At 41.2% G+C, this 69308-nt stretch overlaps 7 protein-coding genes, 1 long non-coding RNA gene and 2 pseudogenes across 13 annotated transcripts in view; 8 read left to right on the plus strand and 2 right to left on the minus strand.

Annotated features, from left to right (window-relative positions):
* per1b (period circadian clock 1b) overlaps window positions 1–3686 on the plus strand; it is a 20643-nt gene extending 16957 nt beyond the window's left edge. For both annotated transcript variants that reach the window (XM_085266845.1, XM_085266847.1), the window contains exons 16-20: window positions 29–843; window positions 937–1123; window positions 1454–1667; window positions 1883–2033; window positions 2132–3686. In XM_085266845.1, coding sequence (XP_085122971.1) covers window positions 29–843; window positions 937–1123; window positions 1454–1667; window positions 1883–2033; window positions 2132–2407 — 1643 coding nt within the window. In that variant the 3' untranslated portion in view covers window positions 2408–3686. The remainder of the gene's footprint in view (window positions 1–28; window positions 844–936; window positions 1124–1453; window positions 1668–1882; window positions 2034–2131) is intronic.
* Window positions 3687–5690: 2004 nt separating this feature from the next.
* On the plus strand, window positions 5691–14496 carry pcolceb (procollagen C-endopeptidase enhancer b). The gene is made up of 9 exons (XM_085266853.1): window positions 5691–5806; window positions 6964–7072; window positions 8609–8867; window positions 9046–9170; window positions 11709–11845; window positions 12007–12791; window positions 12902–12982; window positions 13459–13629; window positions 14111–14496. The coding sequence occupies exons 1-9, from the start codon at window positions 5718–5720 to the stop codon at window positions 14239–14241; spliced, it is 1887 nt and encodes a 628-aa protein (XP_085122979.1). The 5' UTR covers window positions 5691–5717; the 3' UTR covers window positions 14242–14496.
* A 4789-nt stretch (window positions 14497–19285) lies between these two features.
* Window positions 19286–23068, minus strand: LOC146580214 (transmembrane protein 272-like). Of its 2 annotated transcripts, XM_085266877.1 has the most exons (6): window positions 23038–23064; window positions 21844–21865; window positions 21545–21604; window positions 21407–21457; window positions 21120–21284; window positions 19286–19640 (listed from the first exon to the last, which is right to left on the minus strand). In XM_085266877.1, exons 3-6 carry the CDS (start codon window positions 21597–21599, stop codon window positions 19432–19434), a joined length of 480 nt encoding a protein of 159 aa, XP_085123003.1. In that variant the 5' UTR covers window positions 21600–21604; window positions 21844–21865; window positions 23038–23064; the 3' UTR covers window positions 19286–19431. The 2 variants fall into 2 exon arrangements, with proteins under 2 accessions (XP_085123003.1, XP_085123002.1); XM_085266876.1 differs by lacking the exon at window positions 21844–21865 and having other exon boundaries at window positions 19288–19640; window positions 23038–23068.
* Window positions 23069–24618: 1550 nt separating this feature from the next.
* On the plus strand, window positions 24619–32195 carry LOC146580215 (cornifelin homolog B-like). The gene is given in 4 exon segments (XM_085266884.1): window positions 24619–24823; window positions 29511–29609; window positions 30693–30838; window positions 31598–32195. Coding segments are annotated over 3 exon segments (399 nt in total). The 5' UTR covers window positions 24619–24823; window positions 29511–29512; the 3' UTR covers window positions 31754–32195.
* Window positions 25015–28634, minus strand: LOC146580216 (uncharacterized). Of its 2 annotated transcripts, none has more exons than XR_014891236.1 (4): window positions 27893–28634; window positions 27383–27535; window positions 26934–27021; window positions 25015–26345 (listed from the first exon to the last, which is right to left on the minus strand). It is a non-coding gene; the product is annotated as an uncharacterized LOC146580216 (long non-coding RNA). The 2 variants fall into 2 exon arrangements; XR_014891237.1 differs by having other exon boundaries at window positions 27383–27455; window positions 27893–28633.
* A 7307-nt stretch (window positions 32196–39502) lies between the features above and the next one.
* LOC146580217 (cornifelin homolog B-like) lies at window positions 39503–41415 on the plus strand (annotated as a pseudogene). Its single transcript, XR_014891234.1, has 4 exons — window positions 39503–39649; window positions 39969–40096; window positions 40424–40569; window positions 41206–41415. The product of XR_014891234.1 is annotated as a cornifelin homolog B-like (transcript).
* A 4336-nt stretch (window positions 41416–45751) lies between these two features.
* LOC146580218 (cornifelin homolog B-like) lies at window positions 45752–47655 on the plus strand. Its single transcript, XM_085266874.1, has 4 exons — window positions 45752–45891; window positions 46211–46338; window positions 46666–46811; window positions 47446–47655. Exons 1-4 carry the CDS (start codon window positions 45773–45775, stop codon window positions 47539–47541), a joined length of 489 nt encoding a protein of 162 aa, XP_085123000.1. The 5' UTR covers window positions 45752–45772; the 3' UTR covers window positions 47542–47655.
* Window positions 47656–51977: 4322 nt separating this feature from the next.
* On the plus strand, window positions 51978–54411 carry LOC146580219 (cornifelin homolog B-like). The gene is made up of 4 exons (XM_085266875.1): window positions 51978–52645; window positions 52965–53092; window positions 53420–53565; window positions 54202–54411. The coding sequence occupies exons 1-4, from the start codon at window positions 52527–52529 to the stop codon at window positions 54295–54297; spliced, it is 489 nt and encodes a 162-aa protein (XP_085123001.1). The 5' UTR covers window positions 51978–52526; the 3' UTR covers window positions 54298–54411.
* Window positions 54412–56425: 2014 nt separating this feature from the next.
* LOC146580220 (cornifelin-like) lies at window positions 56426–63383 on the plus strand. The gene is made up of 4 exons (XM_085266872.1): window positions 56426–56613; window positions 56933–57060; window positions 57388–57533; window positions 63172–63383. The coding sequence occupies exons 1-4, from the start codon at window positions 56441–56443 to the stop codon at window positions 63265–63267; spliced, it is 543 nt and encodes a 180-aa protein (XP_085122998.1). The 5' UTR covers window positions 56426–56440; the 3' UTR covers window positions 63268–63383.
* Window positions 63384–67160: 3777 nt separating this feature from the next.
* The window catches only part of LOC146580221 (cornifelin homolog B-like), a 7283-nt pseudogene continuing 5135 nt past the window's right edge, over window positions 67161–69308 (plus strand). Inside the window, exon 1 of the transcript XR_014891235.1 lies at window positions 67161–69308. This exon is cut by the window's right edge and continues 3134 nt beyond it. The product of XR_014891235.1 is annotated as a cornifelin homolog B-like (transcript).

Raw genomic sequence — 69308 nt, forward strand, 5'->3', positions numbered from 1 at the left:
ATTGTAGGGCGTCTTCTATCTTTTGCAGGGGTGCGTTGTTCCCGTGACTACCCAGCTGCAGGAGGTAGCAGTGGTCACAGACGCGGCCGTGGCGGTAAGAGACTCAAGCACCAGGAGTCTTCTGACCAGCACAGCTCTCTGGGCCTGAGCGGGGGTCGTCAGGACCTCAGAAGCAGCACTGCTCCCATGCCCCTCAACATGCCTCTCGGCCCTCCAACAACCTCATCCTCCTGGCCTTCTGTAGGTTCCCAGGCTAGCATGCCACCCGCTGCTTTTCCCCCTGGTATGCTTCCAATCTACCCCATCTACCCACCTCTTACTCAGCCCTTACCCGTCCCAGATCCATCACGTTTCCCCCCCACCCAGATGGTTCCTCCCATGATGGCCTTCGTTCTGCCCAACTACATGTTCCCGCAGATGGGAGTGCCCATGTGTCAGCCAGGCTCCACCCCTGGACCATTTTACAATCCCAACTTCGGTTACCAAGGGGTCCCCACAGCCGCTGTCCCCACAGCCGCTGTCCCCACAGCCGCTGTCCCCATTACAGTTTCCAACCCCATGCCCACACCAGGCACATGTGCCCTGTCTCGCAGCAGCACGCCACAGTCTTACACTCAGACGCCAGCTGATCGCGAAGGCGCGGAGTCACCCCTCTTCCAATCCCGATGCTCCTCCCCTCTCAACTTGCTTCAGCTGGAAGAGTCGCCGAGCAACCGGTTAGAGGTCGCCACGGCACTAGCAGCATCTCAGCAGGCATCGCCTTCGGTGCAGGGTGGGGCAGCCAGGGGGCAAAGTTCCACCAATCAGAGGAGCTCAGATGACACCTCCAAGGAAAATGAGAATGTAAGTGTTCAGGATAGGATGTCTGACCTAAAAATGTAGCAATTGCTCACAAAAGACTTAAAAAAAAATTTACATTAATGTTTTCCCCATTAGGGTGAAGCTAATGAGTCCAACAACGATGCCATGTCCACCTCCAGCGACCTGCTGGACTTGCTGCTCCAAGAAGACTCGCGCTCAGGCACCGGATCAGCTGCCTCTGGTTCAGGGTCTTCGGGAACAAGATCCTCGGGTTCGGGCTCCGGTTCCAACGGCTGCAGCTCCTCTGGCACCAGCGGCACCAGTCAGTAGATTTAAATCATTAGTGCCATTTAAAAAAATAAAAAAAACATCTTGTTCTCGGCTGTTGATGGAATTCTTTTTAGTTTAATGGTTTCTATCAGGGACGCAGAGTTCTGGGGCACTCTGACATTTAATTTAGTTGATCGTGATATGACTGTTAATTAGTAAAGTGAGATGATACCAGATGAAATAAATCAGATGAACTCTAAAAGTTGCAGTAAAAAAAAAAAATGTTTTGATTGAGATTGTCTCTAATTAACACTGTGATGGTCTTTAATTCTCAAGTACAGACTGAAAACTCTTCTAAACTTTTTGTGTTTTTCCCATCTAGTCAGCAGCCAGGGCAGCCACACCAGCAAGTACTTCGGCAGCATCGACTCATCGGAGAATGACCATTCCCGCAAACAGCCAGCAGGGGGCAGCAGCAGCGCGGGAGGAGACGGTGGAGAGGAGCAGTTCATCAAGTGTGTGCTGCAGGACCCCATCTGGCTGCTGATGGCCAACACAGACGACAAGGTCATGATGACCTATCAGCTGCCTGTCAGGTACAGCACTGGGCAAAATAACATACACGACTTTGATTCACTCATTCAGCTCTCAGATGACAAACTGGTTTAGAAAAAGTGAGGATTGTTTTGTTTCTCAAGACATGAAGTATAAGTGGGACCGATCTAGTCATACTGTAGAGAAATACAAGCAGCTGTTAGTCCAGAAAGGCAGCAGCTTAATACTTGTCCACTTTATTTGTCTTCGTCAACAGGGACTTGGAGACGGTTCTGCGAGAGGATCGTGAGTCCTTGAGGAACATGCAGAAACACCAGCCACGCTTCACAGAGGAGCAGAAGAGGGAGCTGAGCCAGGTCCATCCCTGGATCCGCACCGGGCGCCTGCCGCGAGCCATCAACATCTCCGTGAGTACAACAGATCCACCCTGTACCATGTCAACGTGCGATGTACGATCTGTTTTGTGGCAGAAAATACAGGAAGTCGCTTCTTTCTGTGTTTTCAGGGCTGTACCGGCTGCAAGTCTCCCCCCGCTGTGCCCCCCGCCGCCCCATTCGACGTGGAGATCCACGACATGGAGCTGTGCAGCGTGCTCAAGGCCGAGGAGGAGAGCGCCGGCGAGGTGATGAAAAGCCTCACAGAGGCGGCTCACCCTGAGGACGAAGAAGAGGAGGAAGGAGTTGAAGATAAAGGAACAGAAAAACAGGACAGCAGCCAAGACATGGCGGCAGAGGAGGAGGGAGCGAGGTCAGACACTGTGGAAGGAAAAAGTGAGACTTAGCCACTGGAGTCTGACGGGACTCACCTCGCAGGTGGCCCAAAATGAAAAGCACTAGCGCCAATCATGAGCTTCATCATGAGACAATATGCGCCGTCCAGGACTTCCTGTGCTCAAAGCATCATTACAGAGGCTGTAATCCAATGAGCTTGCGCTGGGATGCTGAGGTGCGTACTGATGCAGACGACTGCCGTTTATTGTCGGACAGCAGGTCAGGCGGGACACGTTGATTCTTTGAGTCTGATTTCGATGTCAGCGGTCCAGGCACCCACTGGAACTGATAATTAAATGCCTTGGACACCACCGGACACGCACACTCAGTTTTAGAGAGTGAATTTGTCCTGTTTTCTTTCTTTTTGTCTATTTTTTTTATTTTATTTTAATTGTCCTTGTAGTTCATGTTATATTTATTTAAGTTGTAAAATAATCAAAGGAGACTAAGGTTAAAAAGTGCACCTTTACATAAAGATGGATGTGCTTCACTTGTGTTTTCATCTCTCCTGCCCAGAGTTCAGCCTGTGACAAAAGAAGGGACTCTGACTTTTCTGAATGTTTCTGGGATCCTGTTCTGGTCTCAATCCTCACTTTTTCTTCTTCTTCTTTTCTTCTTTTGTATGAATTGTGACCCCAAATAATTAAACTACTTTCACCTGATAGAGGAAAATGTACAGTGAGAACCAAGTAATTTTGTAAGCATTGTGTATATTTTTATAATTTGATGCACTGCAGATGGAGAACACCCAAAAGAGGGTGTGTACTGTAAAAAAAAAAAACAACAAAAAATGTGTTTAAAAAGCTATTTGTTATACGATAGATCGCACTTTTTGGAAATGGAGACAGTGTTTGTGACTCGGCAGTCGAGTTGCTTTACTTGTGGACGAGCGTGGAAATCAGCGGGAGTCTGACCCACACCTTTTAAAAGGCTTCTCATCTGCCAGGCATTAGTTTGAGCACGACAACAGTGAACAAACACTACAGACAGCGTTTCCCAAATTATCAACCCCCCTACGGACCCTGCAGCGCTTCTGTGTTGCTCGTGGTGGTGAGAAGATTTGGAAAAAGGTGGATGTAACTCTTAAAAAGTCCTCCGAAGAGTTCGAAGAGTGTTTTACTATCTTCTCTATTCCACTCTGTCCCTTTTCCCTGTCTCTTCTCTGTGGCACTGTTCTGGTCATGTGATATCCTTTGCTTCATGGCGTCAGTGGTGTCTGCAACAGTTTAATATTTTTGAAGTTCTTTGTATAAAAAAAAAGACAATAAAATGACTTTAAATGGGTTTAAATGCGAAGTCAGATTTTTCTTCTTTTCCACCTCATGATTACATCTCTTTGCAGTCTATTTTTGTTGTCAGTTGGCGTGGATACACAGAAGCGTCCAGAGCGAGCTGGAAGCAGAGAGCGGATCGGGGCAGCTGCTTTCTTACCCGACCGCAGTCTCCTGCTGTTCTGCTGTGGTTTCTACCCAAAGTGGTCACCGCAGCTTAAAAAAGACAAAAGGCACGTCCTCGTTCAGACAGGCTCAAAGTGGTGAAGCTGACTTCAGTGCATATTATGATTATAACAATGGCAGCAATGATTGTAATGTGCGTGGGTCTGCTGGCAGACCGGCTGGTATTAATAACACAGCTGAAGATGCTCCATCTTTTATTATGCAACAATAAAAATGAGTCTTACTGTTGTAATAAAACATTTTACTGTAGAGTTCAGCATAACTCACGTTTTTAATAATTGCTTTTACGAGCCCTGTATGATTTTTATTCTGGTTCCTGCAGTTTTTTAAGCTTTCCTGTGCTTACACTGGATCGTTTTGTGAGGCGAGGTTAATTCTGTGGAAAGAATTTAATCTTTTTAATGAACCGTCACCTAAATTGTGCTTGTGTGCCCATGATCTTTAAAAACAGCAGTCAGGATCCACGCTGGCAGCTGTGAGATCGCAGCAGTACAGAAGTAAATGCTAAATTTGCATGCTAATGTGTGAGCCAAAAGAGGGACTACCATTATATTGAGATTTAAACACCGCAATACAAGTGCTGTTACAAGAAATTTTATTATATGTGGGAAATAGAAACCAATTAATGATAACAAGAAGAAAAATCCACCAGTCCTGATAAGATTAAGCTAGCAAACAAGAGGACAGACAGAAGCTGCACCACAGTTTGGGCCATGATTAGAATTACCACTCCCCCTGACCAAGTGATCACACTCAAACATCAATACACTCAACTGCATTAAAGTTACCCCAAGGGTGCACACCGGCTGCCATCAGAAAATCCTGTGAAAGACACACCAAGAGAAAGCTACATCCTCCAAGCTCCTTCTTCTTATTCCTCTTTCGGCCGATCACCAACTATCTGCATATCCTCCCTCCTTCGCTACATCCATAAATCCTCTGTGGTCTTTTCCTCCTGCGTGGCACCTCCATCTTCAACATCTGCTTCACCCTGTCTGCAGTTTCCTCTTCACCTTTCCTTTGCACTGTCTATTGCGTTGTATGGTTAACCTTATGTATTCAAACTCGTCTACTTTTACTACATCTATTACTTGCATGTTCACCTTTCCACCCGTTTCCCTCTCATTCACACACATGTAATCTGCCTTGCTTCTCCAGTGCACACCTCCATCTCTCCAGGCTGTCCTCCACCTGCTTTCCACTCTTGCTACAGATCACAGAGTCATCTGCAAACATCACGGTCCTTTGCTAGTCCGCATTTCACGAGCTTGTACAACCAACTTTTCATTTCTTTATCAGTCTCTCACATGGTTATGGAGGAATTTTGGGAATCCTTTACAGCCCATTGAGGTTTATTCACAGTTGTTTTAAAGTCCCACCACAGCATTTCGGTCGAGCTGAATTCTTGACTAAAAGTCCAACATGTAAACCTGATGGTTCCAGATGAAGATGGCGAACAAAAGCACGGCTTGTAGCCGGCAGCGCTGTGAAGTGGTCATTATACATGCTACAACACAGGCCCTCTGTAAGCACACGCCTACAGAAACTTACCTTCTGCATATACTTCATTAGTCTACCTGTTAATGAGCAACACAAGCACACTGTACAGATCCACTCTGGCTGTGAATCAGTGTAAACAACACTTTTTACTGCTAGTCACCTGCATTAACCAACTTCATTCACGCACCCTTGCCTTTCTTCGCCTTCCCTCCGTAACACCCCACCATCCAACCATCACTTCCCCTCCTCTCCCTGCCTCCCCTCCCCTTCCCAAAACCTTACCCCTCTCCACGCCTCTGCGCTGCTTCTCCCTCCTTCTTTCCCTTCTGCACTCTCGTCTTTCCCAATCCGGGAGGACAGCAGGATGGAGGACTGGGTGTGGACCCCCATGTGCCTTCTTGTCATTTTGTCCTTGGGATGGACTGATGCTCAGACTAATGACACTAACGCAAGGTAAGGTGTGCGCAGCAAAGTTATTCTGTATGTATGAGCTGTCAATGTGCCCTTTGTGAACCAATTTTCTTTTCAGTATGTGCACATGTGGCAAGCAATTTTCAAGCCCACATCAGTCTGGATTAACTACTGTGCATGTGTGAGACTGTTTCCTCTCCTGGTCGCAGTATTGTGATTACCGAAAGTTCGGTAGAAATAGAAGGGTGTAGCGTTAGAAAGATGTGGTCGGCATCCCATAAACACACAGACAGGCAGGCGGACACATAATGACAGCGTGCTGTAATTTATTGTGATTAAATCTGGGTAGATGTACCAGCAGCAGTGCTCTCGTGTCATATAGTTTGTTTTTCTTGTTGCAGCTGAGAAGTAAATCTTCCTGAAATTCTTTGTTTGTGCAGAGTTCCACACAAACAAGGTGTAAATTGAACATGAGAGACAAACAAATGCCTGTGGCCTGCTAAGCTCCTGAGGGTCAGAAGGGAGGGGACTCCAAAACTGGAATATTTTGGCCAAGTGTGGCCTTAAGAGTACCACAAGAGACACACCATGCATGCCTGGAGAACTTGAGAGACAGAAAAACAGCTCTGTAATGTAAGGGATTGTAAATTTTGCCTCACTGGCTGCTATGGAGTAAAATTTAAACCTAATTTCCAGCTGCAGAGTTTCTGGAGGAAAACCAGATGCCAGATCAGCCAACATCTAAATTAACGAGTCTGGGCCTGGCCCGCACGGCAAAATTAAAAGTTGAAGCTGGCGCTGCTTTGATGTGTGTTTATCCGAGTGCGAAAGAGTGGGTGTGTGTGCCACCAAACCGTGTGTGATTGGGCTGCTGTGCGGCGGTGTTTGCAAAGCGAACGCGTACAGTTTTCTTGCGGTGCAGTCAGAGTGTGGCGATAACACATATACTGTGTATTAACAGTCCTGGCTTGGTTTGGCCAACTTCTATGAAAAAAAAAACATACCATGAGAGTTTACTGGGAACTTTCCCAGCCTTGGAGAACAGAGAAAGACTGTGTTTTTCACATCTAAACGTGTGTGTGTGTGCAGGTTTTTGCCTCAATGCTCTTCAGTATAGCTGCATAAGCAAAAGCAGCATTTCCTGAAGCCCACGGCACATGAAGTGAAGGGCAGGATTTCTTTTTCTCTTTCTCTTTCAGGCCAGTCTTCCACTGTGGAGGCCACCTGGTCATAGACTCCGGCATCGTGGCCAGTGAAGGTTTTCCCAGCTTGTACAAACCCAACAGCAAATGCACCTGGTACATCACTGTGAGTCACTGAAAGTAGCTGTGATGTTTCAGTCTGGGACACGGGGATAGCGAAACAGTGGTAGCACCTATGTAGATGACTAAATGTTTTGAACTGAAGCCAAATCATTGTAGTGCCAAAGGGATGTGATTGCTGTGTGGCACTAGAAAACTAAAGAAAATGTGATTTAGAAAAAAATAGAAAAACATTTAATGAAAGCAAGGTCAGGTTGACTACAGTGCTCTCAGATCAGTATACAATCTGTGCTGCCTCCTGAGCCACAGCCGCCCCAAAAATGATCAAACCACCAACAACAGGCTCATATTAAGTTGCCTTCATCATCCTACTATAAACCAGCTTGGCCCAAACTGGACCGTAGCATCTCCTCATAGCTACAGGGGGAGCCAGACTGTTAGAAAGTGCTTCAACAGCACAGAAACAAGAAGCAAAACATTAATTTACAGTTCCTCTGTGAGTCCTGACAACTATTGGTTCATCCACATGTAAATAAACATGTTTCAAGAACTCCATTCCATTTACTGAAATTCAATTCAGTTTTATTTAAATGGCTCCAAGGCTCAAGGAGCTTTCTGTAGTAAAGTAAAGACAGCAGCACGGAGAAAACCCCAACGATCAGACGACCCCCTATGACAGCGGTGTCGATCTCCAGGCCTCGGGGCCGGTGTCCTGCAGGTTTCAGATGTGTCCTTGATCCAACACAGCTGATTTAAATGACTAAATTTCCTCCTCAACATGTCTTGAAGTTGTCCAGATGTCTGGTAATGAACTAATCATTTGATTCAGGTGTGTTGACCCTGGGTGTTATCTAAAACCTGCAGTTCGGCACCCCTGCCCTATGAGCAAGCATTTGGCAACAGTGGGAAGGAAAAACTCCCTTTAAACAGGAAAAAAAAACCTCCAGCAGGACAAGGCTCAAGGAGGAGCAGCCATCTGCTGTGACTGGTTGGGGGTGAGGGGAGGAAACAGGAAATAGTGAAATGGGACTTTTTGGGGAGAAGAAAAAACAAACACTGCAGTGTTTCCTTTTGTGTTGATAATTCAAGTAACACCTGTGCTATTCCTTTTTTTTTTGTCATTTTAACTGTGAAATATATTATTTATTTTTATTTAATCGGCAGGTCCCTCGAGGATAACATCTACTTTTCAGATCTGGCCAACAAGCCACATTATTACAATGTTACAAATTCAGATATAACATCAAACCACATGAAACAAAATAAAACAAGTCAGAGTCAAAATAATACAAATACGAGCTCGGGGTTGTGAATAACAGTTGCATAGATGATCATTTTCAATGAAAGGACATTTTCAAATCTGGTTATTTTATTTTGGTAATCTATTTTCTTCTGGATCTATTTCCTTCAAAAACACATCTGTAGTTTTTACTCATTATTGATATGCTTCACTTTCAGCATTTTCTTGCTGTTTTCAGAGTAACACAAGCAGTATCAATGTTGAAGAAATAATCTGCCTTACATAACAAAAAACCAGGTTGTTCCTGTGTGTGGGTCATACTGAGTCTGTTGTCCCCTCCAGGTCCCCGAGGATCATGTGGTCATGCTGTCTTTCCGCCTCTTTGACTTAGAGGCTGACCCCATCTGCCGCTATGACTACCTGGACGTCTACAACGGTCACTCCCGCCTAGTGCAGAAGTTAGGTCGATTCTGCGGGACCTTCAGGCCCGGTGCCCTCATCTCCACCTCCAACACCATGATGCTGGAGATGGTGACGGATGAAGCCACTGGTGGAAGAGGATTTCTGGCTTCTTTCAATGCAGGGAAGCCACATATGGAAGGTGAGGACAAGTAATCCTGCAAATATTTTACTGGGGCTCCAGGACACAGTTTTGTTATTCTCCTGCAAACACAGGGCAGCCTCATGCTTTTATTGTATCACCTGGCTTTTGTCTCACCTTAACATATTGTAGCACACTCTTATTTTTTAACTCCATCTTCTTTTTCATATTTCCACAGAGAACCAGTTCTGTGGAGGACGACTGACCAAATCACAGGGCTCCGTAAAGACGCCCAACTGGCCCAACTCCAATTACCCAGCAGGCATCAGCTGCTCGTGGCACATCTCCGTAGAGCCGAGCAATGTAAGCTGATCACACTACACTTCATACAGATTGAGAGCGGTTCACATCAGAATTTCTGTTATTATTATTATTAGATTCCTAATGATCGAGTAGCATTAAAGACCTGCTCGCTTATATTAAAGAAAGCTGAATTTATCATTTTATTTATTTATAGCATATCAGTGCCTTAATATTAGTTTATCTGTCAAATTATTGTGACATGTTTAAGTGAATATTTTTACCATTTTACCGTATTTTTTTCCCCGTTATTTATACGAAGAAATTAAACCGCAGATATCCAAATATTAAGTTATGTGTAATAATGAGAAATGACACAGAAAAAAATATCAAAAACGCTTACTGAAATGTATTTAATGCTTCATACAAAAGCCTTTGATGACACCTTCAAGACGCCTCCTTTATGGAGAAACTATAGTCACATGCATTGCTCAGGCATGATTTTGGCTCATTTTTCCACACAAACAGTCTTCAAATCCTGAAGACACCTTTATGAACTCTGAGCATCAGAGCTTTCCATAGATTTTCAGTTAGATTCAGGTCAGGTGGTTGGCTGGGTCATTCTACCAGCTTTATTTTAATCTGTGAAACCAGCTGAGTTTCCTTGGATGTGTTGGGCTCATCGTCTTGCTGAAATGTCAAACCCTCGTGTCGTCTTCATCATCCTGTTAGATTTTTATCAGGTATGTGAAGGGTGCCCGCGCCATATGCTGAAAAACAGCCCTACATCAGGATGTTGCCACCTCCAAACTTCACTGGAACCTTCAGTAGTTTAGAAATTCTTCTGTAACCAATGCCATCGGTATGTTTTGCATAATAAGGCTGCGACGGTCTTAAGAAAGCTCATTGATTTTACCCTTCATTAGATGTTTCTTGTTGACACCTTGGTAATGAGACACCTTTTTATTGGGACTGAACCACCTGATATTAATTTGCAATAAGTGGAAGGATTGCTTTCTGATTACTGAAGATTTCAGCTGGTGTCCTTACTTTTTGTCATTATTACACATAACTTAATTCATGGACTATGGTTTGATTTCTTTGCATGTGTGGATTTGATAGGTTGTTACCGACATCGGGTCAATTTCATGTCAATAGCACCTTTAGAATAATATTTACTTAGAAAACTGCTGATGTGTTCAATACTTATTTTACCCGCTGTACATATATCTAGAATGAAGCATCAACATGTTGAAAAAAAAAAGTCAGATATCTACTGTTCCCCATATGGCCCACATATCTCTTTTGGTTATGTCACCCTAATTAACATATTAATTTGAATTCTGACATTTTCTACAGCCATGCCTAAAAGTGGCATTCTTCACATTCATATGCATTTGAAAAGACTGTAAAATATGTTGATTTTTGTGGCTATTCTGAACTTGTAAGTTAAATACCACAAATTAGGCCGTCTACAGATAGTTATTGACAAGAACACAAATTAGAAAACGAAGTGACATAAGTGGAAAGTAACATCCAGCGGAAATAAGGACACATGTAGGACTGGTTCACTAGCTAGGCTAGCTAGCATAAATTTTCCCGGTGTAAAAATTTGACAGCATGATGTTGCACTGAGGAACAAATGCTAAGGAATATACGCTGTACATAGCCTTCCAACTAGCGTAAAAAAAGAGAGCAATTAATCCACCTTATAGGGTTTATTTTCCAAGGGTTAAAATGTTGTACCTGGCAGCTAAAAGCACCTAATTGTTAGCAAACACCAAACATGTATTACCTACTCACGCAGGAAAGTGCCCAGTCAAATAGTTTAGATTGAATGATTTATAAATACTCTAGTTTGTCAGTGGGTGCTTCAGTCAGTTTAATAATAAAATCCAAAGGTGTTTTCTGTATCTTCAACACTTTAAATAGTTAACTCTATAAAAACGAATAATATAGCCAATATTTCCAATCAAAGAACAAATAGATTCTTGTGGATCTAATCTACATAACCAGTGAAGCTGACAATGCACCAGGAATGCAATAACCTCAAAACAAAAAAATTTGCACATGATTGTTAACAAGAACTGGGCTTAAAGCTTTGTGAAATATACAATTAGAAAATATGCACGGGCGCTGAGGTATCATTTTAATTTGTATTTCTATAATTTACGTGCACCAAATATTAGTCAAAATCAAATTTCAATTGACTGCATGTGCAGTTGAGTATGTTAAATGCCTTGTGTTGGAAATAAATGGCAGTAAAGGGGCCCATCACAAGGAAATGTACTTTCCTTGTAGGATACTTAATGCAGTTATCGTGTGTGAGTGTGACAGCGGCCTTGTGCCGAAGTTAAAATGAAAGACCTCTTTGAGTCCCTGCAGGCGTGATCATGTGTGCCAAGAGATTGAACTAAAAGAAGGAGGGAAGGAAGCAAGGGCAAGAGAGGGAGTAAATGCACCTCTGTGTTTCAGAACTCCACCACCACCTCCTGATGGCTGCACTGTACACGGCTCATGAAAATTAGTCAGAAGTAAACATGTGCTAGCGCCATGCCCTGCCAAGACTTTCATAGCTTTCTGTTTCCACCTATTTTCCAGGTGATTGAGGTACAGTTTGAGAAACTGGATCTGGAGCCTGACATGTATTGTCGTTATGACTATGTGGCCTTATTTAATGGGGGAGAAACGGATGACTCGAGGAGGATAGGGAAATTCTGCGGAGACAAGCCACCAGGGTGAGATACTGTTCAGATATAAGCTACTTTGAATTAAGCTAAATACATGTATACATACCTTACAGCAGAGCTTTGCTGACGTGTTTATACTGTCACGTCCCGTTTCTTCCACGTGTCTGTTGCTTTATCCTTTCTTTCTACTTTCCCTGTTCCTTTCATAGCACTATAGTGACAAATGGGAACGAGCTGCTTCTCCAGTTTGTGTCTGACCTCAGCGTGACCTCAGATGGATTCATGGCCCACTACTCCAGCGTGCCTCGTGGGTCCCGCACACCCACTGCAGGAGGAGACTTTATCCACAGACCTCAGATAACCTCCACGACAAAAATACCCACCAAACCAACCCCCAAACCAGTTCCCAAACTCAGACCAAGCCCCAAGCCCAAACCCACCCCCAAACCAGTTCCCAAACTCAGACCAAGCCCCAAGCCCAAACCCACCCCCAAACCAGTTCCCAAACTCAGACCAAGCCCCAAGCCCAAACCCACCCCCAAACCAGTTCCCAAACTCAGACCAAGCCCCAAGCCCAAACCCACCCCCAAACCACCCAAAAGGCAACCAGGAAGGCCACCGCTAGTAAAGAAACCTCCACTAAACAGACCCACTACTACTAACATCAAACCCACATCTAAACCTAAACCTACACCTAAGCCTAAACCTAAACCTGAAATTAAACCAACACTAAAGCCTAAACCTAAACCTGGAGTTAAAACTACACCAAAGCCCAAACCTACACCTAAACCCAAGGTCATTAAACCAACTCTTAAACCAAGAGTCAAGGTTAAACCCACACCTAAGCCCAGTATAAAACCCAAAGTGAAACCAGTGAAGCCAACCACTAAGGCAGGAGTTAAACCAACAGTCAAACCTAAGATGAAACCCACAGCATCATCTCAACCAGGAGTAACCAAAGCAGTGACCAAGAAACCCAATGTGAGCAAGAAACGTAAGTACAATAAAATGAGTGTTGAATTTTTAACCTGCTTTTTACCCCCATGTATGTATTTGTGTTTACTTGTACTAGAAAGTGTTTGTTGCCGCATGTTTTTCCTACAGCTTTACCACTGAACCCACTGTGTACACAACCCTGTAAGCGGACTGGAACCCTCCAAACCAGCTTCTGCCCTCATGACTTTGGTGAGCTACAAAACAAGCTGCAGTCTGGGCTTTGCATAACTCCTCTCCATCTATTTTCACACCTTTACACCTACAAAATGTCACTTGGTTCTACACATTTTCTCCCCATTGAAACATGCCTTTTTTGTGATTCTAGCCCACTCTACAACTAAGTGCTTTCTAACATTCAGACACATTTATACTCAGACGAATGCATCTGAGAGCAACTTATGGTTAGTGTCTTTCCCAGTCTTTGGCATGAAGACTGGGGCACCCAGAGGTCAAACCACCAATCTTCAAATTAGTAGCGACCACTTTAGGGTGGCTTTTTAGCAATGGATATTTCACTCATAAGCAGATTCCTCAGATAATCACTCAGAAAGTCTTAAATTTTTGACCAAAGTTTAAAGAAGTCTAAACACCTTGCAATGATAACTTTTAAAAAATCTTAAATTGTTTCCCTTAGTGACCACATCTTTCTTTTTTCTTTATTTTAGTGATTACGGGTAAGGTTACGTTTATAGATCCTGGTCCAAGGGGCTCAGCAACCATCGAGGTGTCACTGATCAAGGCGTATAAGACAGGAAGCCTCACCGTCACCAAATCAGGACCCGCCAAAACAGTCACACTGACTTCTACCTGCAAGAAATGCCCAGGACTAATCAAAGGTAAAAAATGAGACAGTTTTCTTGCTCTCCATCTTACAGAAATATTGCCACATAATACAGTTAGAGCAGGTTGTCAAACGTCTGTAAATACTGTGTACAAACTGGAATTTCTTAATGATGGCTTTCTATGTTTCGGGTACTACCAGTGCTAAAATCCAGTTCAATGTCAAACTGTATGCAGATGATATGATTTTGTATTTAACCAATAAAAGTCAGCGATTAAAGGCAATAATGTAGATAATAAAACCATATAGAGGTGTCATATTGCAGCATATATCATTGGTGCCTCTGGGATTATTGTAAATAAATAACCACTACATAAAGAATAGGAGTAAAACAGAGTTCTGGATTGGTATGTTATTTAACAGGAATTGTTCATTTTCAGTGTTGTTCCTTTAAATGTTTCCCTTTAAAACTCACAAGCTGCTCTGATGTAAATGATAACAACTTGCTCTGTATTTCTTCATTGTCTCTTGTCCAGGCCGTAACTACGTGTTGATGGGAAAAGTGGACACAGAGGGCAATGGCCATTTGAGCCCCTCCAGCTTCACCCTCCTCTTTAAGCCCGTTCATTCAAAAGCACTGGATGTCCTTTCTCGCAAATCATGCTGACATCGTGGCCTAAACCACCAATCAAACTGACAGCCTTGACTCTTTAGAAAATGTAACATTGCATAAAGAGTGAAAATATTATAAACAATATCCTGCAGAATTTTTTTCATATTACAATATGGTTGTGAGAAGGAGTTACATTTTAAACATACGATATTAACATATTACTTTTGTATTTTTTATGTAAATTATAAAGTTTCTGTGTTAAAAGATACATAATAAACACAGTTTGGGGGTAATTTTAGTCTCGACTATCCATTACTTTCCCTGGTACACTGAAGTGCTATACAACATAAAGATCTTAGAGACCATAAAACAAATATGACATTTATCACCAGCAGCAACATGACACATGATTGTGAGGGACTGTTGTCCTACATGATGACCTCCTGAAAAGCTTGCAATGGCCTTCATATATCAACCACGCTGTCACAGATGCCACTTTAGTGCGAAGGCAGCAAATCGAACAAAGTGCTGGTCTTCAGTGATTTTGGTCCATATTAACATCACACAGTTGCTGCAGCTTTTTCAGTTGCTCATTCATGATGAAATATTTTGTTCTATCACATCCTGAAGCTGTTTTATAGTAATGAGATCTGGTGATTGTGGAGGCCATTTGAATACAACAAACTCATTGTCATGTTCAAGAAACCGGTTTGAGATGATCCCATGAACTTTGCAAAACATGGTTTGTCATCCTGCTGAAAACAGTCATCAGAAGATGGGACCACTGTGACCATAAAGGGACATGATCAGCAACAACACTCAGGTAGGCTGTGGCTTTTAAATGATGCTCATTAGTACTAAGTGACCCAAATTGTGCCAATATCCCCCACATCATTAAACCACAACCACTAACATTAACTGTTAATATAAGGCAGGGTGTATCAGTGCTTTCATCTTGTTTATGTCAAATTTTGAACATATCTTCCAAATGTTGCAGCAGAAATCGCGACACATTAGACCATTTGACAATTCAATTTTGTAGCCTCAATTTTTGCTTCCACTGCTTCAAGGTTTGACATGTCGTGTGTTCAGAGATGCTCTTCTACATAGCGTGGTTGTTAACAAGCGGTTGTTTGAATTACTTCTGCCTTCCTATCAGCTCAAAGGAAGGCATTCTCCTGGCATAAACGAGTCATTTTCACCTAGAAAACTGCTGCTCACAGGATATTTTCTGTCCATCTGACCATAGAGATGTGTGAAAATCTCAGTAGATGAGCATTTAAAAAAAAAAGAAAAAGAAAAAAAAGACTCAGACCAGTTGTCACATTAATGGGTCTGTTGACCCAGCGTTTTAAGTTTTAGTTTATTTATGTTGATGTTTATGTTTAAGTTTTTTAGGTTAGCTAAGTTCATTTGTTTATCAGATTCCCTTTGTGTTTTTCTACCCCTAAATTTAAGTTTCCCTCACCCTTTATGTGTTTCATGTCTTATGTTGTCAAGTTCGTATTGCCATGTCTGCGTCTCATGTTTCCTGTTTTATTTTGAAGGTCTGTGTCCTGTGTCAGTGTAGTCGGCTTTGCTTCCTTCATCTCGTAATGTCAGCTTAGTGTTAGCAGTTTCCCCAATGTGTTTCCACTTCCCCTTATCACCCTTGTGTGTATTTAGTCTGTGTGTTTCTTTTTGCTCATTGTCAGGTCGTCTGTTGTCCTTTCTGCTATGTTTCCAGGGTCCAGGTACCTTTGTGTCCATGTCGGGTTTCATGTTTTGATTTTTTTTAAGTTTATCTTTAGTTTCCACAGTTTAGATTATCGTTTAGCTTCATATTCATCAGTTTTGTTTTGTAATATTTTACCTGCCTTAATAAACGGCTCGCTTTATGTTAACATTCAAGTTTTATTCCACGTCCATTTGTGTCTGCATTTTGGGTCCTCTTCGTCACTCTATACACTCTGCCTGTGCCAGACTGTGACACCAGCCCATTTAGCAGTAAAAAGCATTCAAAGTCCCTTAAATTACTTTTCTTCTCCATTCTGATGCCAGATTTGAAATTCTGTAGATCAGCTTGACCACGACAACATGCTGAAATGCACAGAGTGGCTGAAGTGATCGAACGATTGCATATTTGTATTAATGAAAAGTTGAACATGTCTACCTAATAAACTGGTGATCAAAGTAGGAAAACCTGAGATACAGTGCCATCCATAATGTTTAGGACACCATTTTTGTAGTTTTGCCTCTGTACACCATCAAACAATCAATATTTGACTGAAGTACAGATTTTTAGCTTTAAGGGGTTTCACAAAAACTTTGTAGGATTTAGTTAAGAATTACAACCATTTCACATCCCCCATCTTCAGAGATTGTCACAGTGGGTTTTTTTAAATTGGGCTTCCACACTAGCTGTCTTACTGTGTAATATATTTTGTTATTAAGATTGGATTATGAGGTATTTCAGGGTATATTTTCTGTCAACATCTTTGAAAAACAATTTCACAACTCATTTTTGTACTTTTTGCTTCTTTATTCTCATATTTGCAAAAAGAGGATGAAGTGCTGGGATTTTCTGAGATAAAGTACGCAGGTCTAAAAAACTGAAAGCATTTTAGGTGATTCAGGAGTGGAAGTGAAAAAGCTACAGTTATGATGGACAGCCTCCTTAAGCTTCCCGTCATGATATATACAGAAAACATTTACATTAAACAAGTTTATTCAGATTCTGCACCTTCTCTGGTAACTTTCCCTGGGCACATGTGAAACAGCCTGAACTTTATAAAACGAAAAGCCTGTTTTTGTTTTCCTCTCATTTTTAATGACTCTTCTCTGAGGTGTTTTTGTGTTTGTTTTAGCCGCATGAGATTTGAGTTTCTTCAAAATGCATAATTCCTGTTTTCAGTTCTCAGTCTGACGTGGTTGTGCTGATCCATGTTTCAGTGTAAAAATGTACTGGACAAAAAAAAAAAATACAGTAGGCTTTTTTCCACAATATTATTTTCTCATTATGAAACAGAACAAACCCACCATGGATTGGAAACTTCTAAATGAACACTGTTTCAGAGGGATTTCTTTAGAATACAGTACTGTGCAAAAACTTAGAGCAACCCCTGATTTCTTTATATTTTGGAAATAGGTGGAGTGATTTTTAACTGTACAATCATATGATGGAAATGGTCAAAGGAGCTTGCAAAGAAAAGCGTCTGGACTTCTTTAAGTTGCTTGAAGACGTTTCACCTCTCATCCGAGAAGCTTCTTCAGTTCTAAGGTCAAATGGTGGAGAGTCCCAGATATAAACCTAGTGGGAGTTTCCCCCCACAGAGGGACAAAAGGACCCCCTGATGATCCTCTAATCGCCTGAGCCAAGGTGTGAAACTGGGTGTGGGTCCCAATCAGCCAGAGTTTCGGGTGAGTTCATTGTGAAACCTGGCCCCACCTTATCATGCGAATTTCTGAGGTCAGATGGCCCAGGACGTGAGTGGGCGTTAAGGCGTCTGGGAAGGGATCTCAAAACTGGATTATAGATGGCAGAGAGTTGGTGTCGTAAACCCCCGCCTCTGTTCAAAGATGGTCGCTCACAGTGGACATAGATGGCTTCTTTCACTCCTCTGGATGGTTTGAAAGAGGAGTGAAAGAAGCCATCTATGTCCACTGTGAGCGACCATCTTTGAACAGAGGCGGGGGTTTACGACACCAACTCTGGTGTCGTAAACTGATTGGGACCCTGATTGGGACCCACACCCAGTTTCACACCTTGGCTCAGGCGATTAGAGGATCATCAGGGGGTCCTTTTGTCCCTTTGTGGGGGGTTACTCCCACTAGGTTTATATCTGGGACTCTCCACCATTTGACCTTAGAACTGAAGAAGCTTCTCGGATGAGAGGTGAAACATCTTCAAGTAACTTACACGAGTCCAGACGCTTTTCTTTGCAAACTCCTTTGACTACGATGACCTGGATGACTGAGAACCTTCACAGACATATGATGGAAATGCAGTATATAAAGAAAAAAGTGTTTCTACAGTTACTAACAAGCTTGGAAGTCCATATTTGCTGTGACTGCGTTTAATCCTTAATCACAAATATGACAAACTTTCTTGTCATTTCTGTAAGAAATCTTCAGGAATAGATCTCCAGACATCTTGAAGGACATTCAAAGCTCTTCTTTGGATGTTTCTGCCTTCTGTTCTGTTCTCTGTCAAACTGATCTCACACTGCTTCAATGTTGAGATGTGTGCAGATGCACTCTCACCTGCCTGCTGCCACTCCTGAGCCGCCGCTGCACTGGTGGCACTGATCCCATAGCTGACGATCCTGGTGCTTGCTGGACTTTCTTGGGTGACCTGAAGCCTTTTTCACAACAATTAAACCTGTTTCCTAAAAGTTCTTGATGATCCGACAAAAGGTTAATTTAGGTGAAATCTCAGTTGCAACAACCTCCTTGCCTGTCAAACCCTTTTTATGCAACGCAATGATGAATAAGAATGATTTCAAGAATCCCCTTTTAACACATCCAGTGTGCTATTCCAACTCAATCAGCATGACATGATCTCTAGCCTTGTGCTCATCAACCTTCTTTCCTGTGCTACCGAGAAGATTATTGAAGCGGTCTACTTTTATGCCAGCGATGAAATGCAGTGGAAGTGGGTTTTTTGGGATTAAGTTCATTTTCATGACAGAGATGAATTTTGCAATTCATCTAATCACTCTTCATAACATTCGAGAGTAAAATGCAAATTGCCATCATAAAAACTGAAGCAGCATTTGGCCACGACTCCACTGCTCAAGACCACTTTTAAAAAAAAAAAAAAAAAAAAAAACCTCTGGTTGCTTGGAAGCCAAATATGAAGAAACGATGGGTGGCTAAAGACTTTTGCACATGAACATTCAGAAAGTAAACAAGCATTTTGATACACAACCAATTTACCCTCTGACTAAACAGCTCTATCCAATAAATATTCTGTTTTGAGCTATTTTAAATATTCTTGTTCATCATTTTGCCTAACATTATATATATTATTAAAAACATCCAGTCAAATGTTTAGATAACAGAAATCTGCCGTGAAAATAATAATAATAAAAAAAAGATTAAACATTTTCCACTAAACTTTGTATTTTACCTGTAAATTGTGACATTTCTCTGAAAAGAAAAAAGTGTGTTGTGTTATTAAAAGCTCTAAACATATATAAGACACATATCAAAGCCAAATTCCAACATGTTCAAAGCTTCATTTTTTATTTATTAGTTTTCTTTTCATCCACGCAGCAGACTCCGAGTGTTATCATCATCAGCCTCTCGTTGCTTACGACAGCAATAGGACAAGAGGAGCACACCTAACAGGATGTAGGTCAGGTTGGTGCTCCAAAATGCAAACAGGTAGAGCGTCTTGTTGCAGTATGGATCGGCTTTTGTTGTGTTTTTATTGTAGTTCGGTTCGTAAATGGAGTAGATCATCACATTACCTGGAGAAATATTAAACAAAAGAGACTCAAAGGTGCTTGCTCACTAAGAAAATAGTGCTGTAATGCATTAATTCTCATGCCACGAAAAAAATCAATTTGCTCCACAACATTAACAGCTTCTCAAATGTGCTAACTCATTATTTTTTGCTTTGGTGTTTAAAGCTGCACAAATCCATTTCTGGCCCCATGAGAGGGGCTGAAAACCCCTCTTTATTTCTCTGTTGTGAATGATCTATTTTAACTTTTAAATCAGTGAACCAGTTATTAAATGTCAGTCAACGGATCTGTGCAGAGCTGAAGTTTTCACGTACTTGAAATAAAATAAGGAAATAGCTCCTCTTTAAATTTCTTTTGAATAAGCATGTCTTACACTTCCAGTAAACAAAGGGAAACGATAATATAAGACTCAATTAATTTTTATTCTTTGTCAGAGACACGAGTCTGAAACCTCTATGTCACGTATCCATTCATGCAATCAATATGAGTACTACTGTACTATCATGGGGACATTCAGGACTTTCTGTTGATACCACATTTGTGCGGGTTGTGCTAACAGAGCACATGAAATGTGGAAGCTGCAAAGTCCATGGCCACAGCTGTCATGATTCTATTGCAGAAACTGTCTTTATCAGTTCAGTTTCAACTGTACTGAAATTACCTTCAATTTATTTATTTATTTTTTTAAATTTACATAACACGAAACATGAAAACAACACAGCCGCCACAAACATGTGGTCCTCTGATTACATCTCACAGAAAACAGACAACCAGGTTTTAGGAAATAAAAATTCAGAGCACACAAACCAGAGGGAGGCGCTCATTTCTGAAGGTATCATTAAAACTGAAACCATTCTTCAGCATATATGTGGTCACAGCATTGCTACCTCAGGCTACCTAAGATATGAATTTACTGGTTTAAGCAGATTCTTGAAGATTAGGCTCTCTAGAAAGCCTAAACTCTTTTAAACAGAATGCAACAAGGCTGCCTCGGTCTATAAGACCACGGAAAGATCATTGATTTAACAGGCTGGTGTGCTGCAATATATCGTTACGTTACACCCTTCTGTGATCAAACAAGACCTGATGCATCACACGTCTAAAGATAAGGAACAAATAAATAATAATAAATAAATAAAAAAAATGATGGAACATGTTTCTTTCAAACACAATACTTACATTACCTTCAAAAATCTAAATCTCAAAATATGTTTTTCTGGCTCTCAGGAGGTTAATCTTATTTCCCCCACATGCACTGATAGATGGTTCCTTAACAATCGTATTATTAGCTCTAGTTTTTATTTTAGATTTGCAACATCAGCTACTCTTTTGCTCTTTTGTTTTGCTACTCATCTAACTTGGTTGGGAAATAAACAAAAAAAACAAAATAAAATCTGCTTTGCTTGTGCAGGCTGTCTGTAATATTTCTAAAATCAGCTGACTTTTGCTGTTAAGAAACTGGATTCAGCTCTCAAAGCTCACCTGTGATGAACCAGCAAACATAGAAGATGATGGCCACAGAGCACAGAACGATGTTGCAACAGTTGTAGCACCAGCTCAGTGCCAACAAGATGGGTACGAGTATGAAAAAACACATATAGACGGGGATGAAGGGCTGCCTCGGACAGTCGGTGCTGTACACCAATCCTACAGGGCACAAGAATAAAGATGAGTGTCTTTATTAAACACCTTTGATTATTTGATTTTTCAAACTTTGTTTCCAGCATATAAATTAAATTCAAACATCAGTAGATTCATCTCTCACTTACCAACTACCCCTTGAGCAATGAATATGATATCGAAAATCACCAAGGTACAATCTGAAGGAAGGCAGTGATACTTTTAGTCATAAATGACACCATGCAGCAGCTGCAGATGTGCAAAAATGTTTCAAATTACTCTCTTACTTAATATTACTGCCCAAGGCCAGCAGATGTGTTGTGACCTGTTGCTGTCTGGCATTATGCCTGGAAAGAAATCAAACATACGAAGACACAAAGAGAGCCACATGATATTCCTCCACCAGTCGTCTCTATTTCTCAGTTACGTAGCAAAAGAAAAGATTTGTTGAAGGACCAGCTCACCAAAGAAAAGTTTCATTTAAAACTTATTTATCACTGCAAGATCTAAACGCGTGTCAGTATAGTCAGGGAATGAAACTTAAATTATGTGAAAGAATTAAAGTGAGATTTTTTTGCAGGCCTACCTGTTTGTGTGTCACCGGACTCCTTTGGAAACATGACAAGGACTGTTGTTAAAACTTGGTGACATTTAATGTGGCTATGTGGGCAAGAGCGTATTGTCAAACTTCCTTTTACAGCGTTTTCACGTTAGTGTATGCCTCTTTGTGTTCCCTTTCCATTATTGTTATATAAATTTCACAGATTTTAGAGTTATTGGGTTTTTTGGTGTATGGGTTTCCATAAGCTTCACGTTGGATAGAAGAGCTCACAGAAACATTTGCTTACATTATCACAAAGCTTCTGATAATTATTCCTTATTTATAGTTTTCCTTTTGCTGTGTGTTTCTCAGCAGAAATGAAATCGTTTGCTTTCCCAAATCGCACTTTCTGTTTTCAGTTCCCAGGCCGATGTTCTGTGTTTTTTTAAAATATTGGTTTAGTATGTGAAATAAAAATATTTTTCCCCAATGCAACAATTAACAGGAAGTGAAAAAGATGCAGTAAGCTATTAAACTGGACGTCTTTTTAAATCATCTATTTTGAAATGTAAAAAACAAACAAAGCCAAAACGCCACAGATATTGAAAAATTAACACACTAGAACAGGGGTGAACAACTCCAGTGTCCCTGCAGGTTTTAGATGTGTCTTTGAACCAACACAGCTGATTTAAATGGCTAAATTAGCTCCTGCAGTTCTCCAGAGGCCTGGTAACGAACTAATCATGTGATTCCGGTGTATTGACCCAAGGTGAGATCTAAAACCTGCAGGACACCGGCCCTCAGGGCCTGGAAATGCCCACCCCTGCACTAGAACATGGAGTGTATGTAAATAGCCTTAATAGTAGTCTAAACTATAAAAAGATGGCAAACGGTAGTTTGTAAAATAATTCAGTTGAATATTTTATTGAACAATTAATTATTAAATCAGAATATGGTCATCTGTGTCAAGGTTTGACTGAACAGACTCAAACGCAGGACTCAGAAGTGCAAGTTTAGTTAGTTTACTTACAGTGAGGGGAACATTGTGCTATTATAAGTCTTTCAGCAGTTCTTAGGCAGCAATTTTGTTTTTCTGATCTTTAGCGTTTTCCAAAAAAAGACTCTCCTCTCTCCACTATGCAAAACACTCTCTCACAGGGGCTCACAGGGTGGGCCGTCTTAAACAGAGGAAAGGATACATTGGAAATCTTTGTCATGATAACAGGGAATGAGACTTACAGACAAGCGAGGCGAATACTACTGCAGTCAGACCACACTCAAATGAAGACTGAAGGTCAGGTCTCAGCTTAAATAGTAGTCTGCTGATTGCCAGATGATTCACAGGTGCTTGATTGCTTCAGGTGCCTCAGGGAGAGGGTGGACATCCCAGGAGGATCCTGGCCTTGCAAGGTAAGTGAACACATACACAGTAACCCCGCCTTAACAGGAGCCTCCCGGGGACCCTCCGGGTTTATGTGGATGACTATGATAGAAGTCCCAGAGCATGGTCTTATCCAGAACTACCGACTGAGGGATCCAGGAATGCTCTACTGGACATACACCTCTCAGTGCACCAGATACTGAAGAGCCCTCCCACAATGTCTGACATCCATGATGCGTCTCACCGAGTAGGATATGGGATATGGGACAAAAAGGCTTGGGCCACGGTTGGGGAATTGGTGATGCTAAAGGGCTTGACCAAGTACTCGAAGTGGCCCTGATGGGTGTTAAATCTTTCCACTGTCCCCCCCTCTCGTATCAGAACCAGGTGATAGGCGTCACGGAGATCCAGTTTTGTGAACACGGCTGCTACTTGTAGTAGCTCGAAAACAAAATTGTGAAAAGGCAAAGGGACTGGAGGACCATGGCGGTGTCCAAATTCAGGGGTTGTATCCTTTGAAGGCTGCAATTTCAGGCCGATTAAGTCACAGCAAAATGGCTAGGACTTTCCAAATTCTCTACATCAGTCATCCACCAAGGACATAGCTGCTACTGTTTTCGTTGCTAGACAATTCACGGCCTTCGAAGGACTCGGTCTTACATTGTGTACTTAAATAGAAGTACAAATACTACTGTTAAAAAAATACTCCAGTAGAAGTTGAAGTACTGTAAAGAGTAGCTCTTTGGAGGATGTTTCTATTTTTTGGTGAAAAGCTAACTGAACTTTGTGCTTTATCAACATAATGATAAATAATATCAGTAGATAGGAATAAAAACTTTAGTCTATTTTTTTTATTCTAATCTTCTCAGCTTGAATCTGATAAAGGGGATGAAGGAAAATTAAAAATATATTTGTATTTTCTGTTGCCTCCAGTTTAGAGGACTTTGCCTCTGAACAGAAAAATGTGTACAGTCAGGGGTTTGGTGGATTTAGCAGGTGGGGAAAACTGGTTTTAATCGATCAGTGTGGGGAAAAAAAATCATAACTCACATTAATTTGTACTGAGAGCTCGAGTAGATTTGCAGGCTGTGATCAGCTGACCTGCTGCTCTTTGAGGATGTAAACACCTGAATTATACCTGATGTGAGCAGATGTTTCATGAGTTGTCCTGGCTGATTTCCATCCTCTACACTGCCAGTAAACTGTTTATGCCATCTTTTTTCTACATAGTATGAAGGTGGAATTCATTGAATGAATTCAAGGAACTTCAGCTAAAATTCAAAAGAATCTCTGCTGAATCTCAGTTGACGTGACTTCACTCTGAGCATGAAACCACAGCCACTATGTACCTGACACTTAAAAAACGTCACTCCCTTTATCCTCGCTCCTCCTCAGTAGGGTTAGCTAGATGCTTAAATACTGCAACTTACAGATACCAGCCGTCATTCCTTTGTGGTGGCAAAAACAAAACAAAACAAACAACAAAAACACGCAGTCCCACTTTTAACCCCTGACTTTGGTCTTCCATGTGTTTCTGTTCAGGCTCAAATTAAAGGCTCAAAGGCTTCAATTCCTCTTTCACTCCCTGATTTGTAGTTAGATACTAAGTTGTTCCCGCACAGAGCTCAGAGATCTGCAGAAAAGGTAGGACAGATATTTTATACTACACTGAAAAAAATATGTTGTTGGATTTACTTAATTCAATGGTGGACATTTGTTGCACACAGATGTTTTGCTTTGGCAGCAACTTAAACAATTGAGTTAAATTAACACAATTTATTCATGTTCAATAAACCTGTGCAATTTGTGTTGATAAAATGTGACTCAAACATGTTTTGATGAAGTAATTTGAGCTCTTGAAATATTTTAATCCTTCACAATTTTCTCACTTTATCCCAACACCATTCAATAACTTTTACCCAATACTACTTGGTCACTTAAATACTACATGTTATCTTCAAATTACATTTTGCTATTATATTCTAGCATCAAATACACAATTTTCAAATGGAGGCCTTATAACAGATTATATTGTTCTCTTCCAAGATGGTTGCTGGCATCCACCAGTAACCTTTAAAAACAACATGTCTAATTTCACTGCATTGACAGTAGGTAAAGAATTAAACTGACATTACTCCTCCACTGAATCTACATAAATCAACAGTTAAATAATGTCAGTTCTTCCGTGTTCTCTGGAATCAATCACAGCAAAGAAATTAGACTGTTTCTTTTGAAAAATGTTACAGGACAAGATTCAGTTAAACAACAATTATAACTAAACAATTTGAGGTAATGTTAGTTTCCATTAACATTAAATTAGGTTACTGAATTGGCAAACACCTTCCTATTAACACTACCCATTTTACCCCAATAACTAAAGAAATTAGCACTTGCAGGTCAAAACCTTTATTCAAGAGACGCAAAAATAACATTGATACAGTGACTGTCAAAAATTACAGCACTGATCATACTGTGACATGTTGGTTCAAAACAGCACACTTAGAAATATTCAACGTTCTTTACTTCAACTGAATGAAACTGAAAATACCATTTCACACGACCCATATGGGATATTTAGACTGTATAACTGTTCACGCTACATCTCTTCACTAGTAAAAGAAAGAAAAAATACAAAGAGAAATTTAAAAATGCTGCCAAACAGACAAACAGAACTTGTACAGAGCAAAAGGAAAAACAAACAAGAACAAAAAACGGCTCGTCCTCATGGCAGTTGCAGAGTATATAAAAATGAACCCTGCGATCCGTTTCTGGAATTGAGCTTCAAAAATGCAGCAGAACAAGTGTGAGATTTAAATGTCCTCTCACCTAGAGCTGATCAGCTTGCATGCATAACAGTGAGCTTTCCTTGCAGGAGCAGTTTTGTCTTAGTTGTGAGCTTTTCTTGAGAGCTGAGTTGCTTCCAACTCCATTACCACCCTTTGAATCACCTCAAAAGTGTAGCAGAGTTGTGATGGGTAACTCATGTTGAAGGAATAAAAAAGGTCCAAACAGCATGGCTACTGCAAAGGTCACGTTATCCAGATCTTGAAGAACTACTATACCCTCGATGATGATGCCAACATCAGAAAAGTCATTGCCTGGCGCATCTCTGGAGACAGATGTTCATTGTGGTTTTCTCAATCTGTGCAGTGGCCTCAGTCAAGTCCTGGTTAAACACAAAACATTTCTTTAAGATTCCTTTTTAAACTCATCTCTTTTGAATCTACCAGTTCTAATGTTAGAGTAATTTAAACCAATGCAAGCAACATAGTAAATAGCTATAGCCAAAGAGTTGCCTGCCATGCTGCCATTCATGGTCTAACAGAGTTTCTAAGACAGAGTGAAAAACATAATAATTTCAAATGCTTTACATTAGTTTTTGTTAGAAAGACACCGGCCCATCAGAAATCCAGGTTTTGTCACTCAGAAGATGTTAGAATTTAGACTTTCAGCCCCACAATTTGGTTAGCTGTTGGTCTTTTTTTTTTTTTCAAACAAAAGCTAATGTAAATATTGGGGGGATTTTCCTTTGTTCACTAGAATGACAAATTTAAAGTTTTTTCACACTGATGTGACCCCTAATATAGGGGGGTGGGGCCTCAAGAGGGGGCGGCCGAGTTCACTACCAGGCCTCATGTGAACTTCAAATTATTAAAGAGGACTACTGGTCCTAACCAGTCCAATGAGGATCAAGTGGATAACTAAATGCATTTTTAAATGTTGCAAAGCCACAATCTACTCATAAAACACTCACCATGAACTCCTGCACCAAGATGTTGCAATTGTCTTTCACACAGATGCGGAGCACTTTGATGAGACTCCCTTCGAGCATTAACATCATCCTAAAGTATTATAACAAAGAAAACAGAGATTTGTGAACTTTTCAGTAGCACAGAAGAAAATGATCCCAGACAAAAACTTAAACCAGTCAACATGCAACACCAGCATCTACAAAGCAATATCAAAAGTTCCTGTTTGACATCAACTTTATGGATATATAGTTTCCAGAACATTTATTTTTTTAAAAAGATAAATTTTTCTCAGTGGGCCAGTAAATGCATGACGAAAATTATGGCATCCTTTTAGTGGAATCAGTACTCACGGGTAATAGTTGACTGTTTCAATGGATGCAGCATAAAAATCTTTTACTGACCTAATGCAATACATATACACTTTGTAGTTAAAGAATTTTAAAGTTCTTACTGTCATCATGGCAGCTACATCCTTTAGCTTTGTGCACTGTTCCCCCGATCACTTTGCAAACACTTTCAGCAGACTGTCAGAGAGAAACTCAGCTCCGTCAGAAACCTTGACTGTAAAGGCAAGGTTGGGATGCACTGGAATGCTGCATTTTATCTGAAATAACATTTTGAAATTTTGAAATAACAGCAGGCACTGTGCTTGGTTAATCAGTAATGTTTTGTTGAATAAAAACTGTGTTTCCAGATCTTATGGGATTAAAAAAATCCAAAGATGTTTGTTTCTGATTTGCAACCCAACAACCCACAAGTTACAACCTCATTTTAGTTCAAGTGTGCATTAATGCGAGTCCAGTAATCACCTTTCTGGCAATACATACAGGTATAAGTTAAACCTATGGCAGATTTTGGATTTCTCAGTTGTATTAATAGGGTGAGTATGCATGCACCTAATAATTATAAAAAACCTATTATAATTAAGTTACAGAAACGAAAATAGAATATACTTTCTTACCATAACACCTTGAACCCACAATCCATCAGCTGACTCCTGGTGAAATGCAGAATAGAGGTCATCTCTCAATGTGCAGCAAAAAAAAACAAAAACAAAAGGACAGCAGGTGAGGGCAGGAGGGGTAGGGATGTAAGCTAGCATAATGCCGCTAATGATATTAGCTAAAGCTGTTCAATGTCCAAAATCTCACTAACACCACGGTGCAGTAAATACACAATGTAACTGAAGAGTCAGTTGACAAATCTATTCACACAGAAAACCAAATTATGTTATGAGTGCCTCGTAATTAGGTTTAATGTGATATTACGGCTCTTGTGCCAAAGACAAATTCAAATGAAAAAGCGCCAATTCTTTGTCAGCAGATAAAACAGCAAATAAGCTAACGGCTCTTTTTTAGCATGTTACATGGCGACACTCTAGACGTTTAACTACATTTGGCTGAAATATGGTAAATATTAATTCAAAAAATCAAGACATACCAAAAAACGTAGAGTTGGCTGCTCGACTTGACTGAGATGGATGCATTTTTTAAACCACGATCCAAAGCCCGCGAGATGAAATCACGCGTGGTTTCACGAGATTTAACGTTGCTATCTTATTGACTTACTTCACCTGAACATGATATGAACAATTTAATACACCCTTTCTGCATATCATGTAGTTTTTACACTATATAGTTACATTTATCTTTAAAACATGAGGCAATTGCGTTAAATACATGCAAGATGCTTACATAAATCCAAGAGATGGCCAGTCCCTTTTTTTCAGTGTAACGAGCAGCTTAAAAGAGTCAGTAATCTTTGAACTCATGACACTTTGGTATAAGTGTTATCAGGAAGACGTGCAGCTGCAATGATGGATACATTATTAATATTATTATTATTATACTTCAACTGCAGTAACAAAATAAGCGGACTTAATGATGCATGTCACTTAGGCTGGATGCTAAATAAAAATATCCATCACCGTAGAAGTGACAGCTTACATCTGTTTTACTTTCTGTGTTTGAAACAGTGTTCTTCTGGTATTTAATATGTTATATAATTTTGATATAGCATTTTACATTTCTGGCTTCCTCAAAATGCTGTATCATTTTCAAAATGCTGCTTTCAGTTTGCGTGAGTTGTGTTTTTAAGCAAGTCACATCAGGCCTCTCCACGCCATCTTGTGGAGAGGCCTGAGGTTACTTCACCTGCTCTGCCTATTTCTGAAGTGATCGGCCATGAATTTGAATTTTGGCATCAAAGTTCAGACCTACGTGCACAATTACAGCAGGTTTTATTACTGCAAAATGCATTTTTAAATAGTCAAAAACTTCAATTTAGTTTTATTTATATACTGCAAAATCACAGTCACAGCTTTCTCAAAATGCTCATGTGGCCATTAAGTTCTGCATAGTGACGTATCCATATATATATATATATATATATATATATATATATATATATATATATATATATATATGTATGTACATTCTTAGTAGTTTCTTGCACAGTGAACTTTTTTGTCTGTATTGCACATAAATAAAATGTGCCTCTGGTCTGAGGTCTTCATAGTGCTTTACATGAAGCTAAAGATCCTGTTATCTGTATCTGTATTTGTGATTTATCTCCTCCAGCCATGGCTGTCCGACAGCAGCCCACCCAGGTGATGACAACTGCCAGTGCTGGGCAGTGGACCACCGGCCTTTGTGAATGTTGTGTTGATATGGAGACCTGTAAGTCAACCGACCTATTTCTGCAAACAGCAGCGATTAGTGCATCAACCGTCTCCTTAGACTTTGCTTCAGGCCTTCTTTGCAATCATTTAGCAGAGAGTCTAAAGTCAGCAAATATTCAAGAATTTCTAAAAGCATTGAGACTATCTCACCAGAATGTCCAGGTAGTAGTATTATAGAGCAACAAAGTTTAAGTTGCTTTAATGGGAACAGGAATTTAAATGTTAAAACTGACCTAATCTGGTCTCTTTGTGGTTTCACTCGGGGAAATCTGAAATAGCTCCCCCTGGAGGATGCCAAAAACATCACAATGGTACACCAGTGCAAAATTTAAAGTGGATCAAACTCAGTGGAGACCTTCATGTCACAGTGTCACACAGGGACATACGTAACTGTGCTCTTCAACATGTTTTTTTTAATGGATTATTATATCTCTGTATGTATGTTTTAAGATCTTCTTTCCTTTTTTACAATCAGGTAAAATGTTTGAAAAAAAAAAAAGAGCATTAAAAGATTTAAACAACATATCAATTTTTTCCCCCAAAGTGACTTTTTAAAATCAAAGACAATAAAACAAAAGATACAAGATTTTTCATTTGATGTGATCACATTCATGAGACTTTAGAAAACTTCTTGTAAAATCTACTAGCGTTAACATTCATAATGCCACACACATAAATGCTGTGGTGGAGGTGTTTCTGCAGGTAGACAAGCAAAAGAAGAAATGCTGCCCTGCTTCCTTGGTACTCTCACAGAGGAGCATTAAAGGACAATTTGACTGACTGGAAACTGGAACAAAAGCATGCAGTCAAAATATGAAGAAATAGCCACTGAAACTTTCATAATGTACAATGAGCCATGCAAAACATGATGTAGACATGAGAAGAGGAAGATGGGCAACAAACAGACAAACTGACAGCACGGAGAAGGAGAAGTGCTAAACAATGAACTCTCCATGTCTTTATAAAACAGATTGAAATAGTAAAAATCTATGTTGTTTGCATTGTGATTTAAAACATAGTTATTATATATGAAACGTGGACATTTTATATATAATAACTCTGTACGTGTTTCTCGTCAAAGGTTGCTGTGGCTTTTGGTGTTTCCCCTGCATGCAGTGTGATGCAGCCAGTAAACATGGATGGTGCTGCGCACTGCCACTGCTGGATGTTTGTGGTGTGGTGTCCTGCTTACTCCGTGGGTCCATCAGAGAGCGCCACAACATTGTTGTAAGACTGCTTTCAGATGGAGGACACTGTTACAAACTACATTTAAAAGATAGATGAGGTCACTGGAGGAGGTGCAGTTTTAAGACTTCCTAAAAGTCCTGGAGGTTTCTGCTTGGAGTAATAAGTTATGATATTTTCAGAATATAGTAAAAGTCCTGAGATCGGTCTTTATTATTGAATGTGTGTATTTCAGATGTGGTTCTAAAATGAACTTCATTGCATAAAATGTGGGAAGGAACCTGCACATGTGGCTGCAACTCTCAGATATTTGGTTACCAGCTCCACACAGCATTTTTAAAGGACATGTTACTCTCAGTGCTGACGCCAGCCTGTTGTAACAGTTAGCTGTAGCAGGTTCCTGCCAGCATCAAAAAGCTGATAGTTAGTGAATATGGTGGAGCTTTTAGCAGATAAGGAGAAAGAGACTGCCGTCATTCATTTACGTCTTTATTGTTAGTAAAAACAGATGAATGTTGAATGTTGTGATGTGAAATTTACTGTCTGGAAATCACAGGAAAACCTCCTCTGCATGTTTCTGTTACTATTCATGTTGGTTTGAGTTCAGAATAATCAGTGCCGTACCTACACAGTGGCAACCACGACAGCACAATAATATTTGTTTTTATATAGCGCCAAATCACAACAGCAGTGGCCTGAAAGTGCTTTATATTGTAAGGTGAGGAAGCTGAAATACTGCAGAGACCCCGTAACTCCTGCTGCTTCATCCTCTCTTTCTGCTTCTTCTCCTCCATCCTGCAGGGCTCGTTCTGTGATGACTGCTGTAAAGTGTGCTGGTGTTACCCGTGCGTTTGGTGCCAGATGCATCGTGAGCTGAAGATCAGGCAGTAATAGCAGCCCGCCACCTCGACTGCTGTCAGCACGTCTGTGGATGCAAACATTTCGGCTGTGTGTTGAGGGCCTATGTCACTGCTGAAGAAAAATGCTTTAAATTTGTTGTCATATTAATGTGTCGAATCCTATTTGACTTTTTCAGGCCAATAAAATCCTTTAATTTTATACAACATCATGTGTGAGATTAATTGTCCTAGTGTTCAGATATAAACTAGTCGTATTCACTAATATATGCAGATGAAGTAATTGTTTGTAATAGTGGAACCTGTCGGGCTGAAACTGTGTTTTTCTGTTGTGCTTAATTCATTATAACATTGCATCATATAATGCTGCTGTATTAGAGCATTACTACTTCATTTAGATTTATTTGACCTAAAACATTTGAAAGAAAATCCACTGCTTCTGTAACAGTACTTTATCACCTTATATTATTTTTCCCTTAGAAAATTTGTTAGAAAAATAAAAGTGCGCCATGCAAAATAAATAAAAATATCTAGCAATGAAACCAAGAGTACCCGAAATCATAAACATTTGAGTTCTTTGTCTAGTAAATCTTTGAGATTGGGTTCTTCTTATTCTGATGTGCCTAAAGCTTTGCAGCATATCGTTGCTTCCAGTTGCCTGAGGCCTCTCTTCTTGCTACACTGATGTAAGCAAACGGTGGACCAGTACACTGACACTGTAGATGTAGTCCCATTCGATACCTGATCTTTGTTTACTCTTGCTTCCTGGGTGAAAATGTGTAGCGAAGAATCGCTGCAATAGTACTTATCGGCCACTACATGCCCCCTTAATGCCTCTACATCACAGAACTCATGGCTAAACAACAAATCTGAGATTCATATTTTTTGACCAGATCATGCATGTACACAACAACGAAGCCTTGACTGCCTTAGTAAAGGTAAACACTGAAAGGTAAACACTCTTATTTTTGCCTACCTTATTTAATTACTAAATACTACAAACTGTTCTATTCACTTCATTTACACAAAGTTGTGTCCAAGGCGAAAATATGAAGAGTTCAAGAAGTTATTGGGTATCCAGATTTTTACAGACCCAAAATGGGACCTAAAATTCCCAAACTGTAAAACAATGCTTAACCTTTCACATGAGGCATACTGAGCGTCAGCTGAACAATATGAAACTGAGGCTACAATTTGATATTCTGGTGTGACGAGTCTCGATTTCTGCCAAAACATTCAGATGTTAGGTTCAGAGTTTGCTGTAAACATTATGAAAATATGGATCCATGCTCCATTGTATCAACAGTTCAGGCTGGTGATGGTGTGAAGATGCTGGTGATATTTTTTTTGGCACACTTTGGGTCCCTTAGTACTAACTAGCATGCTAGTAGTTAGGACTAGCATCATTTAAACACCAGAGCCTAACTGACCATTGTTATGAGATGTCAGAGGCTAACCTCCACTGAGGAAGTGTCGATAGAAATATAACACAGAATTCAACAACAAGTATAACTGTATTTGAATTTGCTGAAGCTAATCTTTGTAGGAGCAAAGATATATTTTATTCGATGTAACAAACATACATATTTTGTTCGATGTAGTGAATAAGCAGAAAAGTACAAAATGTGTTGATTCTGAATACTGAAGTGTCATCTGAGTTCTGAGTTAGGCAACCGGATGAGCCATGGGGCATCTGCAGGGTTAGGGGGGTTACTGTATTTATAAGTAAATATTAGGAGGTATTTCAGGGTTTAAAGCATGTGATTTCTTGGCCAGCATCATCTGCCTGATTCCAAGTACAAATTTCGTAAGTCATGCCATGTACGCAGTTTGCAGATTTCTTGCTTCCTCATTTTCATGTTGCCGATGTGCATGTTACACAGATGTTACAACAGACAGTTTCTCATCATATTGTGTATTAGAAACTTGTCACATTACTATAGACAAGTTTATTGAGCTTTTACCCTCTTTGATAATTATTCCTTACATTTTTGTGGTATTTTGTTGTTATGAATTCTGAACAAGTTAGTACATTTCAAACAGGCATTTGGGATCAAACATTTTTTAGAGATTCAGAACAGTTCCCTTTTTGAGGTTTGGTTTCTCTTTTTTTTGTTTTTCTCAGCGTCTTAAGATCCTCTTTTCCAAAACTCAAACTCAAAAGAAACATAAATAATAAAACAGAATACAATTTTAGATTTTTTGTAGAGCAAGTCCAAGTGGAACTGATAAGGAGGATCGGCAGGCAGACTAACAATTCCAAGGAAATGATCTACTGGTGCACAATTCCCATCCCTAGAAAGGACTATTTATACACATCCAGTACCTCACTACAACACCTGCCTTACTTCACATAAAAAACTTCTAAAGTATGTAAGCAGATACAAGTGACCATAATATTTTTTACTGCAGTAATGCATTGCTCCTTTTATTATTGTTTTGGTGACGGTTCACAGAGAGGCAAAAACAAAATGGTCTTCTCTGATAAATGAACCATTCATGATGCCATGGTAGAAGCAGCAGACAGAGAGGTCTTCACTGACACATGTGCTTTCATCGCAGTTAACCTTTAATGATATGATTTACGTTCGTTTTGATTCGCTCAAAACTAGACGAAAACTATTTTTTTTGTTTGGGAGTTCTCCCTCTACATTTTTACATCTCTCTTGATCTATAAAGGCCTGACCGGAGGACAGGAGACAGTTGCCATGGTGAAGTGGGAAGAGTGGTCTTCTTATTACAGAGAGAAGTTTGTGCCATAAAGGGCGAAAGATAAACCAAGTGCAGTTCTATTATAATGCATAATAGAACTGTTTACTGCCTGGGTGTTGTGCTCTTTGTTCGTTTAGGTTTGCTAAATGAAGTAAGAGACACGGTGCTGTTAGTAACTCTCACCTTTAACTGTCTAATAAATTTAAGAAACGTGTACTTTGAGTTTATGTTGTCTTCTCTCATAAAGAACCTGACAATACTTCAGATACTGTTATCTTCTGCCAAGACATCACCTGCCTTGTCCTTCCATACCTGAGAATAGAAGCTAACTGTTGTGTTGAGCTTCTTCTTTAATCACTTACATGTAAAATCTACAAATGTGATGACTTGGTCCTCACGTTTCACTAGCTTTACACCAGATGTGTGCGCTGTGTGTACTCATTCCTGGAGCTGTCAGTAAAAATCGAACATGGTGACCTATTCTGAGTTTATACTTACACGGTTACACCGTGTAACAGATTGCAACTACCTGAGATTTCGTTAGTTTTATTGAGTTTTGGTCTCACCTTCTAATTCATTGTGATACCCGTGCAACCCATGCAGGACATACACTAGTTATGTACTTTACTGTCTGGGCCAAAAACATAAAAAACCAGCTTTGACAGCACGACACTGCCTGTGAAATCAACTAAAGACCCAAGCTAGCTCGTTAGCAGCTAAAAATGGCATCTTGTTAATTTAATTAAACTGACAACAACTGTCTTGTTTCTTCAGACTTTAATCATCTTCAATAAATATCCTTACAAATGTGACACTGTTTAAGGGGAACTAACAGCAATATTTATAACAGCAAGATTTATTCCCAGGAAGCATTTTTACGGCAAAGAAATAATCAACCAAACACAAATTTCCTCATCTTCATGTAAATATCCAGCAGCTCCATTTAAAAAAGCAGACATCCCTCCAGCCATAACAGTAAATAAGTGAAATAAATTGTGGTAAAAATACAGATAAAAATACATTTGAGCTAAGTCATCTTGTTTCCTTTCCCAGAAGAATTTGACTCATGAAATGTCAAGAGAAAAACCTGAGGTAGTGACCAGTTTATAAAATACTACATCATCTCTTGGACATTTACATTTTTTGGTTGATGGTGTAGTATTCAGTCCATAAGAATGCATTAATATGCAGGGTTGGTTCTTCTCCAATCTACATGTTACTATTATTATGATTATTATTATTAGCAGTCGTATTACACGTTGAAGTATCATCGGTGCACTTACTAAGCCTCAGGTTGCCCTAGGTGTGTCCATCAGAGTATGTGTCATGGTCCTGCGACCATGACTCAGTGACTTTATGTTTATGTACTTTTTGTTATTACTTTCATTATTATTCATGGCTGTTTTGGGATGGTTTGTGTTTGGGATTTTAGACACTGGGTTCTGGGTTTGTGCTCCCTCTGTTGGTCCCTGGTGTTAGTGTTCCCCTGTCTCGTCAGGTTAATCAGGTCCAGCTGTTTCCCCCATCTGTGTGTGATTTCCCAGTGTCTCTTTGTGTATTTATAGCATGTGATTTCCTCTGCTCCTCGTCGCGTCGTCTGTGTTCCTCCCTGCTGTTCTCCCTTCAAGTTCAGGTTTGCCCCTCCTCTGTGTAGTTTATCCCAGTTTAGTTTCGTCCTTAGTTCTGTTTGCCATCTCCACTTTGTGTTTGTTATTAACAATAAATCACCCTCACATCTGAATAAGTGCTGCATTTTGGGTCCTCCTTCCACTTTCCACACGGCCGCTGCCCCGGACCGTGACAGTAATCAAATCAAATCAAATCAAATCACTTTTTATTGTCACATCACATGTGCAGGCACACTGGCACAGCACATGCGAGTGAAATTCTTGTGTGCGAGCCCCACAAGCAACAGAGATGTGCAAACACAACAACACAAACGAGCAAAATACAAGAATGGCCAACCTGAAACTAATAAATATATGTACAATATATAATAGTGTATGCATTTCTGGATGTGTATACTAAATATTTTCCTACGTGTGTGTGTGTGTGTGTGTGTGTGTGTGTGTGTGTGTGTGTGTATACACATTTTTACAAATTAAATAGTAAAAAAAAAAATAATAATAATAATAATAATAATAAAATATATAAAAATATACAGAGTTGAGACATGTGCAAAACAAGTGGCATTTATATACAGTGTGGAGTGCATAATGTTGAAGTTCCAGTAGTGAAGCTGAGGTGTCTATGACGTGTTCAGCAGTCTGATGGCCTGATGGAAGAAGCTGTCTCTCAGTCTGCTGGTACGGGACCGGATGCTGCAGAACCTCCTTCCTGATGGAAGCAGTCTGAACAGTTTATGGCTGGGGTGACTGGAGTCCTTGATGATCCTCCCCGCTTTCCTCAGGCAGCGCTTCCTGTAGATGTCTTGGAGGGAGGGAAGCTCACCTCCAATTATCCGTTCAGAGCACCGCACTACTCGCTGGAGAGCTTTGCAGTTGTAGGCGGTGCTGTTGCCATACCAGGTGGTGATGCATCCAGTGAGGATGCTCTCAATGGTACAGCGATAGAAGGTCCTGAGGATGCGGGGGCTCATGCCGAATCTTTTCAGTCTCCTGAGAAAGAAGAGGCGCTGCTGCGCCTTCTTCACTGCTTTGTTTGTGTGTACTGACCACGTAAGATCCTCAGCCAGATGTACTCCAAGGAACCGGAAGCTGCTCACTCTCTCCACAGCAGCGCCGTTGATGGTGATGGGGGTGTGTACTTCTCTGCACCTCCGGAAGTCCACTATCAACTCCTTTGTCTTTGCGACGTTGAGGGTGAGATGGTTGTCTTGACACCAGTGGGTCAGGGCGCTGACCTCCTCCCTGTAGGCCGTCTCATCACCGTTGGTGATAAGACCCACCACTGTAGTGTCGTCCACAAACTTCACAATGATGTTGGAGTTGTTAGTGGCTGTGCAGTCGTAGGTGTAGAGTGAGTACAGGAGAGGGCTCAGTACACACCCCTGTGGAGCACCAGTGTTCAGTGTGATGGGGGATGAGGTGATGCTGCCCAGTCTGACCACCTGGCGTCTGTCAGACAGGAAGTTAAGGATCCAGCTGCAGAGGGAGCTGCTCAGTCCTAGATCCTGCAGTTTCCTGTCCAGCTTCGAGGGAACGATGGTATTGAATGCTGAGCTGTAATCTACAAACAGCATCCTCACATACGTGTCTCTCTTCTCCAGGTGTGACAGGGCAGTATGTAGTGTCAGGGCTATGGCATCATCAGTGGACCTGTTGTGGCGGTATGCGAACTGTAGAGGGTCCAGTGAGTCGGGTAGTGCAGAGCAGATGAAGTCCCTGACCAGCTTCTCGAAGCATTTGCTTACGATGGGGGTCAGGGCTACAGGTCGCCAGTCGTTCAATGAGGAGATGGTGGAGGATTTGGGTACAGGGACGATGGTGGCCATTTTGAAGCAGGCTGGGACTACAGACAGAGAGAGGGAAAGGTTGAAGATGTGCGTGAACACTCCAGCCAGCTGAGCCGCGCATGACTTGAGGACGCGGCCGGGAATCCCGTCCGGACCAGTAGCTTTGCGCGCGTTCACCTTCCTGAAGCACCTCCGCACATCCTCCTCAGACACAGTGTGCGCACTGACGTCATCCGCGGTGCGCACACTGTCCGGTCTCATGGTGTTCGCTGTGTCGAATCTAGCGTAGAATATGTTTAGATCCTCACACAGAGAGGCCGTGGTCTGCGGTGTGCTGGTTTTCCCTCTAAAGTCTGTGATCGTGTTTAGTCCCTGCCACATACTCCGAGGGTTGTCAAACTGTTGCTCCACCCTGTCCCTGTACTCACGTTTGGCTGCTTTGATCGTCTTCCGGAGTTGGTAATGTGCGTGTTTGTAGTCCGATGTGTTCGCGGAGGCAAAGGCGGTGCTCTGTGCCGCCAGTGCCGCGCGAACATCTCCGTTAATCCAGGGTTTTTGATTTGGGAAGGATTTAACTGTTCTGGATGGGACGACATCTTCCACGCATTTCCTGATAAATCCACAGACTGAGTCTGTGTACTCATCAATGTCTCTGGCGGCCACGTGAAACATTTCCCAGTCCGCGTGATCAAAACAGTCCCGCAGCGCAGACTCCGATTGGTCCGTCCAACAGTGCACCGCCCTCCGGGTTGGAGCTTCCTGTTTCAGCTTCTGCCTGTAGGCGGGCAGGAGCAGGATGGAGCAGTGATCTGATTGGCATGTATGAGTGTGAATGTGGGACAAGGTGCAATGGAACAGTAAAAAGCAGTGTTTGGATGTGTTTATGTAGTAAAGAAACACTAAGTACTCAGAGTAGAAAAGCAATATATAGGTACCAGTCCATTTGGCTTTCAAATGTCAGTGTAAGTACTCTTAGACCTGCTGGTGACCAAATGTTTGGTTAAAGTACAGACTTTCTGCACTTAAGTACAAATAATACTGTTAAAAAATACTCCAGTAAAACTTGAACAACTGATTCAACTTCTTTACTCAAGTAAAAGTAAAAAAGTACAAGCTCTGAAATGTACTCAGAGTAAGAAAGTAAAAAGTATCCCTTTGGAGGAAGTTTCTATTTTGTGTGCAGAGCTGAGTGAACCTTGTGCTTTATTGCAACCGCCCCCCAAAAAACACACACAAAAAAACACAGTCCCACTTTTAACCCAGACTTTGGCACAGTCATCTCTTGTTATGCAACATCCTCGGGTCATTTATAAAAAAGCCTGTCATATGTTTCTGTTTAGGCTCAAATTAGTTCGATGTTTGGAGGCTCACAGTGACAAAACTGCGTTAAAGCAAAAGTAACTTTTTTACAAAATGTAAGGTGTAGAAAGTACAGATATATGTAGTAAAAAGTAATCACTAAAAAAACACTACTCAAGTACAGTACAGATACCTGGAGCACAGTAATAAAGTATTTGTACTTCCCACCTCTGGTGTCAAGTGTGTTTGGATTGACAGCAGAAGTACTGATGGATTCATAGAATAAGTCTTGTTGCTGCTCATCGGTTAAGCAGTGTGTTTTCCTTTCCCAGCACTGAAGCAGGGGCTCAGTGAATTCCTAAACATTCGTCATAGCAGTTACTGTGCATCATTACAGTGATTGGTGTGGACTTCCCATCAGGCTCAGCCCTCCGCGGCTCTTGAGTAATCCGTGTGTGTGCGTACTCTCGGCACCTCCCCTTCCTGTTATTGGTCTGTGCTTAAATGCTGGTGTTTCCAAACTTTTTCTCTTGTTTTGAAAGCTCAGAGAACCAGAGAAGACAAAAGAAGGTAAGAAAAACATTTTACACTGATGAACAGCTTAAGAGAATCAGAAATCTTTGTAAAATCATGAATGTAATATGTGGTAACATTTTTCTGAGGAAGTCAGAGATAATAAATCTGTGCTTAAAACCGGTGTCAGCTCTTTTGTCTGGGCCGTACATAAATCATTTGTACAGCTGGCCAAAGGTATTTGTTGTCATTTATATGAACCAGGAATCATCCTGTTATAACATGGATCAAAACCAGTCTTTCACCTTTTTCATGTTGAATTTCTCTAACCAGATAACCACTACAGCATTTCAATCTGTGTCTGTGTTTCCTTCAGCATGGTGATTCCTACAGGCACGGCTGTCCACAAGCAGCCCACCCAGGTGGTGACAGTCGTCAGGACCGTTGAAAACTCTGGCCAATGGAGCACCGACCTCTGTGATTGCTGCTCTGATATGGAGAGCTGTAAGTAAACCCAGGAAACCCTACAAACAGCAGTGATTTCTGCATGAACGATCTCCTCAGACTTTGTTTGCAATAAGCTAACCGAGTGTTTGAAGTCAGTAAAAAATCAAGAATGAATGAACTATCTGAGACTACATGATAGCAATGATCATTTAGTAGCATTATGGAGTTTTTCATTATTTTACATTTTTCACCAGAAAACCAAGTTTTCGTAATTGGAGTGGAAATGTCGCAATACGTTGTGAGATGTGATGATTCATGTGCTGAGGTGTCTGCTGAGGTGTCTGTCTGTCTGTAAAATAACTCTGTACCTGTTTCTCCCCAAAGGTTGCTGTGGCCTTTGCTGTTTCCCCTGCATGCAGTGTGATGCAGCCAATAAACATGGATGGTGCTGTGCAATGCCACTCCTGGACGTTTGTGGTGTGGTGTCCTGCTTACTCCGTGGATCCATCAGAGAGCGCCACAACATCGAAGTAAGGCTGGATTAGAGATGGAGGATATTGTTACAAACTACACTTAAAAGATAGATGTGGTCACTAGAGGAAGTGCACTTTTATAACTTCTGCACTGGCTTCACTTTTAAGCCCTGGAGGTTTCTGCGAGTTGAATGTGTGTCTTTGTGATGTGGTTCTAAAATTAACTGACGTAAAATCTAAATTTTATGAGATTCATATAAAATGCACACAAATTGTGCTTTGTGCAGATCCTTCTCACTCACCGTCACCTCTTCAATAGCTCCCAGATGTCTCTGTGTCCTCATTATTTGTTTATAAGTAACCACATCATGTAGTGCCACCATAAAAGTGACCTGGATAAAACTTGTGGTATTTTACAATCCGTGGAAATTATAAAGGAGTAGCTTGAGTTGAGAAAGAGGAAGAGTAAAGTTCTTCAAATCTGAAATCTCTTGCCCTCATCGTGGGAAAAAAAGTTGAGGTTGCTTGTTTTGACAAACTCTCAGATATTTGGTTACCCAGCTCTACACAGGGACACAGCTGCCGGATGAGGGGATGACAACACCCCACTAAACTTTTATGTCTGAGGGGTAACAACAGTAACTCCTGCTGCTTCATCCTCTGTCTATCTGCTTCTTCTTCTCCATCCTGCAGGGCTCGTTCACTGATGACTGCTGTAAAGTGTGCTTTTGTTACCCGTGTGTTTGGGGCCAGATGCATCGTGAGGTGAAGATCAGGGAAAACAAGTAGCCCGCCACCTCGACTGTGATCAGCACGCAAGTCGTCTGTGGATACGATGCAAACATTTTGGCTGTGTGATGAGAGGCTATGACTTTTTCAGGCAAATAAAATCCTTTAATTTTATACATCATGTGTGAGATTAATTGTCCTCTTCTGCAAAACAGAGTTTAACCATTTTTCAGATATAAACTAGTCATATTCACTAATTGTGAACTTTGATAGGATAGTGAGAAAGACATTAGCTTTTCTGAGTTGGTCAGACATCTGGGCTATATTCTCAGCAGCATATTAAACATATCAGGTCCCCATAAGGAGAATCATGTGCTAACGGCTGTCTAAATGACTCGGGTAAAGTTTGTAGCATGCATGCTTGTTGTTTTTGTCTGCTTCCACTTGTCTTTGCACTAGGATGATGTCGGCGTAAATGTGCAGTCATATTCTTTGTGTTCCCACTAGTGCTGTCAGCGTTAATCTCGTTAAAATGACGTTAACGCCGCAACACGGCAAATCTCCGTTTGCGAGCTACCGCGGATCACCCCGTGCGTGGGGCTGGACGGCGTCAACACGTTAACAAGCTAACTGCGCTAACGCACTAGTTCCTACCAATTGAGCATTGCTTGGCACATCCGACATACTGTTTTACTTTTGTCCATGACGCACTTACCTTCAGGGTCATGCTTCACATGAAAACCAAGATAGTTCCAAAGGCCAGATCTGAATGAGGATGGGGGAGGTTCAATTTCGGGTAGCGTTGAGGCAGTTGCCATGTTGCAACGAGCTTAGCTTCTGTCTTGCTAGCCTGTGCTGCGCTCAGTGGATCTGCACTCGACAGTGCAGCCTATAGTCGAACGCAGATTCACTGAGTGCACAAGACAGACAGCATCGTCAGAAGAAAAGTTGATAAAATAAATAAAAAATTTTGTATTGTTTGATACATATGCGTACCGAACCAAAAGCACTGTATCGAACGGTTCAATATCGATACGAGTATTGTTGCACTATGTAGGGGTGCAACAATACTCGTACTTGGACGTACACAACAATAAAGCCTTGACTGTCTTTATAAGGGTAAACACTCTCATTTTTTGCCTTCTTCTTTTTGTCTGGTGAGTTGTTCAGACAAAATCAACCAACAAATGGTCAGAATTATAGATAATTGATAAAACAGGAATTAAATACCCCCCCCCCCCCAAAAAAAACCAAACAAACAAAAAAAACAAAAACACAAAACTAAATAAAAATGTTTGAAGTTTAGTCTTCCTACTGTTCTATGCATTTGTAATAGTTGTGTCCAAGAGGTAAGTAAGAAAAGTTTAAGAAGTTCTTGGGAATATTGTCTCCAGATTTTTACAGACCCAAAATGGGACCTAAAATTCCCAAACTGTAAAATAATGCTTAACCTTTCACATGAGGCATACTGAGTGTCAGCTAAGCAATGGAAACTGAGGCTACAATTTGATATTCTGGTGTGACGAGTCTCGATTTCTGCAAAAACATTCAGATGTTAGGGTCAGTGTTTGCTGTAAACATGAAAATATAGAAAATATCAACAGTTCAGGCTGGTGATGGCGCGATGATGCTGGTGATATTTTTTAGGCACACTTTGGGTCCCGTAATACTGACTAGCATGCTAGTATTTAGGACTAGCATCATTTAAACACCAGAGCCTAACTGACCATTGTTATGAGCATTGTTATCACCTCCACTGACTAAGTGACTAAGTGATGATAGAAATATAACACAGAGTTCAACAACAAGTATAGCTGTATGTGAATTTGCTGAAGCTAATCTTTTTAGGAGCAAAGATATATTTCATTCGATGTAACAAATATACATATTTTGTTTGATGTAGTGAATAAGCAGAAAAGTTTCAAATTAAAATGTGTTGATTCTGAATACTGAAGTGTCATCTGAGTTGCTGAGTTAGGCAACCGGATGTGTGAGCCATAGGGCATCTGCTCAAGAGAAGGACAGAGAGATGGTAAAATCACGGAAAAATATATATAGTTGTGGTCGGACGTTTGTATCCACTCATCATTGGTCATTGGTCAAGGCCAAAATCACTCATTGGTGATTTTGGTCTTTTAATTATTTCATCCACTGTTCTTTTGCCAGCATAGAATAATTGCACAGCACACATCTTTGATGACTTTGAAAACTAAAAGTTGTGTGCATAAATTTTAATTTATAGTTTGCAGATTTCTTGCTTCCTCATTTTCATGTTGCCGATGTGCATGTTACACAGATGTTACAACAGACAGTTTCTCATCATATTGTGTATTAGAAACATTCAGGTTACTATAGACAAGTTTATTGAGCTTTTACCCTCTTTGATAATTATTTGTTACACTTTTGTGGTATTTTGTTGTTATGAATTCTGAACAAGTTAGTACATTTCAAACAGGCATTTGGGATCAAACATTTTTTAGAGATTCAGAACAGTTCCCTTTTTGAGGATTGGTTTCTCTTTTTTTGTTTTTCTCAGCGTCTTAAGATCCGCTTTTCCAAAACTCAAACTCAAAAGAAACATAAAAAATAAAACAGAATACAATTTTAGATTTTTTGTAGAGCAAGTCCAAGTGGAACTGATAAGGAGGATCGATAGGCAGGCAGACTAACAATTCCAAGGAAATGATCTACTGGTGCGCAATTCCCATCCCTAGACAGGACTATTTATACACATCCAGTACGACTGATCACCTGTTGCAAAAATGGTAGAGTTTATTCTTACATGGTTACACCGTGCAACAGATTGCAACTACCTGAGATTTCGTTAGTTTTATTGAGTTTTGGTCTCACCTTCTAATTCATTGTGATACCCGTGCAACCCATGCAGGACATACACTAGTTATGTACTTTACTGTCTGGGCCAAAAACATAAAAAACCAGCTTTGACAGCACGACACTGCCTGTGAAATCAACTAAAGACCCAAGCTAGCTCGTTAGCAGCTAAAAATGGCATCTTGTTAATTTAATTAAACTGACAACAACTGTCTTGTTTCTTCAGACTTTAATCATCTTCAATAAATATCCTTACAAATGTGACACTGTTTAAGGGGAACTAACAGCAATATTTATAACAGCAAGATTTATTCCCAGGAAGCATTTTTACGGCAAAGAAATAATCAACCAAACACAAATTTCCTCATCTTCATGTAAATATCCAGCAGCTCCATTTAAAAAAGCAGACATCCCTCCAGCCATAACAGTAAATAAGTGAAATAAATTGTGGTAAAAATACAGATAAAAATACATTTGAGCTAAGTCATCTTGTTTCCTTTCCCAGAAGAATTTGACTCATGAAATGTCAAGAGAAAAACCTGAGGTAGTGACCAGTTTATAAAATACTACATCATCTCTTGGACATTTACATTTTTTGGTTGATGGTGTAGTATTCAGTCCATAAGAATGCATTAATATGCAGGGTTGGTTCTTCTCCAATCTACATGTTACTATTATTATGATTATTATTATTAGCAGTCGTATTACACGTTGAAGTATCATCGGTGCACTTACTAAGCCTCAGGTTGCCCTAGGTGTGTCCATCAGAGTATGAGTGTGAATGTGGGACAAGGTGCAATGGAACAGTAAAAAGCAGTGTTTGGATGTGTTTATGTAGTAAAGAAACACTAAGTACTCAGAGTAGAAAAGCAATATATAGGTACCAGTCCATTTGGCTTTCAAATGTCAGTGTAAGTACTCTTAGACCTGCTGGTGACCAAATGTTTGGCTAAAGTACAGACTTTCTGCACTTAAGTACAAATAATACTGTTAAAAAATACTCCAGTAAAACTTGAACAACTGATTCAACTTCTTTACTCAAGTAAAAGTAAAAAAGTACAAGCTCTGAAATGTACTCAGAGTAAGAAAGTAAAAAGTATCCCTTTGGAGGAAGTTTCTATTTTGTGTGCAGAGCTGAGTGAACCTTGTGCTTTATTGCAACCGCCCCCCAAAACACACACACAAAAAAACACAGTCCCACTTTTAACCCAGACTTTGGCACAGTCATCTCTTGTTATGCAACATCCTCGGGTCATTTATAAAAAAGCCTGTCATATGTTTCTGTTTAGGCTCAAATTAGTTCGATGTTTGGAGGCTCACAGTGACAGAACTGCGTTAAAGCAAAAGTAACTTTTTTACAAAATGTAAGGTGTAGAAAGTACAGATATATGTAGTAAAAAGTAATCACTAAAAAAACACTACTCAAGTACAGTACAGATACCTGGAGTACAGTAATAAAGTATTTGTACTTCCCACCTCTGGTGTCAAGTGTGTTTGGATTGACAGCAGAAGTACTGATGGATTCATAGAATAAGTCTTGTTGCTGCTCATCGGTTAAGCAGTGTGTTTTCCTTTCACAGCACTGAAGCAGGGGCTCAGTGAATTCCTAAACATTCGTCATAGCAGTTACTGTGCATCATTACAGTGATTGGTGTGGACTTCCCATCAGGCTCAGCCCTCTGCGGCTCTTGAGTAATCCATGTGTGTGCGTACTCTCGGCACCTCCCCTTCCTGTTATTGGTCTGTGCTTAAATGCTGGTGTTTCCAAACTTTTTCTCTTGTTTTGAAAGCTCAGAGAACCAGAGAAGACAAAAGAAGGTAAGAAAAACATTTTACACTGATGAACAGCTTAAGAGAATCAGAAATCTTTGTAAAATCATGAATGTAATATGTGGTAACATTTTTCTGAGGAAGTCAGAGATAATAAATCTGTGCTTAAAACCGGTGTCAGCTCTTTTGTCTGGGCCGTACATAAATCATTTGTACAGCTGGCCAAAGGTATTTGTTGTCATTTATATGAACCAGGAATCATCCTGTTATAACATGGATCAAAACCAGTCTTTCACCTTTTTCATGTTGAATTTCTCTAACCAGATAACCACTACAGCATTTCAATCTGTGTCTGTGTTTCCTTCAGCATGGTGTTTCCTACAGGCACGGCTGTCCACAAGCAGCCCACCCAGGTGGTGACAGTCGTCAGGACCGTTGAAAACTCTGGCCAATGGAGCACCGACCTCTGTGATTGCTGCTCTGATATGGAGAGCTGTAAGTAAACCCAGGAAACCCTACAAACAGCAGTGATTTCTGCATGAGCGATCTCCTCAGACTTTGTTTGCAATAAGCTAACCGAGTGTTTGAAGTCAGTAAAAAATCAAGAATGAATGAACTATCTGAGACTACATGATAGCAATGATCATTTAGTAGCATTATGGAGTTTTTCATTATTTTACATTTTTCACCAGAAAACCAAGTTTTCGTAATTGGAGTGGAAATGTCGCAATACGTTGTGAGATGTGATGATTCATGTGCTGAGGTGTCTGCTGAGGTGTCTGTCTGTCTGTAAAATAACTCTGTACCTGTTTCTCCCCAAAGGTTGCTGTGGCCTTTGCTGTTTCCCCTGCATGCAGTGTGATGCAGCCAATAAACATGGATGGTGCTGTGCAATGCCACTCCTGGACGTTTGTGGTGTGGTGTCCTGCTTACTCCGTGGATCCATCAGAGAGCGCCACAACATCGAAGTAAGGCTGGATTAGAGATGGAGGACACTGTTACAAACTACACTTAAAAGATAGATGAGGTCACTAGAGGAAGTGCACTTTTATAACTTCTGCACTGGCTTCATTTTTTGAATTGAAGCGAGTTGAATGTGTGTCTTTGTGATGTGGTTGTAAAATGAACTGACGTAAAATCTAAATGTAAATTTTATGAGATTCATATAAAATGCACACAAATTGTGCTTTGTGCAGATCCTTCTCACTCACCGTCACCTCTTCAATAGCTCCCAGATGTCTCTGTGTCCTCATTATTTGTTTATAAGTAACCACATCATGTAGTGCCATCATAAAAGTGACCTGGATAAAACTTGTGGTATTTTGCAAACCGTAGAGTTTATAATGGAGAAGCTTGAGTTGAGAAAGAGGAAGAGTAAAGTTCTTCAAATCTGAAATCTCTTGCCCTCATCGTGGGAAAAAAAGTTGAGGTTGCTTGTTTTGACAAACTCTCAGATATTTGGTTACCCAGCTCTACACAGGGACACAGCTGCCAGATGAGGGGATGACAACACCCCACTAAACTTTTATGTCTGAGGGGTAACAACAGTAACTCCTGCTGCTTCATCCTCTGTCTATCTGCTTCTTCTTCTCCATCCTGCAGGGCTCGTTCACTGATGACTGCTGTAAAGTGTGCTTTTGTTACCCGTGTGTTTGGGGCCAGATGCATCGTGAGCTGAAGATCAGGGAAAACAAGTAGCCCGCCACCTCGACTGTGATCAGCACGCAAGTCGTCTGTGGATACGATGCAAACATTTTGGCTGTGTGATGAGAGGCTATGACTTTTTCAGGCAAATAAAATCCTTTAATTTTATACATCATCTGTGAGATTAATTGTCCTCTTCTGCAAAACAGAGTTTAACCATTTTTCAGATATAAACTAGTCATATTCACTAATTGTGAACTTTGATAGGATAGTGAGAAAGACATTAGCTTTTCTGAGTTGGTCAGACATCTGGGCTATATTCTCAGCAGCATATTAAACATATCAGGTCCCCATAAGGAGAATCATGTGCTAACGGCTGTCTAAATGACTCGGGTAAAGTTTGTAGCATGCATGCTTGTTGTTTTTGTCTGCTTCCACTTGTCTTTGCACTAGGATGATGTCGGCGTAAATGTGCAGTCATATTCTTTGTGTTCCCACTAGTGCTGTCAGCGTTAATCTCGTTAAAATGACGTTAACGCCGCAACACGGCAAATCTCCGTTTGCGAGCTACCGCGGATCGCCCCGTGCGTGGGGCTGGACGGCGTCAACACGTTAACAAGCTAACTGCGCTAACGCACTAGTTCCTACCAATTGAGCATTGCTTGGCACATCCGACATACTGTTTTACTTTTGTCCATGACGCACTTACCTTCAGGGTCATGCTTCACATGAAAACCAAGATAGTTCCAAAGGCCAGATCTGAATGAGGATGGGGGAGGTTCAATTTCGGGTAGCGTTGAGGCAGTTGCCATGTTGCAACGAGCTTAGCTTCTGTCTTGCTAGCCTGTGCTGCGCTCAGTGGATCTGCACTCGACAGTGCAGCCTATAGTCGAACGCAGATTCACTGAGTGCACAAGACAGACAGCATCGTCAGAAGAAAAGTTGATAAAATAAATAAAAAATTTTGTATTGTTTGATACATATGCGTACCGAACCAAAAGCACTGTATCGAACGGTTCAATATCGATACGAGTATTGTTGCACTATGTAGGGGTGCAACAATACTCGTACTTGGACGTACACAACAATAAAGCCTTGACTGTCTTTATAAGGGTAAACACTCTCATTTTTTGCCTTCTTCTTTTTGTCTGGTGAGTTGTTCAGACAAAATCAACCAACAAATGGTCAGAATTATAGATAATTGATAAAACAGGAATTAAATACCCCCCCCCCCCCCCCAAAAAAACCAAACAAACAAAAAAAACAAAAACACAAAACTAAATAAAAATGTTTGAAGTTTAGTCTTCCTACTGTTCTATGCATTTGTAATAGTTGTGTCCAAGAGGTAAGTAAGAAAAGTTTAAGAAGTTCTTGGGAATATTGTCTCCAGATTTTTACAGACCCAAAATGGGACCTAAAATTCCCAAACTGTAAAATAATGCTTAACCTTTCACATGAGGCATACTGAGTGTCAGCTAAGCAATGGAAACTGAGGCTACAATTTGATATTCTGGTGTGACGAGTCTCGATTTCTGCAAAAACATTCAGATGTTAGGGTCAGTGTTTGCTGTAAACATGAAAATATAGAAAATATCAACAGTTCAGGCTGGTGATGGCGCGATGATGCTGGTGATATTTTTTAGGCACACTTTGGGTCCCGTAATACTGACTAGCATGCTAGTATTTAGGACTAGCATCATTTAAACACCAGAGCCTAACTGACCATTGTTATGAGCATTGTTATCACCTCCACTGACTAAGTGACTAAGTGATGATAGAAATATAACACAGAGTTCAACAACAAGTATAGCTGTATGTGAATTTGCTGAAGCTAATCTTTTTAGGAGCAAAGATATATTTCATTCGATGTAACAAATATACATATTTTGTTTGATGTAGTGAATAAGCAGAAAAGTTTCAAATTAAAATGTGTTGATTCTGAATACTGAAGTGTCATCTGAGTTGCTGAGTTAGGCAACCGGATGTGTGAGCCATAGGGCATCTGCTCAAGAGAAGGACAGAGAGATGGTAAAATCACGGAAAAATATATATAGTTGTGGTCGGACGTTTGTATCCACTCATCATTGGTCATTGGTCAAGGCCAAAATCACTCATTGGTGATTTTGGTCTTTTAATTATTTCATCCACTGTTCTTTTGCCAGCATAGAATAATTGCACAGCACACATCTTTGATGACTTTGAAAACTAAAAGTTGTGTGCATAAATTTTAATTTATAGTTTGCAGATTTCTTGCTTCCTCATTTTCATGTTGCCGATGTGCATGTTACACAGATGTTACAACAGACAGTTTCTCATCATATTGTGTATTAGAAACATTCAGGTTACTATAGACAAGTTTATTGAGCTTTTACCCTCTTTGATAATTATTTGTTACACTTTTGTGGTATTTTGTTGTTATGAATTCTGAACAAGTTAGTACATTTCAAACAGGCATTTGGGATCAAACATTTTTTAGAGATTCAGAACAGTTCCCTTTTTGAGGATTGGTTTCTCTTTTTTTGTTTTTCTCAGCGTCTTAAGATCCGCTTTTCCAAAACTCAAACTCAAAAGAAACATAAAAAATAAAACAGAATACAATTTTAGATTTTTTGTAGAGCAAGTCCAAGTGGAACTGATAAGGAGGATCGATAGGCAGGCAGACTAACAATTCCAAGGAAATGATCTACTGGTGCGCAATTCCCATCCCTAGACAGGACTATTTATACACATCCAGTACGACTGATCACCTGTTGCAAAAATGGTAGAGTTTATTCTTACATGGTTACACCGTGCAACAGATTGCAACTACCTGAGATTTCGTTAGTTTTATTGAGTTTTGGTCTCACCTTCTAATTCATTGTGATACCCGTGCAACCCATGCAGGACATACACTAGTTATGTACTTTACTGTCTGGGCCAAAAACATAAAAAACCAGCTTTGACAGCACGACACTGCCTGTGAAATCAACTAAAGACCCAAGCTAGCTCGTTAGCAGCTAAAAATGGCATCTTGTTAATTTAATTAAACTGACAACAACTGTCTTGTTTCTTCAGACTTTAATCATCTTCAATAAATATCCTTACAAATGTGACACTGTTTAAGGGGAACTAACAGCAATATTTATAACAGCAAGATTTATTCCCAGGAAGCATTTTTACGGCAAAGAAATAATCAACCAAACACAAATTTCCTCATTTTCATGTAAATATCCAGCAGCTCCATTTAAAAAAGCAGACATCCCTCCAGCCATAACAGTAAATAAGTGAAATAAATTGTGGTAAAAATACAGATAAAAATACATTTGAGCTAAGTCATCTTGTTTCCTTTCCCAGAAGAATTTGACTCCTGAAATGTCAAGAGAAAAACCTGAGGTAGTGACCAGTTTATAAAATACTACATCATCTCTTGGACATTTACATTTTTTGGTTGATGGTGTAGTATTCAGTCCATAAGAATGCATTAATATGCAGGGTTGGTTCTTCTCCAATCTACATGTTACTATTATTATGATTATTATTATTAGCAGTCGTATTACACGTTGAAGTATCATCGGTGCACTTACTAAGCCTCAGGTTGCCCTAGGTGTGTCCATCAGAGTATGTGTCATGGTCCTGCGACCATGACTCAGTGACTTTATGTTTATGTACTTTTTGTTATTACTTTCATTATTATTCATGGCTGTTTTGGGATGGTTTGTGTTTGGGATTTTAGACACTGGGTTCTGGGTTTGTGCTCCCTCTGTTGGTCCCTGGTGTTAGTGTTCCCCTGTCTCGTCAGGTTAATCAGGTCCAGCTGTTTCCCCCATCTGTGTGTGATTTCCCAGTGTCTCTTTGTGTATTTATAGCATGTGATTTCCTCTGCTCCTCGTCGCGTCGTCTGTGTTCCTACCTGGTGTAATCCTCTGCGTGTTCTCCCTGCTGTTCTCCCTTCATGTTCAGGTTTGCCCCTCCTCTGTGTAGTTTATCCCAGTTTAGTTTCGTCCTTAGTTCTGTTTGCCATCTCCACTTTGTGTTTGTTATTAACAATAAATCACCCTCACATCTGAATAAGTGCTGCATTTTGGGTCCTCCTTCCACTTTCCACACGGCCGCTGCCCCGGACCGTGACAGTATGAGTGTGAATGTGGGACAAGGTGCAATGGAACAGTAAAAAGCAGTGTTTGGATGTGTTTATGTAGTAAAGAAACACTAAGTACTCAGAGTAGAAAAGCAATATATAGGTACCAGTCCATTTGGCTTTCAAATGTCAGTGTAAGTACTCTTAGACCTGCTGGTGACCAAATGTTTGGCTAAAGTACAGACTTTCTGCACTTAAGTACAAATAATACTGTTAAAAAATACTCCAGTAAAACTTGAACAACTGATTCAACTTCTTTACTCAAGTAAAAGTAAAAAAGTACAAGCTCTGAAATGTACTCAGAGTAAGAAAGTAAAAAGTATCCCTTTGGAGGAAGTTTCCATTTTGTGTGCAGAGCTAAGTGAACCTTGTGCTTTATTGCAACCGCCCCCCAAAAAACACACACAAAAAAACACAGTCCCACTTTTAACCCAGACTTTGGCACAGTCATCTCTTGTTATGCAACATCCTCGGGTCATTTATAAAAAAGCCTGTCATATGTTTCTGTTTAGGCTCAAATTAGTTCGATGTTTGGAGGCTCACAGTGACAGAACTGCGTTAAAGCAAAAGTAACTTTTTTACAAAATGTAAGGTGTAGAAAGTACAGATATATGTAGTAAAAAGTAATCACTAAAAAAACACTACTCAAGTACAGTACAGATACCTGGAGTACAGTAATAAAGTATTTGTACTTCCCACCTCTGGTGTCAAGTGTGTTTGGATTGACAGCAGAAGTACTGATGGATTCATAGAATAAGTCTTGTTGCTGCTCATCGGTTAAGCAGTGTGTTTTCCTTTCCCAGCACTGAAGCAGGGGCTCAGTGAATTCCTAAACATTCGTCATAGCAGTTACTGTGCATCATTACAGTGATTGGTGTGGACTTCCCATCAGGCTCAGCCCTCTGCGGCTCTTGAGTAATCCATGTGTGTGCGTACTCTCGGCACCTCCCCTTCCTGTTATTGGTCTGTGCTTAAATGCTGGTGTTTCCAAACTTTTTCTCTTGTTTTGAAAGCTCAGAGAACCAGAGAAGACAAAAGAAGGTAAGAAAAACATTTTACACTGATGAACAGCTTAAGAGAATCAGAAATCTTTGTAAAATCATGAATGTAATACGTGGTAACATTTTTCTGAGGAAGTCAGAGATAATAAATCTGTGCTTAAAACCGGTGTCAGCTCTTTTGTCTGGGCCGTACATAAATCATTTGTACAGCTGGCCAAAGGTATTTGTTGTCATTTATATGAACCAGGAATCATCCTGTTATAACATGGATCAAAACCAGTCTTTCACCTTTTTCATGTTGAATTTCTCTAACCAGATAACCACTACAGCATTTCAATCTGTGTCTGTGTTTCCTTCAGCATGGTGTTTCCTACAGGCACGGCTGTCCACAAGCAGCCCACCCAGGTGGTGACAGTCGTCAGGACCGTTGAAAACTCTGGCCAATGGAGCACCGACCTCTGTGATTGCTGCTCTGATATGGAGAGCTGTAAGTAAACCCAGGAAACCCTACAAACAGCAGTGATTTCTGCATGAGCGATCTCCTCAGACTTTGTTTGCAATAAGCTAACCGAGTGTTTGAAGTCAGTAAAAAATCAAGAATGAATGAACTATCTGAGACTACATGATAGCAATGATCATTTAGCAGCATTATGGAGTTTTTCATTATTTTACATTTTTCACCAGAAAACCAAGTTTTCGTAATTGGAGTGGAAATGTCGCAATACGTTGTGAGATGTGATGATTCATGTGCTGAGGTGTCTGCTGAGGTGTCTGTCTGTCTGTAAAATAACTCTGTACCTGTTTCTCCCCAAAGGTTGCTGTGGCCTTTGCTGTTTCCCCTGCATGCAGTGTGATGCAGCCAATAAACATGGATGGTGCTGTGCAATGCCACTCCTGGACGTTTGTGGTGTGGTGTCCTGCTTACTCCGTGGATCCATCAGAGAGCGCCACAACATCGAAGTAAGGCTGGATTAGAGATGGAGGACACTGTTACAAACTACACTTAAAAGATAGATGAGGTCACTAGAGGAAGTGCACTTTTATAACTTCTGCACTGGCTTCACTTTTAAGCCCTGGAGGTTTCTGCGAGTTGAATGTGTGTCTTTGTGATGTGGTTCTAAAATTAACTGACGTAAAATCTAAATTTTATGAGATTCATATAAAATGCACACAAATTGTGCTTTGTGCAGATCCTTCTCACTCACCGTCACCTCTTCAATACCTCCCAGATGTCTCTGTGTCCTCATTATTTGTTTATAAGTAACCACATCATGTAGTGCCACCATAAAAGTGACCTGGATAAAACTTGTGGTATTTTGCAATCCGTAGAGTTTATAATGGAGAAGCTTGAGTTGAGAAAGAGGAAGAGTAAAGTTCTTCAAATCTGAAATCTCTTGCCCTCATCGTGGGGGAAAAAGTTGAGGTCTCTTGTTTTGACAAACTCTCAGATATTTGGTTACCCAGCTCTACACAGGGACACAGCTGCCGGATGAGGGGATGACAACACCCCACTAAACTTTTATGTCTGAGGGGTAACAACAGTAACTCCTGCTGCTTCATCCTCTGTCTATCTGCTTCTTCTTCTCCATCCTGCAGGGCTCGTTCACTGATGACTGCTGTAAAGTGTGCTTTTGTTACCCGTGTGTTTGGGGCCAGATGCATCGTGAGGTGAAGATCAGGGAAAACAAGTAGCCCGCCACCTCGACTGTGATCAGCACGCAAGTTGTCTGTGGATACGATGCAAACATTTTGGCTGTGTGATGAGAGGCTATGACTTTTTCAGGCAAATAAAATCCTTTAATTTTATACATCATGTGTGAGATTAATTGTCCTCTTCTGCAAAACAGAGTTTAACCATTGTTCAGATATAAACTAGTCATATTCACTAATTGTGAACTTAGATAGGATAGTGAGAAAGACATTGTGAGATCACACTGTCCACTCACATAACTTTTCACAGTATTATAATATATGCAAATGAAATAATTGTGTATGATGGTGGAACCTGGCAGGGTGACGCTGATCCTTAACAACAAGGAAACAGACCACAGACACATAGACGTCTGAATGTCAGTAAGTGCATCTCTCACCAACATGAACATTGATCATAATGAAAAAGACCAGCATGGTACAGCCTGAAGAAAGCCAGACACCATGTGGCGCTTTTACAAATGACAGCTGCAGATGTGTGCAAAGAACTCTACGTGTGGGGAACAATAATGTGACTCAAAGCATCTGTTATGTGTATCTGCTGTCCAAGTAGGTTAAACAACATTAGCCAACATCAGAGTTAATAAGCTCATTTTAGCTCTGTGAGGCACTGGTCTGCTGCCATGTCGTTTCTAGACAAAAAGCTGACGTACTTTATTGTCATAGTTGATAAAGTTTCTTCATCAAGCTTTAACATTTACAGAACAGCTCAAGATCCAGATGAGAGCAAGTCAAATGGACATGTTATGGCCCGTCTAGGCGCGGCCAGACCACAACATAAAGGGTGATCCATCCCCGTCCAACCCCAAGCAGCACGTCACACACTTAATATTTTGTGACAGTGATTTATTTACAACAAGGTGCAGTTAAACAAAGGAAGGGAGCATCATAACTTCAGGGTGAACCCAAGGCCAAAACAACAAACAAAAGTAACCTATCTCAGGAATAAACGCAACTTAGGGGAGACCGGGGATAGTTCTAACGTGGGTCAGTTGTAACACTTCCAATTTCTCCAATCAGGGCTAAGTTTCAAATGATGTGACTCATCCTGTGCATGCCCAATTCAGTTCTGCTATCACATGTGAAAAATCAGCACATTTCGTCAAACACAGACAATTTAACACGAAAAAAAGTAATTTGTATGCCAAAAAGTAAGTTTTTCTACTTTATTTCAATGTTTAATAGCATTATCTGCTTTGCAGTTAAACTCATCAAACTTAAATTATGTTATTTGTATGTCTATGGGGATATATTCTGTGTAGGTCTTTAGTGCTAATGCTTTAGCCGTTGGCTGTAATGTTAGCTAGTTCATGGCTATAGGAGTCTGGGTCAGTTGTAACAGCAACAGTCTGGGTTAGTTGTAACAATAATGCAGATGTTGCAACTTACCACACTATTACTTTAACTTATATTAAACAAGTTGGGGCGACGACATCAGCAGAGAGAGGTTCACTGGTCGCATTTGTATGCGGTTAATGCCATTGGCAACACAATTACTTCACTGTTTGTGTTCCCCACACATACATTATGCAGACCACTGTGTCAGAGATGGACCAGTAGGAAGTACTGGTAGTGGAACTAAATCAGGATGGGTGCAAGAAACAGATTTCCTCATCTTTCTGAAGCACTCTGAAAACCACACCAAGGTAAACCAGGATAAAAAGTAATGGAATTGCGATGTTGGTGAACAACTACATTTTTTCAGCTTCATTGTTATGTTTAAAATTGGTGCAAGAGTTGTAGGTTATAATGCCCACTGAGCCAATGAGGCCAAACTCAAGGAAGACCAACCAAAATTAATGAAATATTCAGTTGCAGAAAATTCCATAATTTGTCTTTTTTGGGGGGTTGGAATATGTTCAAAAGCTAGATTTCTGCATTCTGTCACACACACACACACACACCCACACACACACACACACACACACACACACACAATGTTACAACTAACCCAGACTATGGGGTTAATTGTAACATTTCACTCTTTGTGTTTGAGGCCACACCATGCAATGGGTAATTGTGCTGCAGAGAAAATAGCTGCACTATTTAATAGCCGAGACATGTAAATACTTTGCATTACATTTTGAAACCACTACCTTAAAAGAGCTCCAATTTACAGACAGAAATGTCAAATGGACTTCCCATCAGGCTCAGCCCTCCGCGGCTCTTGAGTAATCCATGTGTGTGTGCGTATCTCGCCACCTCCCCTTCCTGTTATTGGTCTGTGCTTAAATGCTGGTGCTTCCAAACTTTTTCTCTTGTTTTGAAAGCTCAGAGAACCAGAGAAGACAAAAGAAGGTAAGAAAAACATTTTACACTGATGAACAGCTTAAGAGAATCAGAAATCTTTGTAAAATCATGAATGTAATATGTGGTAACATGTTTCTGAGGAAGTCAGAGATAATAAATCTGTGCATAAAACCGGTGTCAGCTCTTTTGTCTGGGCCATACATAAATCATTTGTACAGCTGGCCAAAGGTATTTGTTGTCATTTATATGAACCAGGAATCATCCTGTTATAACATGTATCAAAACCAGTCTTTCACCTTTTTCATGTTGAATTTCTCTAACCAGATAACCACTACAGCATTTCAATCTGTGTCTGTGTTTCCTTCAGCATGGTGATTCCTACAGGCACGGCTGTCCACAAGCAGCCCACCCAGGTGGTGACAGTCGTCAGGACCGTTGAAAACTCTGGCCAATGGAGCACCGACCTCTGTGATTGCTGCTCTGATATGGAGAGCTGTAAGTAAACCCAGGAAACCCTACAAACAGCAGTGATTTCTGCATGAACGATCTCCTCAGACTTTGTTTGCAATAAGCTAACCGAGTGTTTGAAGTCAGTAAAAAATCAAGAATGAATGAACTATCTGAGACTACATGATAGCAATGATCATTTAGTAGCATTATGGAGTTTTTCATTATTTTACATTTTTCACCAGAAAACCAAGTTTTCGTAATTGGAGTGGAAATGTCGCAATACGTTGTGAGATGTGATGATTCATGTGCTGAGGTGTCTGCTGAGGTGTCTGTCTGTCTGTAAAATAACTCTGTACCTGTTTCTCCCCAAAGGTTGCTGTGTCCTTTGCTGTTTTCCCTGCATGCAGTGTGATGCAGCCAATAAAGATGGATGGTGCTGTGCAGTGCCACTCCTGGACGTTTGTGGTGTGGTGTCCTGCTTACTCCATCAGTCCATCAGAGAGCGCCACAACATTGAAGTAAGGCTGGATTAGAGATGGAGGACACTGTTACAAACTACACTTAAAAGATAGATGCGGTCACTAGAGGAAGTGCACTTTTATAACTTCTGCACTGGCTTCATTTTTAAGCCCTGGAGGTTTCTGCTAGGAGAATAGAGTTGAATGTGTGTCTTTGTGATGTGGTTGTAAAATGAACTGACGTAAAATCTAAATGTAAATTTTATGAGATTCATATAAAATGCACACAAATTGTGCTTTGTGCAGATCCTTCTCACTCACCGTCACCTCTTCAATAGCTCCCAGATGTCTCTGTGTCCTCATTATTTGTTTATAAGTAACCACATCATGTAGTGCCATCATAAACGTGACCTGGATAAAACTTGTGGTATTTTGCAATCCGTGGAAGTTATAAAGGAGTAGCTTGAGTTGAGAAAGAGGAAGAGTAAAGTTCTTCAAATCTGAAATCTCTTGCCCTCACTGTGTGCCAAGAGATTTACAGGGAGTGCAGAATTATTAGGCAAATGAGTATTTTGTCCACATCATCCTCTTCATGCATGTTGTCTTACTCCAAGCTGTATAGGCTCGAAAGCCTACTACCAATTAAGCATATTAGGTGATGTGCATCTCTGTAATGAGAAGGGGTGTGGTCTAATGACATCAACACCCTATATCAGGTGTGCATAATTATTAGGCAACGTCCTTTCCTTTGGCAAAATGGGTCAAAAGAAGGACTTGACAGGCTCAGAAAAGTCACAAATAGTGAGATATCTTGCAGAGGGATGCAGCAGTCTCAAAATTGCAAAGCTTCTGAAGCGTGATCATCGAACAATCAAGCGTTTCATTCAAAATAGTCAACAGGGTCGCAGGAAGCGTGTGGAAAAACCAAGGCGCAAAATAACTGCCCATGAACTGAGAAAAGTCAAGCGTGCAGCTGCCAAGATGCCACTTGCCACCAGTTTGGCCATATTTCAGAGCTGCAACATCACTGGAGTGCCCAAAAGCACAAGGTGTGCAATACTCAGAGACATGGCCAAGGTAAGAAAGGCTGAAAGACGACCACCACTGAACAAGACACACAAGCTGAAACGTCAAGACTGGGCCAAGAAATATCTCGAGACTGGTTTTTCTAAGGTTTTATGGACTGATGGAATGAGAGTGAGTCTTGATGGGCCAGATGGATGGGCCCGTGGCTGGATTGGTAAAGGGCAGAGAGCTCCAGTCCGACTCAGACGCCAGCAAGGTGGAGGTGGAGTACTGGTTTGGGCTGGTATCATCAAAGATGAGCTTGTGAGGCCTTTTCGGGTTGAGGATGGAGTCAAGCTCAACTCCCAGTCCTACTGCCAGTTTCTGGAAGACACCTTCTTCAAGCAGTGGTACAGGAAGAAGTCTGCATCCTTCAAGAAAAACATGATTTTCATGCAGGACAATGCTCCATCACACGCGTCCAAGTACTCCACAGCATGGCTGGCAAGAAAGGGTATAAAAGAAGAAAAACTAATGACATGGCCTCCTTGTTCACCTGATCTGAACCCCATTGAGAACCTGTGGTCCATCGCCTCTGTCAGTGCGCCCCAGGGTGGCTGTGGCTACATTGTAGCTTGCCATCACCAGTGTGTGAATGTGTGTGTGAATGGGTGGATGACAGGTTGTGTAAAGCGCTTTGGGGTCCTTAGGGACTAGAAAAGCGCTATACAAATACAGGCCATTTACCATTACCAGGCCATCATCAAATGTGAGATTTAGAAGGAGGGAAAACAGTACACCTCTCTGAACAGTGTCTGGGAGGCTGTGGTTGCTGCTGCACGCAATGTTGATGGTGAACAGATCAAAACACTGACAGAATCCATGGATGGCAGGCTTTTGAGTGTCCTTGCAAAGACAGGTGGCTATATTGGTCGCTGATTTGTTTTTGTTTTGTTTTTGAATGTCAGAAATGTATATTTGTGAATGTGGAGATGTTATATTGGTTTCACTGGTAAAAATAAATAATTGAAATGGGTATATATTTGTTTTTTGTTAAGTTGCCTAATAATTATGCACAGTAATAGTCACCTGCACACACAGATATCCCCCTAAAATAGCTAAAACTAAAAACAAACTAAAAACTACTTCCAAAAACATTCAGCTTTGATATTAATGAGTTTTTTGGGTTCATTGAGAACATGGTTGTTGTTCAATAATAAAATTATCCCTCAAAAATACAACTTGCCTAATAATTCTGCACTCCCTGTATTCTAAATGACACTTCTTCAGCTGAGAGTCTAAGAGGAGAAAACACACAAACAGACGCTGCAGTTTTAACTTGCAAGGGCATTTCGCAGAGCGCCCACATCAGAGTGGGGGCCCTGTGAAATGCGCCCTCTGTTCTTGCAATTGTCTTTATTTATACACAAGAAAAATGAATACATTTGTTCAGTGACGTGAGCATGTGCGTATGTGATTGTGTGTGTGTGTGTGTGTGCGTGAGGTCAGAACTGCTTGTTTGACTTCTTACTGTCGCTGTGGGAAGATTCAGATACAAATATCAGAACATGTTTCATAAAGAACAATCAGTTCTAAGCAGCGAAAAGGTCATCATGCAGTATTCTATCACATGTAAACTTATATCATTAAAAGCTCATACTGACTACTAAGTACAATTTTCCCTTAATATTCCCTCCTGTTGTCAGTATAACCTTTAAGTGAGATATCAGTATGTAACATCTTGTTGTACATTGTCTGGTATGTAAGTGCAGCAGGCGTTGTTGAAGAGGACGCAAAGTCCCCCTTTCTCTGCTAGTATCATGTCCAAAGCTACTCGATGTTGCATCACTGCGATCTGTAATGCATTGATTTCCTGATTCTGCTGATCGTTGATCTTGCACGAAGCATTCAAGAAGAGTCCAAAGCGGTAGTCCAGAGTCTCGATCCTCAGCATGTTTTTTTCCGGTTCCCACCCAGGGGAACAATGTGTGGAGTACTTTCTGTCCGGTAGTCCACAGTTTGAATTCCTCGGTTACGTTGCTTCCCCATATTGGGTCATGTGGTTGAAGTTTGGGGAACGTAGATCTTCTATTCCGGCGTGCTGTAGAAGTGGTGTTTACTGCGGTCATCCTGAAAGTGTGGTCTGACAGGAATATAGGAGCACATGTTCCTGTCCAGCCTGGGGACAGTATGAAATATGGCCGTTGTCCACATAGCCAGGCCATTCCTTGCACCCAGTACATGCTGTTAGAAGGTCCACTCATATTCACAGGAGCGCCCTCTCCGTGGCCTGCAGTTTGGACACAGTTTGTCGTGTTTCCAACGGGTGTGTTACCTTTCTCTTGTTGATAACACATGGAGTGGTTCCTCCCTGGGAGTTGGTCCAGAAACACTGGGAAGTGGATGGATGTATTCCGGTTTGTCACGTTGAAATCGATCCAGAAGAGTTGATCACATGTTCCATTACTAAGTCCAACAGCGTGCGGGATTGTGTCATTGGTGATGATTCGGCTGTGTTGGAATCCAATGCCAGCGAAGCTGGCTGCACACTTTGCTTGAGTGTTGTTCATATATTCACCATATAGTGTGGGGTGTGTTGATGTGCTGGGCATATGAGAACAGACATAACAGTCTGTATTTGCCGATTCCGCCTTGGTTCTGTCTTAGATATAACGGTACCAGGCATTGTTCATCCAAGGGTGTATGTGGTCTTGCGTCATGTCTCTTAGGTGGGAGTTGTCGTGCGTCCTGTCTGCCTCGTGGTTCAGCTGTTGTTGGCGTCAGCTGGGGTCCTGTAAGGGTGAGCGTCGTAGTCAAGGTAACCAAGAGGGTCCACCTTCCCATGGTTGCACACAGGTCCGTCACACCTCACACTTGGTTGCCCTAGAGTTGATCAGAGGCTGGAGGTTGAAGTGCGAGCTTACCCTACGGGGGCCCAATCAGCACTCCCCCCTCACGACTGAAGCAACCAAGTGTGGGCTAATGTGCTGTCTTGGGGGTGCCGGGGTTTCCTGGGACCTCAACCTTTTTGCAGTGGCTCTGATGTATCCAGGAGGGTCTCTCCGCAATTTTGCAGGCAGTTGGAGTGGTCAAAAGCACTTGGTATGGACCCTCCCACTGCGGCGAGCTCCAGTTTTTCCTTTGGAGTACTCGGACAAGGATCCAATCACCTGGCTTCAATCTGCGAGAAATAGGTGAAAAAGAGTCTTGCGGCAGTTTATTGTTCAAAACGACTTCTCTGTTTGTCAACAATTGAGTCATCCAATCTGCCAGAGTGGTTTCACAGATTGATTTATCTATTGGCTCGCTAATAACTGGCAATGGAAAAGGTCGCCCATGTATAATTTCAAATGGGGACAGTTTGTTATTTCCTTGTGTCATTCTCATCCACATTTTGACTAGGCCTACACATTCTGGCCAAGGTCTGCTAGTTTCTTCCATTGTTTTTCTGAGCCTTTGTTTTATAGTGCCATTTGTTCTCTCCACTAATCCTGCACTCTGTGGATGGTAGGTACAACGGTGTTTTAAACTGAAACCTAGTGCTTCAGATACTTTGCTGATCACGTCATTTACAAAATGGGTTCCATTATCTGATCTCATCAGAGTAGGAATTCCATATGTTGGAATGAAATGGTTGCATGGACACTTTGCAACTGAGATTGCGTCTGCTTTTTTAACTGGGTAGATTTCTGGCCATTTTGAGAAAACATCTATGATTACTAGAGCGTATTTTGAGCCCTCATTCAATTCAATGAAGTCCATGTGAATTGTATGAAATGGGTGAGGTGGTGTAGGAAAATGTCCTCTTTTTGGCCTTAAGTTACCTTGGGTATTGTGTTTTTGGCAGGTCATACATGTCCTCACATATTCTTTTGCTGAAGTTTCAAAATTTATAGTGTAAAGTTGTCGGGATTCCTCAGATTATCCTTCCTGATGAGCCATGGCTCAAAACTATGGCTCACTAGAGCGGCTGTTTTGTGTAACAATTTGGGAAGAATGGGTTTTCCTGTTATCTTCATTATGTCATCAGTGTCTAGTACTGCTCCGTGTATTAGCCATTGTTTTTGTTCTTTTGGTGGTGCTGCTTTTTGTTCATCCTGCAGTACAGACAGTGGAATAGTGTGAATTTCATGAGTTGTTAGTAAGACTGTGGTTGCTATAGCTGCTGCTTTTGCAGTTTTGTCAGCAAAATTGTTTCCCTTTGTAATTTCAGAGTCATCCTTCTGATGTGCTGCACATTTGCAAATTGCTAAATGTCACATCACATGAGGAGTTTCCTTCCATGTAAACAGATGTGTGCCATGATAAAACCTTCCTCCACACACTAGAAATAAGAAACTAATTTCAACCCTTGTTACATCTTATTCGCTTATTTTATAATCCATTCATTTTTCCAAATCTAGTATCAATTAACTAGTTTGCATATCAGCTTATAATGCGCTAAGTTGACAGGTCAACAGAAATGCATGTTCAAAATATTATCACAAAAAAGAATTTCCTTCATACAAAAAAAAGTTGAGGTTGCTTGTTTTGACAAACTCTCAGATATTTGGTTACCCAGCTCTACACAGGGACACAGCTGCCAGATGAGGGGATGACAACACCCCACTAAACTTTTATGTCTGAGGGGTAACAACAGTAACTCCTGCTGCTTCATCCTCTGTCTATCTGCTTCTTCTTCTCCATCCTGCAGGGCTCGTTCACTGATGACTGCTGTAAAGTGTGCTTTTGTTACCCGTGTGTTTGGGGCCAGATGCATCGTGAGCTGAAGATCAGGGAAAACAAGTAGCCCGCCACCTCTACTGTGATCAGCACGCAAGTTGTCTGTGGATACGATGCAAACATTTTGGCTGTGTGATGAGAGGCTATGACTTTTTCAGGCAAATAAAATCGTTTAATTTTTTACATCATGTGTGAGATTAATTGTCCTCTTCTGCAAAACAGAGTTTAACCATTTTTCAGATATAAACTAGTCATATTCACTAATTGTGAACTTTGATAGGATAGTGAGAAAGACATTGGCTTTTCTGAGTTGGCCAGACATCTGAGCTATATTCTCAGCGGCATATTAAACATATCAGGTCCCCATAAGGAGAATCATGTGCTAACGGCTGTCTAAATGACTCGGGTAAAGTTTGTATCATGCGTGCTTGTTGTTTTTGTCTGATTCCACTTGTCTTTGCACTAGAATGATGTCGGCGTAAATGTCCAGTCATATTCATTTTGTTCCCACTAGTGCTGTCAGCGTTAATCTCGTTGAAATGACCTTAACGCCACAACACGGCAAATCTCCGTTGGTAGCTTGCCCTGCGCTCAGTGAATCTGCGTTCGACTACTCCGCCTAGGCTGCACTGTCGAGCGCAGATCCACTCAACACAGACAGCATCGTCAGAAGGAAAGTTGATAAAATAAATTAAAAATTTTGTATTGTTCGATACATATGCGTACCGAACCGAAAGCACTGTATCAAACGGTTCAATATCGATACGAGTATCGTTGCACCCCTAATATATATATATATATAAATGTGTGTATATATATATATATATATATATATATATATATATATATATAAACACCCAGCACGCCCCTGCGGGCAGTTTATCCTTCAAGCTTGGGTCCTCTACCAGAGGCCTGGGAGCTTGAGGGTCCTGCGCAGTATCTTAGCTGTTCCCAGGACTGCGCTCTTCTGGACAGAGATCTCCGATGTTGTTCCCGGGATCTGCTGGAGCCACTCGCCTAGCTTGGGAGTCACCTAGTGCTCCGATTACCACGGAGACCACCGTTACCTTCACCCTCCACATTGTTGAAAACACGCAGTTCTTTGAATCTTTGGGCTGAAGGAAGGACAATACTCGGTGTATATATGCTCAATCAACAATCATTTATTTCGGTACAAATCACAATAAGAGCATTACAACGTCCGGACGGGAGAGATGCCTGCAGAGGTTCGACAGCATGTCTCAAAATGGTGGCAACTTTCACAGACTTTTATAGCTAATCCTGACCCCCCTCTTTGTCATAAAAGCTGCATCTTCACATGTTTTTCTAATTCTTAGTGAGCCTGGCTCCTGACCTTGCCTCCCTGTCTTTCTGTGTGAAACTGGAAGGGGGGTGAAGAATGTGGTTTTATCTCTTCTGCTCAGACACCTAGTCTCCCTGTTATGGCCTTCTTCACATGATTCAGCAGTAAAACATTCTCAAGAAAACAGTGTCAGACATTCACAGCTGATCAAGGATACAGAGTAATGCACATTTTGTCTAATGAACTACAAATGATTATGTTTCTTTTATTCAAGAGTATAATAGAGACTAAACTAGATACGTAGCACACCATTAGAACTAAAGGATAATATATGGCCTGCAGCTGTTAAGCTAATTTACTACCTTGACTACTGGTCATAAAATGGCATATGTTTAGCTACTTGTCATTAACAACAACATCCTCTCGAGCTCTTCTCTGAGCCCTCGGTATTTCTCCAGCTTCTCGTGTTCCTTCTTCCTGATATTGCTGTCATTCGGAACCGCTACATCGATCACTACGGCCGCCTTCTTCTGTTTGTCTACCACCACTATGTCCGGTTGGTTAGCCACCACCATTTTGTCCGTCTGTATCTGGAAGTCCCACAGGATCTTAGCTCGGTCATTCTCCACCACCCTTGGGGGCATCTCCCATTTTGACCTCGGGACTTCTAGGTTATACTCGGCACAGATGTTCCTGTACACTATGCCGGCCACTTGGTTATGGCGTTCCATGTATGCCTTGCCTGCTAGCATCTTGCACCCTGCTGTTATGTGCTGGATTGTCTCTGGGGCATCTTTACACAGCCTGCACCTGGGGTCTTGCCTGGTGTGATAGACCCCAGCCTCTATGGATCTTGTGCTCAGAGCTTGTTCTTGTGCTGCCATGATTAGTGCCTCTGTGCTGTCTTTCAGTCCAGCTTTGTCCAGCCACTGGTAGGATTTCTGGATATCAGCCACCTCCTCTATCTGCCGGTGGTACATACCGTGCAGGGGCCTGTCCTTCCATGATGGTTCCTCGTCTCCCTCCTCTTTCTTGGGTTTCTGCTGCCTGAGGTATTCACTGAGCACTCGGTCAGTTGGGGCCATCTTCCTAATGTATTCTTGGATGTTCGTTGTCTCATCCTGGACTGTGGTGCTGACACTCACCAGTCCCCGGCCCCCTTCCTTCCGCTTAGCGTACAGCCTCAGGGTGCTGGATTTGGGGTGAAACCCTCCATGCATGGTAAGGAGCTTTCTTGTCTTTATGTCAGTGGCTTCTATCTCCTCCTTTGGCCAGCCTATTACCCCAGCAGGGTACCTGATCACGGGCAGGGCGTACGTGTTGATGGCCCGGATCTTGTTCTTACCATTCAGCTGACTCCTCAGGACTTGCCTGACCCTCTGCAGGTACTTGGTGGTTGCAGCTTTTCTAGCGGCCTCTTCATGGTTCCCATTCGCCTGTGGGATCCCCAAGTACTTGTAACTGTCCTCTATGTCTGCAATGTTGCCTTCTGGTAGTTCAATCCCCTCAGTTCTGACTACCTTCCCTCTCTTTGTTACCATCCGACTACACTTCTCCAGTCCGAACGACATTCCAATGTCATTGCTGTATAGCCTGGTAGTGTGGATCAGTGAATCGATGTCTCGTTCACTCTTGGCATACAGCTTGATGTCATCCATGTACAGGAGGTGGCTGACAACTGCTCCGGTCTGTAGTCGGTATCCAGTCTTGTTAATGATCTCACTGAGGGGGTTCAGGCCTATGCAGAACAGCAGTGGGGACAGAGCATCTCCTTGGTAGATCCTGCACTTGATGGTGACTTGTGCTATGGGCTTGGAGTTGGCCTCTAGTGTTGTACGCCACATCCCCATTGAGTTCCTGATGAAGGCTCTTAGGGTCCCATTGATCTTGTACAGTTCTAGGCATTCCAGTATCCAGCTGTGGGGCATTGAGTCATAGGCCTTCTTGTAATCAATCCAGGCAGTGCACAGGTTGGTCAGTCTGGTCTTGCAGTCTCGGCTGATTGTTCTGTCTACCAGTAGCTGGTGTTTTGCGCCTCTGGTATTCTTGCCAATTCCTTTCTGTGTCCCGCTCATGTATTGACCCATGTGCCTGTTCATCTTAGCCGATATGATGCCTGACAGGAGCTTCCATGTAGTACTGAGGCAGGTTATTGGTCGGTAGTTGGAGGGGACCGGTCCCTTCTTGGGGTCCAGGACCGTCCGGCCTTCAGTTAGCCATTCCGGGTGTCTCTCGTTAACTAGCAGCTGGTTCATTTGTGCTGCCAGACGCTCGTGGAGTGCAGTCAGCTTCTTCAGCCAGTAGGCGTGAACCATGTCGGGCCCTGGTGCTGTCCAACTCTTCATACTGGAGACCCTTTCTTGGATATCTGCCACTGTGATGGTTACTGGACCCTGTTCAGGGAGGTCGCTGTGGTCAGCCCTCAGATCCTCTAGCCACTGAGCATTGCCGTTATGTGTTGCATCCTTCTCCCATATGCTCTTCCAGTATTGCTCCGTCTCCAGCCTTGGTGGTGCTGTTCTCTTATTGTTCCCTTGCCACTGAGAGTACACCTTTGCTGGTTCTGTGGAGAACAGCTGGTTTATTCTCCTGCCTTCTATCTCTCTGGTGTACCTCCTCAAGCGGCTGGCCAAGGCTGTGAGTCTTTGCTTGGCAGTTTCCAAGGCCTCAGGTATGGACAGCTTGCTGTATTTCTTAGGCACCTTATTTGTCGCACCTTTCTGCAACTCCGTTAGTTGGCTAACCTCCCTCCGTGCTACTTTGAGCTTGCCCTCTAGCCTCCTTCTCCATGGAGGGTACTGCCCCTTGTGGCTGTTCAACTTGTAGCCAAGCATCTCACTGATCACTGCTGCCGTATTGTAGATCAGCTTGTTAGTGTCGGTATTGTCCGTAGTGCTGCATTAACATCATCTAGCAGACCTTCTGAGGGTACTTCACGTAATCTTGGTAACCGGCTACGGGGGATCCAGGTTTCAAGCTTGGCCATGATCCTATTTTTCAGGTCAGTTCCTCTCGCACTCAACGATCCTTCTCCTATCGCACTTGGGGCTATGTACCCAATCTCGGGTGGGGGTGATGATATCTCCCCCCTGACCTGGCGTCCTGACTCCTCCTTGCCGTAGCATTTGTGTTGTACCTCGTCAATCTCTAGCTGTGAGAGCAGTCCCTTCTTTCGAATGTTAGAACACTGAGCTACTAGTTGTTTCGCCGTCATTGTGGATGTTGGGTATCGAAGAATCCATAGGTCCCTCATCCTATTCATGTAGCCCCTTCCGCCGGGGTTACTTGCGTAGTAGCATTCCAACAACGCCCTGTTTTCGTCCCTTGCCCACCGATGCCTTCTATATATGCAACAATACTCGTACTTGGACGTACACAACAATAAAGCCTTGACTGTCTTTATAAGGGTAAACACTCATTTTTTGCCTTCTTCTTTTTGTCTGGTGAGTTGTTCAGACAAAATCAACCAACAAATGGTCAGAATTATAGATAATTGAGAAAACAGGAATTAAATACCCCCCCCCCCCCCCCAAAAAAAAATAAAAAACAACAACAAAAAAAACAAACTAAATAAAAATGTTTGAGGTTTAGTCTTCCTACTGTTCTATGCATTTGTAATAGGTAAGTAAGAAAAGTTTAAGAAGTTCTTGGGAATATTGTCTCCAGATTTTTACAGACCCAAAATGGGACCTAAAATTCCCAAACTGTAAAACAATGCTTAACCTTTCACATGAGGCATACTGAGTGTCAGCTAAGCAATGGAAACTGAGGCTACAATTTGATATTCTGGTGTGACGAGTCTCGATTTCTGCAAAAACATTCAGATGTTAGGGTCAGTGTTTGCTGTAAACATGAAAATATAGAACAGTTCAGGCTGGTGATGGCGCGATGATGCTGGTGATATTTTTAGGCACACTTTGGGTCCCTTAGTACTAACTAGCACGCTAGTATTTAGGACTAGCATCATTTAAACACCAGAGCCTAACTGACCATTGTTATGAGCATTGTTATCACCTCCACTGACTAAGTGACTAAGTGATGATAGAAATATAACACAGAGTTCAACAACAAGTATAGCTGTATGTGAATTTGCTGAAGCTAATCTTTTTAGGAGCAAAGATATATTTCATTCGATGTAACAAATATACATATTTTGTTTGATGTAGTGAATAAGCAGAAAAGTTTCAAATTAAAATATGTTGATTCTGAATACTGAAGTGTCATCTGAGTTGCTGAGTTAGGCAACCGGATGTGTGAGCCATAGGGCATCTGCTCAAGAGAAGGACAGAGAGATGATAAAATCACGGAAAACTATATATAGTTGTGGTCGGACGTTTGTATCCACTCATCATTGGTCATTGGTCAAGGCCAAAATCACTCATTGGTGATTTTGGTCTTTTAATTATTTCATGCACTGTTCTTTTTCCAGCATAGAATAATTGCACAGCACACGTCTTTGATGACTTTGAAAACTAAAAGTTGTGTGCATAAATTTTAATTTATTTTTCTACATGTCTTTTGACCTAACAAGATTGAGGCCTGTCAACTTCTTGTTGGTGATGATGATTGACTACAAGTGCAGCATAAAAGCATTTGGACTGACCAATACTTTGAAAAAAAGTAAAGCCCAAGAAAATCAGTGAAGATCTAAGAAGACAAGTTGTAGATTTACACAAGTTGATTGTTCATATAAGAGGGCAAAATAAAGAAAGCGATTCTTCTCGTGTAGATTTTTTCTTCTTTTATGAGCTACAGCTCTCACTGCTGTTACTGACAGTTTCTCAACTAGTGTGTGATCAACATCT

Source organism: Mchenga conophoros, linkage group LG3 (assembly GCF_057382185.1).
Source record: "Mchenga conophoros isolate Kocher_MC1m ecotype Shallow Benthic linkage group LG3, M_conophoros_male_GT1.1, whole genome shotgun sequence".
In the NCBI taxonomy this organism is placed as follows: domain Eukaryota; kingdom Metazoa; phylum Chordata; class Actinopteri; order Cichliformes; family Cichlidae; genus Mchenga; species Mchenga conophoros.

Bases quoted from the DNA above. Each gene is read 5' to 3' on its own strand.
- LOC146580214 (XM_085266877.1), bottom strand. From the start codon at position 21,599: ATGCCAGACAGCAACAGGTCACAACACATCTGCTGGCCTTGGGCAGTA. The intron at 21,285-21,406 runs GTAAGTGAGAGA...TGTGCCCTGTAG, and splicing joins CATTGCTCAAGGGGTAGTTG to GATTGGTGTACAGCACCGAC. The intron at 19,641-21,119 runs GTGAGCTTTGAG...ATATTTCTCCAG, and splicing joins TGTTTGCTGGTTCATCACAG to GTAATGTGATGATCTACTCC.
- pcolceb (XM_085266853.1), top strand. From the start codon at position 5,718: ATGGAGGACTGGGTGTGGACCCCCATGTGCCTTCTTGTCATTTTGTCC. The intron at 5,807-6,963 runs GTAAGGTGTGCG...TTTCTCTTTCAG, and splicing joins ACTAATGACACTAACGCAAG to GCCAGTCTTCCACTGTGGAG. The intron at 12,792-12,901 runs GTAAGTACAATA...TTTTTCCTACAG, and splicing joins ACCCAATGTGAGCAAGAAAC to CTTTACCACTGAACCCACTG.
- LOC146580218 (XM_085266874.1), top strand. From the start codon at position 45,773: ATGTGTGTGCGTACTCTCGGCACCTCCCCTTCCTGTTATTGGTCTGTG. The intron at 45,892-46,210 runs GTAAGAAAAACA...TGTTTCCTTCAG, and splicing joins ACCAGAGAAGACAAAAGAAG to CATGGTGTTTCCTACAGGCA. The intron at 46,812-47,445 runs GTAAGGCTGGAT...TCCATCCTGCAG, and splicing joins GAGAGCGCCACAACATCGAA to GGCTCGTTCACTGATGACTG.
- LOC146580219 (XM_085266875.1), top strand. From the start codon at position 52,527: ATGTGTGTGCGTACTCTCGGCACCTCCCCTTCCTGTTATTGGTCTGTG. The intron at 52,646-52,964 runs GTAAGAAAAACA...TGTTTCCTTCAG, and splicing joins ACCAGAGAAGACAAAAGAAG to CATGGTGTTTCCTACAGGCA. The intron at 53,566-54,201 runs GTAAGGCTGGAT...TCCATCCTGCAG, and splicing joins GAGAGCGCCACAACATCGAA to GGCTCGTTCACTGATGACTG.
- LOC146580220 (XM_085266872.1), top strand. From the start codon at position 56,441: ATGTCAAATGGACTTCCCATCAGGCTCAGCCCTCCGCGGCTCTTGAGT. The intron at 56,614-56,932 runs GTAAGAAAAACA...TGTTTCCTTCAG, and splicing joins ACCAGAGAAGACAAAAGAAG to CATGGTGATTCCTACAGGCA. The intron at 57,061-57,387 runs GTAAGTAAACCC...TTCTCCCCAAAG, and splicing joins CTGCTCTGATATGGAGAGCT to GTTGCTGTGTCCTTTGCTGT.